Source organism: Gorilla gorilla, chromosome X (genome assembly GCF_029281585.2).
Source record: "Gorilla gorilla gorilla isolate KB3781 chromosome X, NHGRI_mGorGor1-v2.1_pri, whole genome shotgun sequence".
In the NCBI taxonomy this organism is placed as follows: domain Eukaryota; kingdom Metazoa; phylum Chordata; class Mammalia; order Primates; family Hominidae; genus Gorilla; species Gorilla gorilla.
The window spans coordinates 34,470,445-34,542,533 of NC_073247.2; the positions used below are offsets into that span (position 1 = coordinate 34,470,445).

Genomic DNA, 72,089 nt, shown 5'->3' on the forward strand with positions numbered 1-72,089 from the left:
TTTTTATTGTGACATATTTGTACATATTTATGGGGTAGATGTGATCTTTTGTTACAGGCATAGAATATGTAATAATCAACTCAGGGTATTTGGGGTATCCATCACCTGAAGTATTTATCATTCTGTGTGTTGGGAACATTTCAAGTCCCCTCTTGTAGCTATTTTGAAATATACAATATACTGTTTAACTATAGTCAGCCTACTCTGCTATCAAACAGTAGAACTTATTCCTCCTATCTAATTGTATGTTTGTGCCCAATAACCAACCTCTCTTCATCCCCCGACAACTACCCCTCCCATTCTCTAGTGTCTACCATTCTACTCTCAACCTCCATGAGATTCACTTTCTTAGTTCCCACATATGAGTGAGAACATGCAACATTTGTCTTTCTGTGCCTGGCTTATTTCACTTAACATAATAACCTCCAGTTCCACAAGAACAACAATAATTTTTAAAAAGCATTCTGTGGCCTATATTTCTTAAATTGTCAGAATTTTAAAAATGAAATGGTAACCTTTTAGTTCCTTCTCATTTGGCTGTGTTGAGCTCACTTTTTACTTTCCTCATTCTTTGTTAATAAAATCTTAGATTTAGACACAGATTATTTTTAGACTTTTAAATTTGCCTTTGAAGTTTGCACGTTTCTCTCCTTTTTTTTTTTTTTTTTCTTGAGACAAGGTCTCATTCTATTGCCCAGACTGCCATCTCAGCCTCCAGAGTAGCTAGGACTATAGGCGTGCACCACTACGCCCAGCTAATTTTTGTATTTTTTGTAGAGACGCGGTCTTGCCATGTTGCCCAGGCTGGTCTCGAACTGCTGGGCTCAAGTGATTCTGCAGCCCACAGCCCTTCAAGTAGCTGGGATTACAGGAGCATGCCACCACACCCGGCTTAGTTTTCTTGATTTCTTGTTATTGTGGTGTATGTTTTTACTAGATTTTTTCACGAAGTGGGCATTGATTTTATATATATATATATATATGTGTGTGTATATATATATACACGTATATATATACACGTATATATATATACACGTATATATATACACGTATATATATATACACGTATATATATACACGTGTATGTGTGTGTGTGTGTGTGTATATATATATATATATATATATATATATATGTATACTTTTTTTTTTTTTTTTGAGGCAGAGTCTCGCTCTATCGCCCAGGCTGGAGTGCAGTGGTGCGATCTCGGCTCACTGCAAGCTCCGCCTTCTGGGTTCACGCCATTCTCCTGCCTCAGCCTCCTGAGTACACGGGACTACAGGTGCCCGCCACCACACCCGGCTAATTTGGTTTTGTATTTTTAGTAGAGACGGGGTTTCACCGTGTTAGCCAGAATGGTCTCGATCTCCTCACCTCGTGATGCGCCCGCTTCGACCTCCCAAAGTGCTGGGATTACAGGCGTGAGACACCGCCCCTGGCCGATTATATGTTTTTAAATTCTAGCATCATAGCAATTCACAGGAAGGCTCAGAAGATTAGACTGCCTGGGCTCAATCCTGACTCTTAGGTAAGTTACCTCCTTCCCTGGGTTTTGGTTTTCTCATCTATAAAATGAGGATAATTCCTGTCTTATAGAGTTGTTCAAGGAGTGAATGGCTCAATATACATATAAAACACTTAGAGGCCGGGCGCGGTGGCTCACGCCTGTAATCCTAGCACTTTGGGAGGCCGAGGCGGGCGGATCACGAGGTCAGGAGATCGAGACCATCCTGGCTAACACGGTGAAACCCCGTCTCCACTAAAAATACAAAAAATAAAAAAATAAGTAAATTAGCAGGGCGCGGTGGCGGGCGCCTGTAATCCCAGCTACTCCGGAGCCTGAGGCAGGAGAATGGCGTGAACCTGGGAGGCGGAGCTTGCAGTGAGCCGAGATCGCGCCACTGCAGTCCGGCCTGGGCGAAAGAGTGAGACTCCGTCTCAAAAATAATAATAATAAATAAACAAATAAATAAAGCACTTAGAACAGTGCCTGTCACATGGTGTGTGTTTAAATGCTTTTTAGCTATCCTGGAATTGTGAAAGACAATTTGGCAGAGTGTATGAATCTTCAGTTACAATCTTTTTCTCCAGAAAGTCCAGCTGTTGCTCCATTTTCTTCTGAAAGCTAATGTTGCAGAGAATTCTGAAACCAAAGAGGCTTTGTTTCCTTAGAGCAGGGTGGTTAAGAGTCTGGGGTTGGACTGCCTTGGTATGAGTCCTGGCTCTCCCATTTACTGGATGTGTGACCTTGGACAAGTTGATCTCTCCTGTAATGTGGGGCAGCTCAGAGACCCTCCCTTTCGTGGACCCTTTGCATTTGTTGGCCAAACCATCCTTCCTCCCTTTGAGTTGTTTGGGTTTTTTTCACTCCAACCTTTTGATTCAGGTGGGACTTCCATTCATAGCAGCTTCACCCCCTTACCAATATCTCACTGAATTCTGTTGGCCACTGTGCTGGATCTAAGTGTTGAGCATGTACCCTGAAGACAACAGGAGTCCTTCTATGGGCAAACCAGGAGGGAGACTCTTTCTTCCTTCTGGGGTTCCTGAGCTAGGATTACGTGAACCTGGAGCTGCCTGGGCCTCACCTGGAAGCCTGTCTGCAGTAGGAGAGGCTCAGGCTACCACAAGAACCAACCGGAGCTGAGCAGCTGGAGAGCAGAGGCACCCCGACAACATGGGTTGAGTTCCTGCATCCAGCCAACTTCCAGGCCGGCGCCGCCACTTTATTGGGATGCTGTGTGGTTTAAATAAGAGAATTCGTGTAAAGCGCCAAGTATGTGTCAGACACAAGGCAAGTCCTCAAGAAAAGATGATCTGTCTCCTCCTGTCATAATGACTGTAGGAGTTTTTTTCCTTGTAGTTAAAAATTGTTGGGCCTGGAGCAGTGGCTCATGCCTGTAATCCCAGCACTTTGGGAGGCCAAGGTGGGAGGATCACTTGAGGCCAGGAGTACGAACCCAGACTGGCCAATATGGTGAAACCCCATCTCTTACTAAAAGTATAAAAATTAGCCAGCCGTGGTGGCACGTGCCTGTAGTCCCAGCTACTTGGGAGGCTGAGGCAGGAGACTGCTTGAACCCGGGAGGCGGAGGTTGCAGGGAGCCGAGATGGCGCCAATGTACTCCAGCCTGGGCCACAGAGCAAGACTCTGCTCAAAAATAAAAAAATAAAAAATAAAATTGTTGCCAAATGTGTGTACGTGTAGGTAGCTGATTCTCCTGAAATGTGGTAAATTCCTTCAGTCTGCAGATACTGATCTTTCTTAAGCTTAGGAAAATTGTTTCCAAAGCTCTTTCATGATTGCATCTCTTGGCCAGGAACGGTAACTATCTGTGTGTTGGTGCCGCATTCTCTGTTCTCCGTATCTGTCATCTCTCTCATAATTTTCTCTCTCCTCTACCTCCGAATGTGGGAATTCCTCAGGGCTTGGCCTTGGTGAAAGTATTAATTATGAGAGCAGTTGACTCCTTGTTCCATCCCAACCTTCCATCCAAGGGACAGGGGAGGAATCTTAAGCCACCACCTGCTGCGACCCCAGCCCCTTCCCACAGGCCACCAGGGGAAATGAGTTTCTGCCTCGTCTGGGTCCCCCATTGTCTTTCTAGCAGTGGTGCTGGCAGGTGTGGGTGATATAGGACTTGATGACACAGACTTTCTGCAAAGCCAGTGGGAAATGCAACAGCTCTGCAGGATCCCAGAGACCCCTGCTGTGCAGCCCAGCAGCTCCAAAGGCCGCACCTGAGAGCCTGTTGGAAACGCAGACTCTCGTGCCTTATCCTGGACCCCTGAATCAGAACGAGCATTTCCACAACATCCGTGGGTGATTCGTGTGCACATTAAAGTTTGCGAAGCTCTGCTCCAGGGTGCAGGCTCAGTTTAACCTTTTTCATAAACCATTTTTTGTCTACCTACGAAGTTTTTTTTTTTGAGACGGAGTCTCGCTCTGTCACCCAGACTGGAGTGCAGTGGTGCGATCTCAGCTCACTGCAACCTCCGCCTCCCAGGTTCAAGCGATTGTTCTGCCTCAGCCTCCTGAGTAGCTGGGATTACAGGCCCCCGCCACCATGCCTGGCTAGTTTTTGTATTTTTAGTAGAGACAGGGTTTTACCATGTTGGCCAGGCTGGTCTTGAACTCCTTACCTCAGGTGATCTGCCTGCCTTGGCCTCCCAAAGTGCTGGGAGCCACTGCACCCAGCCTCTCAAAGTCATTCTTCACAGTGAAAACCCCCAACTCCTCACCAGACCAGATCACATAATACTGTCTCTACTATTAATACCTATTTTATTTTCATGTGATATTTTCCCTCGATATAATGTTTTTATTTTTATTTTTTTTGAAACAGAGTCTTGCTCTGTTGCCGAGGCTGGAGTGCAGTGGTGCGATCTTGGCTCACTGCAAGCTCTGCCTCCCAGGTTCACCCAATTCTCCTGCCTCAGCCTCCCGAGTAGCTGGGACTACAGGTGCCCGCCACCACGCCTGGCTACATTTTTTTGTGTTTTTAGTAGAGACGGGGTTTCACTGTGTTAGCCAGGATGGTTTCGATCTCCTGACCTCGTGATCCCCCCACCTTGGCCTCCCAAAGTGCTGGGATTACAGGCGTGAGCCACCGCGCCTGGCCAAAACTCAGAAATTCTTAAGAACAATATAATGTTATCACGAAAAAGTGAGAGCTCTGTTGCCAGGGCACTTTGACATTTACTTCATTTTCATGTGATATTTTCCCTTACTCTAATGTTATTACCATGAAGCGGGGGCTTCGTTGCCAGGGCACCTAGTAGTCATGTATACACAATTCAGACTTCACTGAAACCTTAATTCTACTTGGTCTCTGTTACTGGGTCCTTTGGCTTGCCTCTCCCTTGCGAGAATGCCAAGACATGACATAGTTGTGTTAGCAGCTTCTGTTTTGTTGTTCTATCTTTAAGAGTCACTGATTCGAATACTTTCCTCCAAGTTTAAAAAGTTAACTCATTTTGTTTGTACCCACAAACCTTGATATATTTTCTTTCTCCCATATTGGATCAATATTGCCCCCCCCCAACAATAACAAAATATTACCGGCTAACATTGGTTACTGTACATCATTGACATGGTTAATCTCACTTCATCCTCACCAGAACTCCACGAGGTAGATGGGAATATTCCTTTTGCAGATGAGGAAACTCAGGCTGGAATAGTAAGTGGGAGTTGGCTCCTTCTCTTTAGGAGACTTTACCATTCTCATGGGAAAATATTGCTTGTACCATGATGGGTGTATGGAGAATCATTATATTATTTTACTTTTGTGTTTGTTTGACTATTTCCATAAGGAAAAAGTACATAAAACCAAAATAAAGAAGCACTATCTGTAACAGTGGGCGACTGTCCAATGTGTCTCTCCTGTTCTGACCTATCTTCTGAGCTTCATCCAGATTTATAGATCTAGGACTTTTTCGACCTCCTCACTCTTGTACACCTCACAAGCACTGGAGGCCTAATGCACCTTGTATTAGTCCGTTTTCACACTGCTGATGAAGACCTACCTGAGACTGGGCAATTTACAAAAGAAAGAGGTTTAATTGGACTTACAGTTCCACGTGGCTGGGGAAGCCTCACAATCGTGGCAGAAGGCAAGGAAGACCAAGTCACGTCTTACATGGATGGCAGCAGGCAGAGAGAGAGAGCTTGTGCAGAAAAACTCCCCCTTATAATAACCATCAGATCTCGTGAGACTTACTATCACAAGAACAGCATGGGAAAGATATTTCCCATGGGAAACACCTGTCCCCATGATTCAATTACCTCCCACCAGATCCTTGCCTCAACGCATGGGAATTCAAGATGAGATTTGGGTGGGGACACAGCCAAACCATATCACACCTAAACCCATACTCTTGCTATTTTCTCCCCAAATTGCTCTTCTCCCCATCTTTCCCATTTTAATTAACAGCATCATCACATGCCCTGGGCTCAAGTTGGAAATCCAGGAGTTGTTTTGGGTCTCTTATCTCTAGCACCTCCAATATCCACTCTATCACCACGTTCTGCCAGTCAACCTCCAGAACGTGTCCTAACTCCATTCACTTCTTTTTGCGGTGTCAGCCCAAGACATCATCACTCTTCACATTGCCCTGACCCCCTCAATGAGCTTCCCAATTCTATCCTTACCTCCCTTCAGGGACCAGATGACCTTTTAAAATACAAATTGCAGCTGGGCTTAGTGGCTCACACCTGTAATCTCAGCACTTAGAGAGGCGGGGGGGGGGGGGTGGATCGATTGAGCCCAGGAGTTCGAGACCAGGCTGGGCAACATGGTAAAACCCATCTCTACAGAAAAATTAAAAAATTATCCAGGCATGGTGGTATAAACCTGTAGTACCAGCTACTCAGGATGGTGAGGTGGGAAGATCACCTGAGCCCAAGGAGGTCGAGGCTATAGTGAGGCAGGATCGTACCACTGCACTCCAGCCTGGGTGACAGAGTGAGACCCTGTCTAAAATAATAATAATAATAATAAGCTGGGCATGGTGGCTCACGCCTGTAATCCCAGCACTTTGGGAGGCCGAGGCGGGTGGATCACCTGAGATCAGGAGTTCGAGACCAGCCTGGCCAACATGGCGAAACCCCGTCTCTATTAAAAATACAAAAAATTAGCTGGGCGTGGTGGTGGACACCTGTAATCCCAGTTACTTGGGAGGTTGAGGCAGAGAGAATCGCTTGAACCCGGGAGGCGGAGGTTGCAGTGGAGCGCCATTGCACTCCAGTCTGGGCAAAGAGCAAGACTCCATCTCAAAAAAATAAATAAAATAAATAATAAATAAATAAAATTAAAGTATAAATTGCATCAGTCACCTATTAGTTAGAACCCTTCAATGCCTTCCCACTCGCCTTAGAATAAAATACACACTCCTCATGGCCCCTTATGTGACCCTGGGTGTTCTGGCCTTAGTTCCTCTCCCATCTCATCTTCCATCACATTCTCTGCATTCCTTACCTCAACCAGATGCCCTGGTTCTCTTTCAGTCTCTTGGCTGCCCCAAGATTTTTTGAGACAGGGTCTTGCTCTGTCACCCAGGCTGGAGTGCTGAGGTGCCATCTCAGCTTACTGCAGCCTCGATCTCCTGGGCTCAAGGGATTTTTCCCACCTCAACCTCCTGAGTAGCTGGGACTACAAGCACGCCACCACGCCCAGCTAATTTTTTGTATTTTTAGTAGAGATGGCGGTTTCACCATGTTGGCCAGGCTGGTCTCGAACTCCTGACCTCGTGATCCACCCGCCTCCACCTCCCAAAGTGCTGGGATTACAGGCGTGAGCCACTGCACCTGGCCAAAAAAAAAGTATTTCTCCAGTTACTCTCATGAAGGGAAGCCTGGGTATTCCATAAGGTGAACTGTGGATCTGCTTCTCTCAGTCTAACCCCGCTGGCCTTAAAATTATTTTCAAGGCAGCTCACCATTTTATATGATGTTTCGGTCAATCTCTATTTTAATCGGTTTTTATTCTTTTCCTATAAGGTCACGGGATATTTTAGTGAAAAGTTGTGAGGCATTTCAATGGGGGGCTGTAAAATCCTATTTTTTCTTATCCTCTTTTAACAAAGTAATCTGCAGATCCACAGAATATTCATGAATATGATTTTGTTTTTGCTTGACATCTGCTCTCATAGCTCTGTCAGTGAGGAATTCATCATTCCCAAATCATTCCATATGCTTTTCCACTCTGCATTTACCCATGCAATTTCCCCTGGCACAAATCCTCTTCATTTTTGGCTGCTAGCAACTCAAGAACAGGATGTTTCGACCTTCCCCTTGTTTGGAGCCTGAGGACACTACACTGTGACTCCATGTTTCTAAGTGCAAACACTTAAATCCAAATTCTACCAACTCTGGCCGGGCACGGTGGCTCACGCCTGTAATCCCAGCACTTTGGGAGGCCGAGGCAGGCAGATCACTCAAGCTCAGGAGTTAGAGAGCAACCCAGCCAACATAGCGAAACCCTGTCTCTCCCCAAAATACAAAAATTAGCTGGGTGTGGTGGCACACGCCTGTAATCCCAGCTACTCGGGAGGCTGAGACAGGAGGATTGCTTGAGTTCAGGAGGTGGAGGTTGCACTGAGCCAAGATTGTGCCACTGCACTTCAGCCTGGGCAAGAGAGAGAGAGAGAGCCCATCTCAAAAAAAAAAAAAAAAAAGAAAGAAAAGAAAAAAAAAGTATTTCTCACAATAGGGGCATGGTTAGATAAATGACGGTATAACCATATTATGGAACACTAAGTAATCACTAAAAATATTATTTTCAGGTTAAGCATGGTGGTTCACGCCTGTAATCCCAGCACTCTGGGAGGCGGAGGTGGGTGGATCACCTTAGGTCAGGAGTTCGAGACCAGCCTGGCCAACATGGAGAAACCCTGTCTCTACTAAAAATACAAAAATTAACCACGCGTTGTGACACATGCCTGTAGTCCTAGCTACTCTGGAGGCTGAGGCAGGAGAATCACTTGAACCCAGGTGGAGGTTGCAGTGAGCCGAGATCGCACCACTGCATTCCAGCCTGGGCAACAGAGCAAGACTGTCTCCAAAAATATATATATATATTATATATATATATAATATATTATATATATATAATATATATATGTAATTTTCATAGAAATTTTAATGACTTATGAAATTGTTTCCAATATAATGTGAAAATACAGGATAAAAAACTATAATTGCACTGATCGCAATAACACTGACCCCCTCAGAGGCAGTTTTCTGGTGACTCCTAATTTTCCTGAGTATGGGTCACACTTTGCTGTTTCTTTGTACATCCTGTTTCTTTTAGGTAATATGTTGTAGCAACTCTGGACTCTCTATTAACCCACTCCCAATCCAGATGGTGGTGGGGTTTGCTAGTTTTAGATTTGTTGTTTGTTTAGTGATCTGCCTGGACTAATTCTGTGGCGTCTATTCCCCACTCACTCTCCCCCCTCTCCAGTGTACAGCCACTGATGTCTCTGCTGTTTTCAAAATTCTTGTTTTTAAGACTGGATTCCTAGGGATCACTTCTGAGTCGGCATAGGTCAGCCAATGATTGGTCAGAAGTTGTTTAAACACCTTGAGCCAGTAAAGCTCTCACCCTCTGCTGATGAATGCGTGTGACCTGGGGAATGCATTCCAGTCAGAGCAGTTTCCAAGTCTATTTATTCCAGTTTTGATTTTCTGTTTGCAAGGCTTCACATGCAGGCACGGACAAGTAGCTTGTTAGGGCCCTTTTAGGTCTCTTCTTGGGTGCACACGGCCCTGCACATGATGAGCACAGCCTTATGGACCACTAGGGATAAGTGGGATCTTATCAAGCGTATTTTGCTGTTACATTCCCAAGACCTCCCTGTTAAACTGCTCGCTGCTCTGTCTGCCTCTCTATTGCTAGCCCAAATCACTATTGAGACCTCAGGCTAGCTGCAATGTTGGCCACACTGAAATATGGGATTCTCCACACTCTATTCCAAATGAAGTCAGCCCCCTCCCACAGCCCTAGAACTTCTGTGACACAGAGCCTGGCGAGAAGGGAGTTGGGATGGGAGCAGCCCCAGGTTAAAACATCACAGACTCCTACTTTTCTTAGAGAGGGGTTCAGTAGATTTTCTTGAATAAACACTCCTCAATTTGTTGTATGCCTTTGGTCAACTTCCAGTCTTAATTTTTTTTTTGTGACAAGTTTGTTCAGTTTTGTCATTGCTTTTTAGGGAGACGATTTGCTGAGCTCCTTACTTGGCCTTCTTGGAAGCACTGTTCCTTAAACCATACCAGTTGTAAAAATTAATTATACTGGCCGGGCGTGGTGGCTCATGCCTGTAATCCCAGCACTTTGGGAGGCTGAGGCGGGAGAATCACTTGAGGTAAGTTCGAGACCAGCCTGGCCAAGGTGGTGAAATCCTCTCTACTAAAAATACAAAAATTAGCCAGGCATGGTGGTGGGTGCCTGTAATTCCAGCTACTTGGGAGGCTGAGGCACAAGAATTGCTTGAACCCAGGAGGTGGAGGTTGCAGTGAGCTGAGATTGCACCACTGCACTCCAGCCTGGGTGACTCTCTCAAAAAAAAAAAAAAAAAATTAAACAAATTCATCCTAATCTTAGGATAAAGTGGGACCTTCCTTGCTAAATAAAATCCCTAAGGTAATGTCATCTTGGCAAAATGTTAACTTCACCTAGAAACTAACTGCAACTGCAGGAGGAAGTCCTGTTTTGTAGACCAGAGTACCTGAATTAGTAGTCTTGAGATTTTTTTTTTCTTCTTTTCAGAGACGAGATCTCACTGTCACCTGGGCTGGAGTGCGTGATCATAGCTTACTGCAGCCTCAAACTATCCTCCTGCCTCAGGCTCCCAAGTACCTGCATTGTTTTCTTTCAGTTAATCCTTAGCGAGGCTTTTTCCAGAGCATTCACGGATCACATATACTCCATGAAAAAGAGTTCAGCTCTTTGACTGGTTTACAAACAGTGAAATGTTTGGTTTATACTGAGCTAAACAAAATCAAAATGAGTTAACAGCAGGACTTCTGGGAGCCTTTAATAGGCTGTTGGTTGAGATTCTCCAAGAAGAGAAGTGTAGTGTTTCCCAAGATTACTGTGACCACTGAACACTTCCCCCAACAGAGCATTTCATGGGATTAATGTTCTGCAAAAACACCCTTTGGTCTGTCTTGATATTTTCAGTCTGGATCACAAATAGTGAGATGTTCAGGGAAGAAGTATTTGTTGACAGTTGCGAGAGCTGTATGCATTACCCTTCTAGACACAGGAGTGGTGGTTGTGGAAATGGAGGGAAATTCCTCTGGGAGGTCGACTTTGGCAGACAATCAAGCTCTCTCATGTAAGTACCCCCTCACCCAGAGCATTTCATTGGCAACATTCCAAGTTTCTGAGTTCTCTTTTAAGGAGGACTTACCATGTACCAGACATTAAGTCAGACTCTTGGAAAATAAAAACACAGTATTTGCCCTCGAGGAGTACGATTAAGGGTGGGATGGAGAAGACAGTTCTAATCACGTGTTAAGGGAGATGGGGTCTAGGTATCCACAGGTGTTATGGTAAGACCAAGGGGACAATGTTAACATGTCCCAAGGGGTTAAAAAAACAAAACAAAACCTGACAGAGGGCATGATGCCCAGGCTGGTTCTTGAAGGCCAAGAAAGGGTTAGGCAGGAATGGAAGAGGGGAAGCATGTGTGCAAAGGCAGACAGGCTTAAGAAAACACAGTCTATTCAGGAACTCCAATTAGCTTGCATAGCTAGAGGATAGAACGTAAAACAGACTGAACAGGTACAAAGAGAGCAACGCATGAAGGGCCTTGTGTGGCACGCACGCTAGGGAATTTGGATCTTAGTCCCAGGGTGAAGGGAGATCAGCAAAAGGCTGCCGAGGCGGGTGGATCACTTGAGGTCAGGAGTTTGAGACCAGCCTGGCCAACATGGTGAAACCCCGTCTCTACTAAAAACACAAAAACTAGCCGGGAGTGTCATCCCAGCTACTCGGGAGGCTGAGGCAAGAGAATTGCTTGAACCTGGGAGGCAGAGGTTTCAGTGAGCTGAGATTGCACCACTGCACTCCAAGCCTGAGGGACAGAGTGAGACTCTGTCTCAAAAAAAAAAAAAAAAAAAGAGTGGATGATGGAGGTAGATGATCAGAAAGCTCCAGAAGGCCAGCAAGAAGGACAAGGGTCTGAACTAGGACAGTATGGATGGAAAGGAGAGGGCAGTTGAGAGTTTAAAGTGCTAGAACTGGATGAACTAAAATGTTGGGGTTAAGTGGGAGAGAGACATTCCGAGGTTATACATGAACAATCGTAGGCAATGGTAAAGCCAGATAATACAGAGAAGATAAGCGGCATGTTTTGGGGGAGTAGACAATGTATTCAGATTTGCACTTGTTCAGTTTGAAATTCCAATACAACAGTGAGAGATGTTCAGGAGATGGTTGGAACTCTGCGTTGAGAAATACAGATGTGATGGGTATCAGAATAAAAGTTGTAGGCTGGCTGCAGTGGCTTACACCTGTAACCCCAACACGTTGGGAGGCCGAACGGGTGGATCATCTGAGGTCAGGAGTTCGAGACCAGCCTGTCCAACATGGTGAAACTCCATCTCTACTAAAAATACAAAATTAGCTGGGCGTGGTGGCGCATGCACCTGTAATCCCAGCTACTTGGGATGCTGAAGCAGGAGAATCACTTGAACCCAGGAGGTGGAGGTTGCAGTGAGCCAAGACCACACCACTGCATTCCAGCCAGAGCAAGGCTCTGTCTTAAAAAAAAAAAAAAGAGTAACAGTTGTAGATGAAGCCATAGGTATAGGTATGGATGAGATAGTACAGTGTGTGTAGACTGAGACGCAAGCAGAGACAAAACCCCAGGGCATTGTAATCTCTCTCTCATCTGAATACCTACACCACTTGTCTGTTACATATTGAATTTGTCATATGCTGCAATAAACATTTAGCTCAGTGCGTACTGTGTACAAATGCTAGATATGAGGGTACAAAGAATGAAAGATGTTTTCACCCAAGGAGACTATGATCTAGTTGTGGAGAAAGAATCATGCCCAATTATTATGCAAAATGAAGTTAAATAGAAACTATAAGTGTGTTGAGTGTAGAAGAGGCAATTAATTCAACGGAAGAGCTAATGCAGCTTTCAGGAGGGCAGGGAAACATTTGAGTTAGACTTTGCAAAAATAAGTGGATTTTAACAAGCAGGGCAGGGGAAAGAAAGGCAAGTAATTTTAGGCTGGAAAGGAACACATGTAAAGATCACAACAGAATGGAGTGTAGGAAGTGGTGGGGAGAAAGAGGCTGGAAAGGTTGCCTGAGGCCAGGATCTAGGTGCTTGGGAATCCTGTTGAGGTTTCTTAGGTGTCATTTGAAAGATGGCACACATGTGCTGATGTACCCAAGGCCTCCACCTAGTTCTGAATTTCAGAAATGCCTGGAAGACCAATGAATCAAAAATGCTTAAGGAAATCTAAACATCACCAAACTAAGGCTTGAGGCTTATAAATGCTTTTTCTCAGTTCTATATTTTCATTTTGCAAGACTGCAAAACTCTGTGTTAGTAGAACTTTAATTACTTGGCTTCATTATAAAATTTCCATTGCATATAAGAGTATAAATAATTTCACTCTAATGCTCTCATTTGAATCTGCGGCTGAAAGCACTGGCAGAAATCACATTTTCATGGCACTTCCTTGGCATGTTGAAGGAAAACAAAATGTATTCTGCTAATCAAGTCATTAGTGACTTTGAAAGTGATGGATTATATTAAAAAACAGCAAATAATCAGAGATAAAGAAGTATATTTTAAAGATTAAAAATATTTTATTTAAACTTTTCTTCATAAACACTTTTAACATTTTTTTCAATTTAAAAACAGAATGGATAGCATAAACATGTTTGAATAGATTATATCCACGGCTTGGGAAAAATTACCTGACAAAAATGTAAAGGCTTTCAAAACAGGTATAAAAGGCAAACCTTAAATTATTCTAAGATTTTTATATCGGCCCTAGGATTATTTGACTACTGGCCCAAAATGTACCTAAAGGTCAAAATATTTTTCTATAGACAAAGTATGCCCAAGAGGTATAGGGCATATACAAGTTAGGTAGAAAATAACCTCTCCCAATCACCTCACTGGACCATTCCTTCAGAAAGCAAACACCTAATCCTTACTATATACTGACTAATAACATTTTAAATGCAGTTGTTCCCAAAATGTAAAAAGAAAACCGAAGAATTTAAGGGAGAACAAAGCTGATGGCATTCTCCTCAATGTTACTTGTGTAATATTGAAGTTATACGGTGTACTGAAAGGATATGATTTCCATGAATTTATCTATTCCAGTCTATGCCTAGTGAATATTTGACTTTATAAACTCTGGATAAACTAATTTTTAGGACTTCCATTTTTAAGATAAATCTCTTTTTAGAAGATATTTATTCCCAAACCAACTCTAAATGTAATTGAACAAACATATGATCTCTCAAAATGTTCAGAATACAAAAACAAAAATCAAAAATGTATAACAGGCAAACAAGAAAACTGGCACTAGCAGTTTTACTGCCATATAGCCCTCAATTATATCTGATTTACACTATTATCTATGTTGCATTTTACTTGTCTAAAACTTTAAATTATGAATTCTCAAAAGAGCTAGTCTCCTCTGAGAGATAGCTTATAAACTGAAATAACAATTTATATTATAAACTGAAATGTTATGACCTACACCCACATATACATATATAAAAATAGTCCCACTGAACGTTTGACATGTTTAGATTATGCAGCTCAAATAATCTGTTATAAAATATTTTAAAGCTTAGTTTCATGTAATTAAGACAAAACTCCATTTTTACCACTTCTCCCCACATAAAGCGTGTGTCCTTTACTATGACTCGAGCAGGCTTCCCAGAATGAGGTGTCCAAAGGTGCTGCTTTAGAAAAGATAAGTGAAGGGCTCAGTCAGTATTTCACAAATCCTAGTAACACTCACACAGAGCAGAGTAATGAGGACACAGAAAGCTGTCTCAAGAAAAGCTAATAATTCTATTAGTTAAGCTTTGCTTTTAAAAACCAGTAGCATTTCTTCCAACACAAAACCTTCAAAGTGAGAATCTTGCATTTTAAGAAAAGGCTGTAGTGCAAGGAATTTCTTTAAAATCAAAACTTAGAAGGTCAAAGACACGGAAGAGAACAAATGGTTCTAATTAAGATGTAATTAATGAAGATCAGCTATTTTTGTGAACTCTGGCATTTGAGATATAAAGTGAAAACAACACGCATAAAGGTCATAACAGTTAAACTGTATAGATTCAAATCTTACTGAATTTTTCAAAAAACTACTTTTTTGAGCGCAATGTATATAAACAAAAACTCCAAATGAAGCACACAAAAAATAAACTTGAAAAAAATGCTATGAAAAACTTTTCCATAGTTTAGTATAACAAAAATAAATCTCTTGCAGCAATTAAACCATAATTTTAAAAGGGAATGTAAGTTAATCATGGATTTAAAATAACCTAAATTAGAACTACATATAAACAGGGAGTTTTCTCATACATTCAGAACCCAAGCAACAGCAACTATCCTTAAAGCTCAAAACTGATTACAGCTAACATCAGGTCCGACGTGACTTACGTAAAGCTGAACCCAGAGTTAGTTCAAGTTAAGATTTTACGAATTTTACAAAACATGAACTTTGATCTTGGCCTCTGTCTTTAAAATGGAAGACCAAGAATACTCAAATGTTTGCCCAGATGTCACCCTAACTAGGGTCATGAAGTCATATCTAAGCAATTAAAGAGAACCACCACTATAGTGTAAAGCCTTTGATGTGGATACCTGGCCTGATGGCTCTTTCTTGGTCTTTTCTAGCAAAAGACATCAATGAGGAAAATAATGAAGACGTTATTTTCTTTAAAGCAAAATAGCACACATACAAAGCCACTAAACTAATGTAGAAAAAAATTAAATGGCTAACTTATTCCTAACTTTCAAAAATAAAATAATGTATTTTTTTTTTAATGTAGAAAAAGACTTTTACCCATATTACCATGGGAAACAAGATACCAAATTTCATGTTTGGAAACTGTAAGTAAATGACAGGACTAGTTAATGAAAATGTAAGTCTCATATATAAAATAAGATTATTATTGATTTTTGAAATCAATGCCAATGGTTTTTTCAAAAGCTACTTATGTACCTGTTTCTTAAACCCAAATGCCTCCAATTCTGGAGTTTGAAGATCAGGTTTAATCTCATAGTATGTCTAATAACTGCCCAAAAAACCCCCAAAAACCAAAGTCTTCACATTTCCATGACTTCACACTTCCATTTTATGTTCAATGGTGGCAGCAGCAAAAAAACAAACAAACAAAAAAACAAAAAACACCAAACAAAGTGAAACTAGAAAATTTATACATCAGCAGCCATATAGAAGGCATTGCAATATTGCACCAATATTCTAAGATCTGGCAAGTTTTGCCAGTATAGATCTAGTCTGTATCAGATATAGACTACTCATGCGCAAATGGCATCAATTTCAATGATCCACTCCCAGGTTATTCTTGCTTAACTTTGTCAACTACGTTTTTTCCTCTGCATTTAAAGAGTTGAAAGGTGCAGCTAATCCTAAAACACTTATTATAAATGCTTTTAAACAGCTATTCTTGATCCATTTTGAACTTTGCGGTTACTATCCTTCATGCTAATAGCTTTCAGTAAATAAAACAAAAACTGAGGGCTTACATCCCTAGTGTCGCTGGGTATTTTGTACAAAATAAACAAGTAGATAAAACCAGTAACATTATAATTCTATCTCTTACCTCTAAGTCAAAACTGAGGTCAAATTTTCTAAGAGTTTCTACCTTCCATTCAATAACAAATGCAGCAGCCTTACTGAATGTAAAAAATGGGAGTTGCACTTACTTTTAAGGGGCCTTGATTTAGGAGTCTGGTATTACCTAAATGCTCTTTAAAAGTGCTTGCATGCTGCAGGGCCAGAACTTGTCATATACCACTCCGATTCTCACTAAAAACAGGGCAACGTTAAACAGACTGCAAAGAAAAACATTTTCAAAAAGAAAAGACATACATCGACAAAGAACACTAACATTTACTTTTGAAAATAAAATATAAAGTGTTAGTTTTCATAACCATACATGTTTCAGAAATATAAGGAGTTCAAATATTACTGAAACAGTATGGACTGAAGATAGGCTACTTTGATAGCAAATGAGGACTCCAGTTATTTCAACTTTCTAAAAATGTTAATATGTGAAAAGACGTTACATCTAAAATTCAACAAGTATGGCGAACTGTGTGTGCAAGTAAGTGCACTAGCTTAAAAATATAGAATCCTAACCACGCATAAAAGGGATGTGCCTTGTGTATTTATAGGTTGTATGCGAGTATGAATATGCTTTCACTAACACAATGCGGATAAGAGAAGGCAGCTTAGAAATAGTGTTTTGAATATAAAAAGTTAATTTTGTAGAAAATTTATATTTTTGCATTTTCAGCAAAAAGCCATGCAAAAAGGTCAAGAGTTTTAAACTTTTAAATAATAAAACTAAAAAGTATAACAGACTGAAATACACTGAAATAAATCTTCAAAAAGGTTTCAGATAGAGACAGAGACTGAAATCACATCCAGTGACACTTATCGGGTCTTCTCTTAGAAGACACATGACTCCTAACGCTAACATCTGAAAGAAATGTTTAAAGCAGAAAATCAATATCCCAGATAAGTGGAGCATTCTATTCAACTGCTTCTGGAAGTAGTTTCAAGAGCTAGCACTTAGAATTAACTTATTGCATGAGTTTGAGGCCACTGAAAAGAAAAAAAGGATGCTAGCACAGAATGAAAAATTCTTACAATGTTAGACCAATGGCTTTGATAGTAAAACTGGTGAGGTTTTTCTTTATATGTTTTAATTAATTACTCTGCGCAAATACTTTGTTTGCCTCTTTTTTCAGGGAGAAGGATGTCATTAGTTGCAACGCCTGACCTCATCCAGTACATAGTCCGGAAAATGCAGGTTGCATACTTGTAAACCATCCAGCTTGCAGGGCATCCGAGGGTACTCATCTTCCTTCCACTTGTTTTCATCCGGATCAAAAGTGAGAATGGAATCACTGTAGTGACCATTATAACAAAGGCCTCCAAGAACCATTATTTGTTTGTCCAGCACAGTCACACCATGGCCACTTCTACCAATCGGCATGGATGCCAAGATGGTCCACTGATCAGTCTCTGGGTTGTATACTTCTGTAGAAGGGCATCCCTGAGATTCGAAAGAGGCCCTCAAGATCACACAGACACCACCGAAGACATAAAGCTTGCCATTGTAAGAAATCATCTTGTGAAAGCATCTCGCGTAATTCATCTTGCTCTTATTCTCCCAACAGTTGGTAACCACTTGAGTTCTCCTGGTCCGCTGTTCTATGGTCCCTTCTTTGCTGGGGTCAAACACGCACACTTGCTTGGAGGTGGAAGATGAGGTGATTCCACCGGTGATAAACAATTTGTTATTGAGCACTGTCCCCTCATGTCCATATTTGTTAACTGGATAAGGATCCACAAATTCCCATTTATCATTGGTGATGTCATATCTCTCAGTTGAATAGAAAGTCTCATCTCTGGTTCTGCCTGCTACGGCGTAAATAAACTTCCCAATAACACCTACAGCAAATTCAGAGCGTGGTACAGACATATCTGCCATCTGCAGCCAGGAGTTCTGTCTCGGGTCATACCTGAATACTTTGGAAGAAGCATGGAATTCACCATCCGGGCCCAGCTCTTCCCCGCCTAACAGGAACACAAAATTATTGACGATAGCAAGGCAGTCAGGTCGCAGAGGTACTTGTGGGCCTTCTAGCTCCCACCAGACTCTTGGTTTCTTTAAGAGAAGTATTTTACTGTTAACCATGCTATGTCCAATCATTCCTCGAAATACTGTAGTTTGCGGTTTTGCAGAACGGATGCGGCTTGACTTCATATCCAACAAAGGCTGCTGGTGAACGTTCTGAAAGTAATTCAATGCTTGGTCAACTTCGTAACGGAGCTGTCGGGAGTATCTATAAAATTCTGATGTCTTAACCTAAGAACACAAGAAAAAGAATTTAACCAAAGGAAAAAGCATCAGCTGCAAACAAATTATCAAAGCTGACTAATACGATCATCTTAGGCTCACTTTACTAAAACTGCTTTTCCTGCTAAGATCACCTACTTTCTTTTGTTTTCTACAAAGCTTTTAAAAAATCTTTTTTTTTTTTTTGGAGATGGAGTCTCACTCTGTTGCCCAGGCTGGAGTGCAGTTGCACGGACTCGGCTCACCGCAAGCTCTGCCTCCCAGGTTCAAGCACTTCTCTGCCTCAGCCTCCTGAGGCGCCTGCCACCACGCGCCCAGCTAATTTTTTTATTTTTAGTAGAGATGAGGTTTCATCATCTTGACCAGGCTGGTCTTGAACTCCTGACCTTGTGATCCACCCGCCTCAGCCTCCCAAAGTGCTGGGATTACAGGCGTGAGCCACTGCACTGGGCCTCCTATGTTTTCTTAATTTATAATGATCTATGTACATTCCCAAGCTTTTAAGAGTAAACAAATAATTAGGCACCTATTATGAGAAGCCCTGGGCTACAAGTAGCAGGTATGAGGACAACTACAGGGCTTCACAGTAGAGGAAACCATATCCACAGTTTTCTTAACCACAAGTAACACCATAAAGCTGTGACTGAATCATTTGGGGAGTTAAGTTAGTGAAAATTTAAATACATGTAAAATTTCGGGGTTTTGACATAAAGACTTGGTCTGATAACTCCTGTAAGAATTCAGTAGATATCAGGTCAAACTTTTTCCTTTAATTTTTAAAATTTTATTTTAAAATTATTATTACTATATATTTTTAGAGATGGGGTCTTGCTCTGTTGCCCAGGCTGGTCTTGAACTCCTGGCCTCAAGCGATCCTCCTGCCTCAGCCTCCTGAGCTGCTGGGATGACAGGTGAGAGTCACTGTGCCTGGCAAACATTTTCCTTTTTGCTTCTGGAGCTGGAGCTACCTAATTATGATGACTACCAAGATTTATATAAAGCATTTTTGGCCAGGTGCAGTGGCTCATGCCTGTTGTCTGAGCACTTAGGGAGGCCAAGGTGGGAGGATCACTTGAGACCAGCCTGGGCAACAAAGCAAGACCTCATCTCTACAAAAATTAATAAAATAAAATAAAAATAAAGCACTTTTAAGTATTGTCCTAAGTGCTATAGGGAGAAACAAAAATAAGTGTAAGATGTGATCCGTTTCCTTAAAGAACCTAGAATGTATTTGGGAAAGTGGAAACAAATACAAATTTACCAAAAGGTAAATGAGTCAGGTGACAATTAGGTATGAAGCCAAACAGCACATCTGTGAGTGCGGCAGAATTAGAGATAAAGATTATATTAAACTGGCCCAAGACATTCAAGAGATACTTTGTGGAAGATATAAGAAGTAGGGGACCAAGCAGAAAAATCCTTTGTCATAATAAGACAAGGATAAGAGGGTCTTAAATTTGGGTAACAGGAATTAGATAGCGTAGAGATAAAATCTACAGACAACCATGACTGATTTGAAATAGGGTGAAAGAATGAGGACTCAAATGTGATTTGAGCATTTAGATTTGAGGTGATGGAAAGAGTGTTGATATCAATAGGGAAAGCAGGAAAGATGAGCTGGTTTGGGAGAGGTATTCAGCTTCCTTGATAGGGTTCTGAGGCGGAAATGTCTAAGAGCCTGTTGGAAATCTGGGATGACAGCTTGGGAGGGAAGTCAAAACCAGGTGTATATATTTATGAGCTTCCTCCCCCCCTTCCTTCTCCTCTCTTTCCTTTCCTCCTTCCTATCTTTCTTTCTTTAGCCCATTCACTAATTCCTCGCCTTAGTCCAAAACAGTGGTCAAAACAAAAAACGTCACAAATTTAAGTATTTTGAAAACTGTATTCAGTATAACTGGTTTCCTTTGTAATGTCAGGCATTTTATCATTAAAATCATTATTTTGAGAAGGGGTCCTTTCATGGGCTTCACAACATCAGCAAAGGGGTAAATAGCACAAAAAAGGCTGAGAACCCCTTGTCCAACTACATAAGAGAGAAAACTAACATTGGCCAGGCACGGTGGCTCATGCCTGTAATCTCAGCACTTTGGGAGGCTGAGGCGGGCAGATTACCTGAGCTCAGGAGTTCAAGACCAGCCTAGCCAACATGGTGAAACCCCGTCTCTACTAAAAATACAAAATTTAGCTGGACATGGTGGCAGGTACATGTAACTCCAGCTACTCAAGAGGCTGAGGCAGGAAAATCACTTGAACCTGGGAGGCAGAGGTTGTAGTGAGCACTCCAGCCTGGGTAATAAGAACAAAACTCCGTCTCAAAAAAAAAAAAAAAAAAAGCCCAGGTGTGGTTGTGCATGCCTGTAACCCCAGCTACTTGGGAGGCTGAAGTAGAAGAATCGCTTGAACCCGGGAGGTGGAGGTTACAGTGAGCCAAGATCATGCCATTGCACTGCAGCCTGGGCAACAACAGCGAAACTCTTATCTCCAAAAACCAACCAACCAACCAACCAACCAACCAAAACCAGGCTGGGCGCGGTGGTTCATGCCTGTGATCCCAGCACTTTGACAGGCCGAGGCAGGCGGATCACAAGGTCAGGAGTTCGAGACCAGCCTGGCCAACATGGTGAAACCCCATCTCTACCAAAAATACAAAAATTAGCCAGGCGTGGCAGTGCCTGCCTGTAATCCCGGCTACTGGGGAGGCTGAGGTAGTAGAATCACTTGAACCTGTGAGGCAGAGGTTGCAGTGAACTGAGATCATGCCACTGCATTCCAACCTGGGTGACAGAGCAAGACTCCATCTCGAAAAAACAACAACAAAAACCTGAAAAAAGCAAACAGAAAACAAAACTGAGTATTTTCCATTCATTTCTTCTATAAATTGCCTAATAGTGTGCCTTACCGATTTTTCTCATCTTTTTCTTATTGAGTTGTAGGAGCTGAAGGGCAATACTCTGAAAATCAGCAAGAATCATAAACCTCAAATTAAATATTTAAGTGCCTACTGTGCACAGCCAGTGGTCTGAGAGCTACACAGGTTTTCAAGTAATAGAATCCTGTCCAGCATGGTAATTAAGCACCATGTCTGGTGATTAAGGATCCAATTTAGGAAATTTCTGACTTTGGCACTCATGAGCTGTGGCAATCTTGGGCACATAGCTCAGTATCTTTAAGCCCATATCCTCAACTGTATTATTGGGATAACACATTCATAACCCTATGACAGAAGTGAGAGTACGTGAAAAGGATTTAGTATGGTGCCTGTCGTGGCAGTGTGCAAAAAGTATCAGCTATTATTAGCTATTATTAATGACCAGGGCACATTTGCAAAAGTGTCACTCAGCTTAAATCAGTGCATCTCATGACATGCTTTTGTCTGTGTAAAAATTTAGTCTTTCAGAAGATTGAGGAGAAATGAGAGAAACTGTTATTTTGGACCTAATCCTCACTGGTGAAACATGATTGGTAATGTGCAAATGGGAGGAAGCTTTAGAGAAAGAAGCCATGTTGTTTGGAGATCAAGAAACAAAGGAAGGAGAATGCTGCACATATTGGATAGGCAGATTTCAAGTTTTTCAAAGGAAAATTAGGATCAATTCCAAGATCAGAAACTGTGTAAGGAAGCTCAAGAAGGCTTGGAAGCTCTCAAAAGCATAACGCTGACTGCATAATTGCAAAATACACTGATAAGAGGAAGAAAAGGGGAATGTATCTAAAAAATCTGATGCGCTGCACAGAGAGCTTTCTGGAATTCAGATGTTAAAAAACCACTTACAACAGATGGTAAAAATTGGGCACATAAAACAAGTATTATAACGAGTGAAATAGAGCTACAAGAATATAGTGAATAAGGCTAAAGCCTCAGGATGAACTGTGACTTGATGAAGTAAGAGATGTGGAATAAATGGCATTTTATAGGTTAAAGGAAGAGTGAAGCCCACCCCCATCCCATGGGGTGGTTAATGTAATATTAACAAATAACAAAGAGAAACAACCCTACTCCTGTTTGATTTCCATTCTTAGCTAATAATGTCTTATTCTTTCTAATCTGAGGATTAAATACAATTACTAAGAAGAACTTAAATCCAAGATGGTTGAGAACAAAAAGAAAAACTAGCTAGTTATTCTCAGCAAGTTCAAGTCATTCGATCTCACAACTAATGTCCTGGGATCCTTGAGGCTTCATAGATAAGGCTGCTTAATTGCTTTCTGCAATCTGTGTGGAATTGCGATGAATGGGAGAGGACTAGAAGCCAGACAGATTCCTGAACTACAGACTGGTTAGCCTGAGGTAGATCCTGTATTGTTGAAAAATAGCCCACCAAAACAAAAAAGCGCCCCACACTTGGAGGCAGCATGAACTCACAGGGTAATGCCAAGGCTGACTCAGTTTCCTGTTGAATTTTTGATGATGTAACAGCACTGGTAGAGAATGAGAGAACCTATGACTTCAGCAAAGTAATCAACAAGGTCTAATCATAAAGAAAAGAGAAACACCAGGGACCCATGAATCACCTGAAATTGCAGCAATAATTGTGTGTTAATGCATTTGGGGGGTAGGGTGAGGTGACTGGAAGTTCAGTTTTTATCAGGTGCTCCAGGGACCCACGAACTCCAAATGTAAAGCTTCGACTGACTATCCTCAATATGAACTAAAGTGATATGGCAGCTGTAGGAACAAAACTGTAAACTAAATTAAAAGGACAGACAATCCTGGTCGGGCACAGTGGCTCATACCTGTAATCTCAGCACTTTGGGAGGTCGAGGCGGGCAAATCACTTGAGCTCAGGAGTTTGAGACCAGCCTGGGCAACATGGCGAAATCCCGTCACTACAAAACAAAAATAATAAAAAAAATACCAAAAATAGCTAGGCGTGGTGGCATGCACCTGTGGTCCCAGCTACTCGGGAGGATGAAGTGGGAGAATCGAATAGCTTGAGCCCAGGTTGAGGTTGCGTGAGCCATGATAGTGCCACTGCACTCCAGCCTGGGCAACAGAGTGAGACCTTGTCTCAAAAAAAAAAAAAAAAAAAAAAAAAAAAAGAAAATAGGCAAGTCCACCCTCTCTATTCAGGTAAAACCACAACCAAGACAGTGTTAAGTTATATCACTATACTATTAAACACTGACAAAGTGGACCACATCTGGAAGACAGTGAAGGGATCCAAAGGGAGAATGGTCAAATGGGTGAGGAATGTTTCGACACAAGAGAAGACTCAGAAAGATGGCAACTCTTTTCAGGACCAGTAAGTGGAAGTTAAGAGGAAGATTTTATGCCAGTCTAAGAAAAAGTTCTGTAGTAAGAACTGTCAAGAGAATGGATGCTCATTGCATTATTGTTTGTAAGAGCACAAAACCTGGGATAACTCCAATCACCTATCAATAAGACATTGGTTGGATACACTCTGGTATACACCATATGCAGCTGTGAAAAAGAGTGAGGTTGATCCATATGCACTAACACAGATATTCAAAATGTTAAATAAGAAAACTGCAGAACAGTATGTGGCTCATCTTTTCATAGAGAAGGCACTTCTCCCATCCTTCATTTCTCACATAACAGTTTATCTGTGTATCAGGTACTCTCAAAGAGGTATGGAAAGAATGACATTTCTTTCATGTTCTGAATTACTTTCCTTTGCCTTTCACAGGATTAAACAGCTGTCATGTTTTAAAGCTTGGAAAGAATGTTACTACTTTTCTCGCTCTGATACTTTAAAAAACTGTATAATGAAAAGCATTTTGTCTTATTCTGAATATATCATATAATTATATATAATTTCAGTGGTCTGAAAAAAAATTTTTTTAATTTACTGATTATTTAATAAAATAGAGATTGGGTCACACTATATTACCCAGTCTGGTCTTAAAATCCTGAGCTGAAGTGATCTTCCCACCTCGGCCTCCCAAAGTGCTGGGATTACCAGCATGAGCCACCATGCCCAGCCTGAAAATGTAAATTGTCCATTTCCTCTAAACATCTTTTACTTTAATTTGTGTGTGCATGTATGATATAGTTGACAATGAAGTATGAGAAATGATTAACTTTGAATACAGTTCCTGTAAATATGTATACACATACACACACACGCATATATACACACACACAAATATATAAAGTTGGAGAAATAACTAGCCATTACAGCTGGGCAAAAATTTCATGTTTCTCCATTCACTGTCAAAATGTTATATCATAGTGAAACCCAGTCTCTACTAAAAATACAAAAATTATCCGGGCATGTTGGTGTGCGCCTGTAGTCCCAGTTACTCGGGAGGCTGAGGCAGGAGAATTGCTTGAACCCAGAAGGTGGAGGTTGTGGTGAGCCAAGATCACGCCACTGCACTCCAGCCTGGGCAACAGAGCGAGACTCTGTCTCAAAAAAAAAAAAAAGGCTGGCTAAAAGCCTAAAATAAGTCTAGACTGTAGCCAGTTAGAGTACATTTTTTTTAATTCCAGATTTTTTAATCAAATAAAGGTAGTAAACTCTGTGGAAATCCCTATTTTAATTATATTGCAAGTTACATTTTAATTCGCTCAAAATTAAAGACGGTATATACAAATTACCTTTAAAACTTAAGAATTTGAATACCATGTGGCCAGGCTGGTCTTGAACTCGTGACATCGTGATCTGCCCGCCTCGGCCTTCCGAAGTACTGGGATTACAGGCATGAGCCACCGTGCCCAGCCTAGCCAGCCAATTTAAGATACACTTTTTGGGGGAAAAAAAAAAAAAAAATTGAGACGGATTTCACTTGTTGCCCAAGCTGGAGTGCAATGGTGCGATCTTGGCTCACTGCAACCTCCACCTCCCGGGTTCAAGCGATTCTCCTGCCTGTCTCCCGAGTAGCTGGGATTACAGGCACATGCCACCATGCCCGGCTAATTTTTTGTATTTTTAGTAGAAATGGGGTTTCACCATGTTAGCAAGGCTGGTCTCGAACTCCTAACCTCAGGTGATCTGCCTGCCTTGGCCTCCCAAAGTGCTGGGATTACAGGCATGAGCCACCACACCCAGCCACGAAATAATTTTTAAAATATCCAATATGCTTATATTAAATCAAAGAAACAAAATACCTTTTATTAGTTTATCTATCAGAAGGGGTGGAAGTGGGGGAGCAATTCCTGAACTTAAGATGGTGCCCGGCCCTATAAAACAGGTTACCTGTGTGAACAGGCACCTCTCTGGCCCTTTCTACATCCAAAAAATGCTAACCTAATCGCTCGAATGACAAGTACAAGGAGGTATCAAGACTGAGTCTTGGTTGTCAGTTTTATCATCTCTTCTCCACCATGATGCAACCTTCCCAAGTAGTTACTATCGTGGTGCTTTAATGCTGAAACAAACCATATCAGGCCGGGCGTGGTGGCTCCCGCCTGTAATCCCAACACTTTGGGAGGCCAGGCGGGCGGATCATGAGGTCAGGAGTTCGAGACTAGCCTGGCAAACATGGCGAAACCCTGTCTCTACTAAAAATACAAAAATTAGCTGGGCGTGGTGGGGGCACCTGTAATCCCAGCTACTCAGGAGGCTGAGGTAGGAGAATCGTTTGATCCCAGGAGGCAGAGGTTGCAGTGAGCTGAGATTGCACCGCTGCACTCCAGCTTGGATGATAGAGCGAGACTCCATCTCAAAAAACAAAACAAAACAAAACAAAAAAACCCTGTATCAGCTACATTTGATATAATTTTGATTCTCAGTAAAACATGGAGCAGTCTTTAGATGCTATATTGCCAAACTATCTACCCTGGTATGAGAAGTCTTTATTTGTAAAATCTTGCTCAGAACTAAAGCTTATATTGATTTACGTAAAACAAAATCATCACAAAAAAAGCTAGGTGCAATATGCCTTTAATCAATCCCTTTGTCCTGAAAAACTGAGTTAATGACCAAGGATAAAGCTATGAAAAATCAGTTCATGCTAAGCACAAATCCTTTCAGTCATACTGTATTTATAGTCAATACCAAATGGTAAATAAAGATAAATTGTAGTAAATTTACTCACCCTCTTCTCTCCAAGCAGGCAAAGTCAAAAGTGAACTGAACTTCAGAAGTGAACTTCAGAAGTAAAGTGACCAGGGTAAATAGGGGTGAGGGAGAGGTGCCCTCAGGGCAAGATTCTAAGAGTTTTAGCACAATTTGGTAAAGTTCTCTATCCCTTCAACCCTTCTAGAGAGTAAAAAATATTTAAAGAATAAATGTGCTTACAAAGTCTAATTTCCTTCAAATTTCAGTGCAATAGTAATAGAACACTATTAGAAATGTAAAAGGCTGGGCATAGTGGTGTGCCCCTGTAGTCCCAGCTACTCAGGAGGCCGAGGTGGGAGGATCACTTGAGCCCAGGGATTCAAGGCAGCAGTGAGCTATGATGGTGCCACTGCACTGCAGCCTGGGCAACAAGGCAAAACCTCGTCTCCAAAAAATAAAATTTTTGGCCAGGCGGGGTGGCTCACGCCTGTAGACTTAGCACTTAGGGAGGCAGGCGAACACCTGAGCTCAGGAGTTCAAGACCAGCCTGGCCAACATGGTGAAACCACATCTCTTCTAAAAATACAAAAATTAGCTGGGCGTGGTGGTGTGCACCCGTAGTCCCAGCTACTCGGGAGGCTGAGGCAGGAGAATCACTTGAACCCGGGAGGTGGAGGTTGCAGGGAGCTGAGATTGTGCCATTCCACTTCAGCCTGGTCAACAGAGTGAGACTCTGTCTCAAAAAAAAAAAAAAAAAAAAAAAATTTTCTTTTTAATTTTAGAAAAAGAAACTAACAAGCCTCAGCTAAGTGCCGTGGCTCATGCCTGTAATCCCAGCACTTTGGGAGGCTGAGGCGGGAGGACGGCTTGATGCCAGGAGACCAGCCAGGAGTTGAGACCAGCCAAGACAACATGGCAAAACCCCATCCCTACCAAAAAAACAAACAAAAAACCCTAATAAGCCTCCAAGGTAGAAAATAATGTTTGAGACGGAGTCTCACTCTGTCACCCAGGCTGGAATGCAGTGGCACAATCTCAGCGCACTGCAACCTCCACCTCCCAGGTTCAAGCGATTCTCCTGCCTCAGCCTCCTCAGTAGCTGGGATTACAGGCACGCACCACCATGGCCTGGCTAATTTTTCTATTTTTAGTAGAGATGGGGTTTCGCCATGTTGGTCAGGCTGGTCTCGAACTCCTGACCTTGTGATCCGCCCGCCTTGGCTTCCCAAAGTGCTGCAATTACAGGCGTGTGCCACCGTGCCCAGCAATTTTTGTGTGTGAGACGGAGTCTTGCTGTTGCACAGGCTGGAGTGCAGTGGCGCGATCTTGGCTCACTGCAAGCTCCGCCTCCTGGGTTCATGCCATTCTCCTGCCTCAGCCTCCCGAGTAGCTGGGACTACAGGTGCCCACCACCATGCCCGGCTAATTTTTTGTATTTTTTAGTAGAGACGGGGTTTCACTGTGTTAGCCAGGATGGTCTCGACCTCCTGAACTCGTGATCTGCCCGCCTCGGCCTCCCAAAGTGCTGGGATTACAGGTGTGACTTAGGACCATCTTTTTATTTTCTGGTTATATTAATATTTAGATAGTACAACTAAGTTCTAGAATTCACAACTTATGAGGGATTTTATTTTCCTATTTATGATAGAACAGGAAAGCCAAATAAAAGGTTTCATCCTAAAACTAACTTTTGAATGAACAATGCTTACCTATTACACAAGTGGCATTTTCTGAATAATAAATTTGAAACTAAAACTTAAAAGCCTTAACTCATAGTACTTCCCCTTCTTCCTTTCCTGCTCCAAACCTTTTCTCCAGTCATTTCCAGACTCTCTGATCCTTTTCAATTTCTGCTTATCATTTTTCTTCCAATTTCTTAAGAGTTTCCTCATTTTTTAAAATGTATTTATTTATTTATTGAGACGGAGTTTCGCTCTTGCTGCCCAGGCTGCAGTGCAGTGGTGCAGTCTCAGCTCACTGCAACCTCCGCCTCCTGGGTTCAAGCGGATTCTCCTGCCTCAGCCTCCCGTGTAGCTGGGATTACAGGCGCCTGCCACCAAGCCCAGCTAATTTATTTGTATTTTTGGTAGAGACGGAGTTTCACCATGTTGGCCAGGCTGGTCTCAAACGCCTGACCTCAGGTGATCCGCCCACCTCGGCCTCCCAAAGTGCTGGGATTACAGGCGTGAGCCACTGCGCTTGGCCACGGTTTTCTCCTTTTAAATGTCAAGAAAGCTGTCCCTGTTCCACGTCTTCCTTTTTAATTTCCAATTCTCCTATGCTTGTTTTCATCTTTTATTTAAAAAGAGAGGCCTGGCGTGGTGGCGGGCGCCTGTAATCCCAGCACTTTGGGAGGCCGAGGCAGACGGATCACGAGGTCAGGAGATCGAGACCATTTTGGCTAACACGGTGAAACCCCGTCTCTACTAAAAATACAAAAAATTAGCCGGGCGCGGTGGCGGGCGCCTGTAATCCCAGGTACTCGGGAGGCTGAGGCAGGAGAATGGCATGAACCTGGGAGGCGGAGCTTGCAGTGAGCCAAGATAGCGCCACTGCAGTCCTGCCTGGGCGGAAGAGCGAGACTCCATCTCAAAAAAAAAAAAAAAAAAAAAAAAAGAATCAGCAAGTAAGATTGAACTTTTACACTCCAATTTTCAATAGGTTCCTGTCTGTCTAATACACTCCCCAAGATACTATCTTTCCTAAGGCCCTAATAGTAGTCAACACCTAGATTACAGGCACTCTTCAGGAATCTGTGAACCTGGAGTGAATGCAAGTCAAAGGTAGAAAATAAGAACACTCTACATCTATACATAAAAGGCAGAAAACTTTAGAGGAGAAAAACACCTTGCGTGATTTCGAAAGAACTGCACATGCATTAATTACGATCTTCCAAAGTCCATGGGGTTGGGGAGGAAGGGGTGGCAAAAAGGAGTCTGATGCAGAAAAAGACATTAAGTTAACTGAGAAAGTACACTTAACCCACTGACCTAGTTTCTAACAGAAAATCTGCTCATCTCTATGCTTTCACTCCAAGAGGTGAGTTCATTGTTAATTTAAGCAAATGCAAGTTCTAGCTGCGTATTATCTGGTATCTGAAGGAGATTTAGAACTTTTTCAAAAACAACTCAAGCTTATTAGAAATTCTAATCAAATTTCACATTTGAAATAAAGGTTACTATCTTTAAAAAAGTTGGCCCGGCTGGGTATGGTGGCTCACACCTGTAATCCCAGCACTTTGGGAGGCTGAAGCAGGCAGATCATGAGGTCAGGAGATCGAGAACATGGTGAAACCCCGTCTCTACTAAAAATACAAAAATTAGCTGGGCGTGGTGGTGCGTGCCTGTAACCCCAGCTACTTGGGAGGCTGAGGCAGGAGAATCACTTGAACCAGGGAGTTGGAGGTTGCGGTGAGCAGAGATTATGCCACTGCACTCCAGCCTGTGAGACTCCATCTCAAAATAAATAAATAAATAAATAATAAAAAAAGTTTGTTAGTGTCAAACACAGCACTGCTTATATTTCTCACATATTTCTAAAACTGAGGGCTTATATTTCTCATGTACTTCCAAAACTGAGGGTTAGAGGGAAATTTCTACTTCTCTAGATTTATCTGGCTCTAGCTGAAGTCATTAGATATAAATGAACTGTTTTTTTTCCAAAGAGTTTTTGGCTAAATTATGGTAACACTGCAGGTGATGATTTCCTGGACAGAAATTTTGCACTGGTCAAGTGCTGGATTAGTTAAAACATGTTCCAATGCCTAAGTGAAGGAATTCTGGAGGGGCATACTGCAGCTACAGTTTACATAGATGTGGCTTTGCCCAGGCAATTTCATTTACCAAATGGGTTGTGCCTCAATTAACCAGAACAGCATACCACCTAAGCATGAAATTATATTAAGGACAATAAATGTCCCCCATTTTAAAATGTAGCTTTTAAATATACATTTAAAAATGTACCTCAATTTCACCCGGCCCAAAGTTGTGAATATTCTTATAATAAATTCTCTGTAAGTTACAGAAATCCAATTTTGGGGGGATATACTGAATTACATTTAACAGACTGGGGAAAAAAGTACATTAGGGGGTCTATCATGAGCCAGTTTATAAAATAAAATATTTGGAATAAGCATGACGGCTTTATTTAAAGCAGAATACTTCTATATAATCTACTTCCTTAATAGCCAATGAAAAATGAACTATAAAATCCTAAATACAAAGCTGAACTAATGTGTTTTTTCTCTTTATTGGATTTAAAATAGATTTCTTTCCCTTTGAGAAATTGAAAAGATTTTATGATTATGTAAGATACTGTATTTTACATATTAATACAATTTCTAAGGGGATCATTGGGATGCTGAATCTTACCTTATGCATATTTATAATACTGAAGATACCCTGGGTTCAAAAATATTAAAATGTCACTGTACTAGAGAATCAACATATGGGTATTTTAATGAATAATTTAACAATTTTGCGTTAAAAATCTTTTATGTACAAAAAAAGTCAAGTATAGGCTAGGCGCGGTGGCTCAAGCCTGTAATCCCAGCACTTTGGGGGGCCGAGGTGGGCAGATCACTTGAGGTCAGGAGTTTGAGACCAGCCTGGCCAACATGGCAAAACCCCATCTCTACTAAAAACACAAAAATTAGCAGGGCGTGATGGCGCACAACTGTAATTCCAGCTACTCGGGAGGCTGAGGCAGGAGAATCACTTGAACCCGGGGGGCGGAGGTTGCAGTGAGCCAAGATCACCCCACTGCACTCCAGCCTAGGAGACAGAGCGAGACTTGTCTCAAAAAAAAAAAAGAAGAAGAAGAAAATATATATGTAGGTCGGGCGCGGTGGCTCACGCCTATAATCCCAGCACTTTGGGAGGCCAAGGTGGGTGGATCACAAGGTCAGGAGATCGAGACCATCCTGGCTAACACAGTGAAACCCCGTCTCTACTAAAAATACAAAAAATTAGCCAGGCGTGGTGGCGGGCGCCTGTAGTCCCAGCTACTCGGGAGGCTGAGGCAGGAGAATGGCATGAACCCGGCAGGTGGAGCTTGCAGTGAGCTGAGATCGCGCCACTGTACTGCAGCCTGGGCGACAGAGCGAGACTCTGTCTCAAAAGAAAATAAATAAATAAATAAATAAAAGTATAATATGCATTTTGCCAAATATACATTTACTTCATAAAATGTTTTCAATAAAACAATCATTGTTTTTTAAAAACCAAAGACCAAAGAAAGCAGTTGAAACTATTTAAATCTTCACATCACTGAAATTCAGAACGACAAATGTCAGGCCTTATCTGTTAACATGTGCAAAGACCATCAGAGCTAGTAAAAATACATGCCACAGACATTTGCATAAGTAAAAACTGAAACTGTAGTCTAGTTTTAAAACTAGGAATCCACTATAGTTCAAATGAGTCATAAAAATCCTTAAATAACTATGTCAGAAGGACAAGATCCTTAAAATTTCAATTTCTTTGATTATTTCAGTGAAAACCCAAGATTTGTGCTTTCATATCAAAGTTTTCCCACACTTTATATGTATTTTTCAGTGCCATTAAATTTCCTAGGCTACATTTTTTTTTTTTTTGGATGGGGTGGGGTAGGGGATTGGGGGGAACAGGTTCTCACTTTATCGCCCAGCTGGAATGCAGTGGCACGACCGTGGCTCACTGCAACCTCGACCTCCTGGGCTCAAGCAATCCCTCCCACCTCAAACTCCCCAGTAGCTGGGACTCCAGGCATGTGCCACCACACCCAAATAATTTTTAAATTTTTTGTAGAGATAGGTTTGCCTACTTTGCCTAGGCTGTTCCCCAACTCCTGGGCTCAAATAATCCTCCTGCCTAGGATTCCCAAAGTGCTGGGATTATAGGCGTAAACCACCCTTCCTAGCCCTTCGGCTATGTTTTGCTCATGTAAACACCTTAGAATTTTTACAACTCTGTAACATACACTTGCCCTTAGGCTATGTTTTGTTAATGCAAACAGCTTAGAATTTTCATAGCTCTTTAACAACTTCTGAATGACCCAAGCTGGGCCACAGGTTAACAGCATGCTTCCTGCACTTTAGGGTCTTCTCCCTATTCTATTAGCTGTAACAGGAAGTCCCAGATTGGGAAGCAGCTGCCCTGACTTTCAGTCTGGACAGTGCCACTTGGTCTGGAATAAGATCCTTAACCTTTCTGTGCCTGTTTCCTTATCTATAAAATGGGGGTAACATGTAGATGCATGGCCGGGCGCGGTGGCTCACCCCTGTAATCCCAGCACTTTGGGAGGCCGAGGCGGGCGGATCACGAGGTCAGGAGATCAAGACCATCCTGGCTAACACAGTGAAACCCCGTCTCTACTAAAAAAAAAATGCAAAAAAATTAGACGGGCGTGGTGGCGGGCACCTGTAGTCCCAGCTACTCGGGAGGCTGAGGCAGGAGAATGGCGTGAACCTGAGAGGCAGAGCTTGCAGTGAGCCTAGATCGTGCCACCGCACTCCAGCCTGGGCAACAGAGTGAGACTCTGTCTCAAAAAAAAAAAAAAAAAAAACCATGTAGATGCTACCTATATGTACAGTAAGAGCACCTAGTGCATGACCTAGCATAAATATGTGTGTGTGTTCGTGTGCACGTGCAGTGTTCAGATAAACAGTATTGCTGCCTCTAAGGAACTCAGGAAATTTGGAAGCCTTGGCCTCTTCGATGATGGTCCCACAGAATACTTAGTACAAAAATTAAGACAATCTGGCCAGGCACGGTGGCTCACATCTATAATCCCAGCACTCTGGGAGGCCGAGGCAGGAGGATCACTTGAGGCCAGCTCAAGACCAGCCTGGACAACAGTGAGACCCTATCTCTATGAAAAAATGTTAAATATTAAAAAAGAAAAAGGTATACTAAAAAAAGAGAAAAAAAGTTAAGACAATCTTATCTTCACCTAAGGAGAAAATCCAGTAGAGGACTACATAGATACTGCAGAAGGATAAACCCAAAGATTTCAGCACAGCTAGAGGACATGACTTGTGTCCCTAGAACGAATGGGGGCTTTTCCTTGGGTTGAGGCAGAATGCCCCCTTCCCTACACTATTAAGTCACTGTTCAAATCTGTTACTACCAACGGAAGAATTAAGAATCTCCACACACAAAAAATTAGCCAGGCGTGGTGGTGGGTAACTGTAATCCCAGCTACTCGGGAGGCTGAGGCAAGAGAATTGCTGGAACCCAGGAGGTGGAGGCTGCAGTGAGCTCAGATCGCAGCACTGCACTGCACTCCAGGGCCAGAGTGAGACTCCTCTCAAAACAAAACAAAACAAACAAAAACAAAACAAAACAGGATTCCCCAGGGAAAATGAGCAATTAAAAACAATAGGAAAAAAATCAAAACATCAGAGACAAATGATTTACATAATTGATGTGGGGCTGATTATCACTAAACAAAAAATAAAAGAAATATATTCTTGGCCGGGTGGGGTGGCTCACGCCTGTAATCCCAGCACTTTGGGAGGCCAAGGCGGGTGGATCATGAGGTCAGGAGTTTGAGACCAGCCTGGCCAAGATGATGAAACCCTGTCTCTACTAAAACACAAAAATTAGCCAGGCACAGTGGCAGGCGCCTGTAATCCCAGCTACTCGGGAGGCTGAGGCAAGAGAATCGCTTGAACCCGGGAGGTGGAGTTTGCAGTGAGCCGAGATCACGCCACTGTACTCTAGCCTGGGCGACAGAGCGAGACTCTGTCTCAAAAAAAAAAAAAAAAAAATACATACATACATATATATAATTTAGTTTCAATTATTTCTGCCACATCAATACATTGAGAATAAAAGATAAAAATCCACAAAACTGAATTCTCAGTTTCACAGCATTTTGGAGGGAAAAAAAAATATGTCAGGCTGCTGTTATTCAAAGGCGCAAATGGGTTTATTTTTCAAATGGCGTAGACAACCCTCCTTTGCAGATACTATATTTTTATAACCAGGTCTAATAACTAAAGCTGAGGAACTATTTAACATGAAAAGTGACCAAGTTTTCAGTGTGCTTTCTAGAAAAAAGAGAAGATGCAAGAAGTAAACAGAGCCCCAGAGGTAACCATGTGATTAGAAACCAATTAAGTTAAGCAATTACTAAAAGTGCTCTATGACCTTTGGGCAAGAAAGGATCACAAGTGAAACTCTGATATAAAAATGAAAATGCTTACATGCAAAAAAAGGCCAAGGCTGTTTCAGAGAAAGACTATTTTTAAGAGAACTATTTGCATGGTAAAATGTGCCCAGGGATGGTTGATCAATGTAGATAGAAGAGTTATAGTCTACTTGTTTAGAAATGCCAAAATGATGTTTTCAGACATATAACATGTTTTCATTGTCAAATTTAGTTAGTATTCATAGTAAAACAGGGAAAACCAGAAGGTAAGAGCAGGGAAGAAAATCACCATTAGGGCCTATTGGTTTTCAAGAGCTATTTTGTACGTCCTTGCTATATTTTAGAGGAATAAGAAACTCTATTAATGTATACCATGCAGAACTCTTCTCAATGCCAATTTCTGCATGTATTACTTAAATTTATTTTTAAAAAGAGATCTAGCCTGACTCGGTTCCGATTTAATTGGTGAAATGAAAAGCTACAGCAAACATGTAATATTTTGCATAAAGTAATTATGCTTCAACTTTAGAAGTACTTTTAAAATAAAACTATTCTACTACCTACGTGGTTTATCTTTCACCCACAAAATGTATTTTACAAAACCTAAATGCACAAAAAATCAGGCTTCTTATACATAAAGTACTCTTATGTTATTCATTCTTGAATAACATAAGAAATAACAAAATGAAGTTATTCATTCTTGGCTCTTAAGTCTGTGAATCTTATCTATAAAGACATACACTGCCTTAACTAAATGATGAGTACTGTCTATTGCTTTCAAACGCACTAACCTTCTCAAAAACGCTGGTTGGGGTCATCAAGCAAAACCGGATATTCTGAATGATGGTATCGGTATGTCTCCAGCGTCTTCTATCATGCCGCAGCCAAGACTGCACAGCCTCGTACAGCTCTATCTCTGGGAACCTGCTCAGATGATCATTATCCAAGTAAGACATGAGCTTCTCAAAGCTCAGATAGGACAGAAAGTCAGGCCTAGACATGAGTGGCACAAAGTTGTCTAGCAGAAAGGCATCCAACTTCTCCCTGACTCCCTCGATGTTTACGCCGAAATCATCTAAGAGTCTCATAATTTCTGCACAATTTTCTAGGCAGATCTTCGCTAAGAGAAAAGAGCAGCAGAACTTCACCACTTCTATAAGTTGAACATACATGGCAGCCTGAAGAATCTCATGAACGGTATTCATACTCAGCTCTATAGTTCCGTAGTACATAAATTGCAGGACATGGCTGAAACCGGTAGCTGTTAGACCTTTTAAATGAATTTTGTCCTGATCTCGTTCCCTCATGTCTGCAGTAAACATAATTCTGAAGTAATCACTCTGGGTGGCCAAGAGTGCTTTATGGGCCTGGAACTGATGATCTTCAATAACCAGAGTGACATCAAGAAGCAATCCCTCCTCATACAGTGCTCTGAACCCAGCAGAGACACTGGTGTCGTGGATGGAGGAACAGAATCCTTCCACGTCCCCTGCCATGAATCACCTGGAAAAAAATCAAAGACAACAATGTTAAACACTTCCATGCATTCAGAAGGAAATATTAACTTAGAGTTTTAACAATTTTTGCTATTATCTCAATTCTACTGACTAAGTCCAAAATGTACAAGTCCTTTGGGAGAAGACAATCTAAAGGTTTGCAGACTAATATTTCCGGCTTCCCTACCTAAGGAAAAGAATCTATTAAAGATACATCAATAGTTCATGCCTATACCCCCAGCACTTTGGGAGGCCAAGGCAGGAAGATCGCTTGAGCCCAGGAGTTGGAGACCAGCCTAGGCAAGATGGCAAATCCCTGTCTCTACAAAATAATAACAATAAAAAAAAAAGTAGCTGGGCATGGTGGCACATTGCCAGCAGCCCCAGCTTCTTCAGAGGCTGAGGTGGGAGATTCCCTTCAGCCCATGAGTTTGAGGCTACAGTGAGCTATGATAGCCTGGGCAACAGAGCACGACCCTATCTCTTAAAAATATATATGTCGGCCGGGCACGGTGGCTCACACCTGTAATCCCAGCACTTTGGGAGGCCGAAGTGGGTGGATCACCTGAGGTCAGGAGTTCAAGACCAGCCTGATCAATACGATGAAACTCCAACTCTACTAAAAATACAAAAAGTAGCCAGGTGTGGTGGCATGCACCTATAGTCCCAGCTACTCAGGAGGCTAAGACAGGAGAATCGCTTGAACTTGGGAGCTGGAGGTTGCGGTGAGCCAAGATCACGCCACTACATGCCAGCCTGGGAGACAGCAAGACTCCATTTCCAAAAAAAAAAAAAAAAATATATATATATATATATATATATATATATATGCCAAACAATGGTAAATTGTTATCTTACAAATAATATATGCCTATTCCATTGATTTCATATTGTTCATCAAATATACTTTAAACAGGTTCCAAAATTAGCAACATAAAACTGATTTCACAGCCAAATACTAAATAATGAGAAAAGGGACAAAAATGAAACTAAAAAGTATACCTGAAAACTCCTAGAAATTTACCTAAAGGAAATACTCAAATAAATAGGCAAGTTGTACATATAAGGTTTTTCTATCTAGGCTTATTATTTAAAAATCAGAAACTATTCAAAAGTCTAATAACAAATTATTAAAACATGATACAGTCCTACAGTAAATTACTTTATCAATTTAAAATGATGTCAACAGTTTAACTATTTTTACAAAGAATATTTATCAGATATCGTATAAAAAAAAGTGACTGCAGTATACTGAGTACATCTTCGAAAACTAAATACGCATATATTTGTTAGATGAGAAAAAGTCTGGAGAAATATATACCAAAATAATGTCCCTGGGTAGTAGGTTTTCAGGAGAGGCTTTCTTTTCATTTACCTCATTACCCTTACTTTGAAAAACAATAATGATGTAATGCTTATATATTTAAAAATACAAATATATAATTTTAAAGGAAATTAAACCAAATCTTTCCATATCAGAGAAATGAAGGTAAAATAGAGAACTATAATTAGATATCTTAAATACAGCGGAATAAACTAATTCAGTCTATTTTTTTGTTTTCGGAGTCTTGCTCTGTCATCCAGGCTGGAGTGCAGTGGCACAATCTCAGCTCACTACAACCTCCGCCTCCCGGGTTCAAGCGATTCTTGTGCCTCAGCCTCCCGAGTAGCTGGGACTACAGGTACGTGCTACATGCCCAGCTAATTTTTGTATTTTTAGTGAAGACGGGTTTCGCCATGTTGGCTAGGCTGGTCTAAAACTCCTGACCTCAGATGATCCGTCTGACTCGGCCTTCCAAAGTGGTGGGGTTACAGGCGTGAGCCACTGCGCCTGGCCACTAATTCAGTCTACTGGGTTATTTATGAAGCAAATTAATTTTCTCCTTTTCACATACCCCCACCCCAGACCATCTATCTTCTTAATTCTCATCCTACACAGCTCCCAGCTTCCTCCCCAATGACCCATCCTCCATCCCTGAATTCTCTCCCAAACCTTTCCACTGTGCCCTGTGGAACCTTACTTCAACGTAAACAAAATCCCCTACATGCTCAGGTTGGTCACAGAAAGTTCCCTCCTCAACCTGATTTAAATGAGACATAGTTTTCCTAAAAGTCACAGCTTCCAGGCCTCCCGCCTCCAACCTCTATCTCTACTCCCACGCATGTTAGAAAAAAAAAAAAAAAACAAACTTTTAGAGCTTACAGCCCTACTTTCCAAGTCTTCTTTCTCTTAGCTTTCTATTGTTCTTTTTCTAAAACTTGGCCTTTTGCTCAGATAAAAATCCATCTTCTGTCATCCCTTGTCACTTCCATACACATCTTCTGATCAATCACTCTCAAACATTTGATGAAGACTTCAACACCTGGGCCAGGCATGGTGGCTCACACCTGTAATCCCAGCACTTTGGGAGGCTGAGGCAGGCGGATCACTTGAGATCAGGAGTTCAAGACCAGCCTGGGCAACATGGTAAAACCCTGTCTCTACTAAAAATACAAAAATTAAAGGCTGGGCGTGGTGGCTCATGCCTGTAATCCCAACACTTTGGGAGGCCGAGATGGGTGGATCACCTGAAGGTCAGGAGTTTGAGACCAGCCTGGCCAACATGGTGAATCCCCATCTCTACTAAAAATATAAAAATTAACCAGGCGTGGTGGCGGGCATCTGTAATCCCAGCTACTCGGGAGGCTGAGGCAGGAGAATCGCTTGAACCCGGGAGGCGGAGGTTGCAGTGAGCTGAGATTGCACCACTGCACTCCAGCCTGGGCGACAAGAGTGAAACTCCGTCTCAAAATAAATAAAATAAAATACAAAACAAATACAAAAATTAGCCGCACATGGTAGCGGGCGCCTGTAGTCCTAGCTACTCCGGAGGCTGAGACAGGAGAAATCTCCTGAACCCAGGAGGCGGAGGTCACAGTAAGCCAAGACCGCACCACTGCACTCCAGCCTGGGCGACAGACCGAGGTTCCATTTTCAAAAAAAAAAAAAAAAAGCCGGGCTCAGTGGCTCACGCCCATAATCCCAACACTTTGGGAGGCTGAGGAGGGTGTATCACCTGAGGTCAGGAGTTCAAGACCAGCCTGTCCAACATGGAGAAACCTCCTCTCTACTAAAAATCCAAAAATTAGCCAGGCGTCGGGGCTGGCACATGTAATCCCAGCTACTCGGGAGGCTGAGGCAGGAGAATCGCTGGAACCTGGGAGACGGAGGCTGCAGTGAGCCAAGATCGCACCACTGCACTCCAGCCTGGGCAACAGAGCAAGACTCCATCTCGAAAAAAAAAAAAAAAAAAAAAAAAAGACTTCAACACCTGGCTAAGTCATCTTTCACACCTCTTCAATGTTCACATAAGATCAGCCATCCAAAAACTGTAAGTCAAAACTCCCTGACCATCTCAACTCCTACAACCTCCCCACTTATTCCATTGCAAAACCTACTCCCACCCCACTTGGACCTGTTCCTGATCCAAAACTGGTCTACATCTGAAATCTTAACTGTCAACTTCCTATTTAACCTTCCTACTCTCTTTTCACTTGGTCTATCATCTCCTAACTTAACCTCTGTCCTTCTCCAGCTTAGACCTTACCATATCAGAGCAACCACTTTCTTACCAGGGCCTTCATTTCCCTTAACTCTCTGCCTGTCCTCCATCCCTGCCCTGCTAAACAAAAACTATGCCAACTGGTCCTTTAATCTTGGGCCAATCTTCAGTGCTTCTCGGCAGTTTCGTCCACCGAACAGTTGTGAGGCATTCCCTGCTTGTATAACACTGATGCACTATCAAAGATATTCCCAAACTAAGGACAACAGATATGGACAAATCTCTGGGATACTACAGCCATTTTTAAGCACTTTCTAGAATACCTCATGACTTGGAATCATATGTTGCAGCTATTTTCTAGAACACGATCTACAAACCTCACTAGCCTAAAGTAGCACTAAGGATGTGGCAGCCAACATCTACGGCTCTGAATTTCCACCAGTGACACTGCTGGGACCCAATCTCCCAAGTTCTGTCCTTCCCCTGGTTAGGTATTTAGATGGACCCCGAGCCCTCCAGAGAAGCAGCGGGCACTGAAGTCAACTGCTGTCACTTGCTCTACACCTCCTTCTTTAGGGAGGCTGTCACTGCCAGTGTCACCACTCTGTCAATGCCTTCCCATTTCATTTACTAAAAGGAAGAGCCCTTGTGTGTGCCAGGTACTGTGTTAGGTATGGAGATGAGTGCCATTTGGGAATCCCTCTGTACTCTGGGTTTGGCTGAGCCCTCAGTTGCCAAGAAGGAAAAAGTGGCATCTATGTACACACTAAAAAGACGCCACTTCTCCACTCTCATGAATAAACTATCACTAGATTTACTACTTTGTTTCATCAATATGTTGTCCATGATACCCTTTATTCAACTTCCCGACAGATTAACCCATTTATTCAATAGTTATCCCAGCCCAAAGTCATCTCAAAAAAAAAAAAAAAAGAAAAGAAAAAAAAAAAAAGAAAAACCCTTGTTAATAAATAAGAAAAGGCAGGCATGGTGGCTCATGCCTATAATCCCAGCACTTCGAGAGGCTGAGGTAGGAGGACTGCTTGAGGCCAGAAGCTTGGGACCAGCCTCGGCAACATAGTGAGACACTGTCTCTTAAAAAAAAAAAAAAAAAAAAAGGGGGCTGGGCGCCGTGGCTCACGCCTGTGAGCCTCCCAGCACTTTGGGAGACCAAGGTAGGCGGATCACAAAGTCAGGAGTTCCAGGCCAGCATGGCCAACATGGTGAAACCCCATCTCTACCAAAAATACAAAAATTAGCCAAGCATGGTGGCGCATGCCTGTAACCCTAACTACTTGGGAGGCTGAGGCACGAGAATTGCTTGAACCTGGGAGCTGGAGGTTGCAGTGAGCCAAGATTGTGCCACTGCACTCCAGCCTGGGCAACAGAGCAAGACTCTGCCTCAAAAAAAAATCAGCTGGGCATGGTGGCTCACATCTGTAGTCCTGGCTACTCGGGAGGCTGAGGTGAGAGAATCACCTGAGCCCAGAAAGTTGAGGCTGCAGTGAGCCATGATTATGCCACTGCATTCCAGCCTGGATGACACAGTGAGACCCTGTCTCAAAAAAAGAAAAAAAGTCTAAAAGGATAGAATGCCAAAAACATTAAAAACGGTAGAGTAGGCCAGGTGCGGTGGCTCAAGCCTGTAATCCCAGCATTTTGGGAGACCAAGGTAGGCGGATTGCTTGAGGTCAGAGTTCAAGACCAGCCTGGCCAACATGGCAAAACCTTGTCTCTACTAAAAATACAAAAATTAGCTGGGTGTGGTGGCGGGTACCTGTAATCCCAGCTACTCAGGTGGGAGGAGGCTGAGGCAGGGGAACTGCTTGAACCTGGGAGGTGGAGGTTGCAGTGAGCTGAGATCGTGCCACTGCACTCCAGCCTGGATGACAGAGGAAGACCCTGTCTCAAAAAAATAAAAAATAAAAAATGGTAGAGTATCAGGTAGTTTTACTTTTATCCCTTCCTATTTGCTAATCTGTGTTTTCTAATCTATTTCCAATGAAAGTGTATTACTGCTTTTAAAAAAGTTTATAAAAATCTCTTTAAAAGGCCCTAATTGGTCCAATTCAGAGGTTACATCCTAGTCCCCATTTCCCTGGATCCTTCTGTAGCATAAATTATGCTCAGCTCATCACACCCTCAGCTCTATGACACTGTGCTCCTGATTCTCTTCCTAGTCCTGGGCTGCTCATTTCTCAATCTCCTTCATTGGCTCACTTTTCTTGAGCTACCCTTTCAACATCAGTATTCCCTAGGATTCTGTTCTTGCCTCTTTTCTCATCTAAACAATTTGTCTCCCTAAATGAGCTCACCTAATCCATGGTTTCTACTTATATGTACTTTCACCAATACCTGGATAATCTCTGTCAAGATCTCCATCCTTACTCCAGTCCATATATATGTGTAATCAACTGCCTAGGAGACACTTCTGGGTGCTCCATTTTGGTATGATCCCATTTTGACATCTCAAAATCAACATGTCTAAACAATCAGTTCTATTCTGCCCCCACATCAGCTTCTTCAGCATTCTCTATCTTCTCAAGAGGCATCTGAGGTGCCTCTTTCTTCCCTTCTGTCCCCTAACCTACCTTTAAGTCCTATTGATTCTACCACATTAAAGGTTCACTTATCTAAGACAGCAAAGTATGTAAAAGATGAAATTAATAACAAATTTTTATTAGTACTCCATTAATCGAAAGCTATATCATTTCATTTGGAAAGGTAGAACACAAGAGGGCTATCTATAATTTGGAAAAAAAATATATATTCTGGAAACTGTAATCAATGCTTGGCAAAACAACTTTACTAATACATTTAAAATAAAAGTAAGCTGCAAGTTTGGTCTTGTTCATCTGAATTATTGATTTAGTTTTTAGAGACAGGGTCTTGCTATGTTCCCCAGGCTGGAGTGCAGTAGCTATTCACAGGCATGATCATAGTACACAACAGTCTTGAACTGCTGGGCTCAAGCAATCCTCCTACCTCAATCTCCTGAGTAGGCACACCAGTGCACCCAGCTTAAAAAAAATTTTTTTTTTTTTTTGAGACAGAGTCTCACTCTGTTGCCCAGGCTGGAATGCAGTGGTGCGATCTCCGCTCACTGCAACCTCCACCTTCTGGGTTCAAGTGATTCTCCTACCTCAGCCTGCCAAGTAGCTGGGATTAGAGATACGTGCCACCAGACTCGGCTAATTTTTTTTATTTTTAGTAGAGAAGGAGTTTCGTCATGTTGGCCAGCTGGTCTCGAACTCCTGACCTCGAGAGATCTGCCTGCCTCGGCCTCCCAAAGTGCTGGGATTACAGGCGTAAGCCACCACACCCAGGCTTGAATTATTTTTAAAGGTAAAATTAATGAGCTTAGAATTTTCCTACATACACAAATGCATACTGGGAACAAAAGGAATCTCGTACAGTGTAGTGTTTGAATAACCATTCTAAGAAGGCTATCAACATCACACTAATTATCAGTTTTCAAAATATTTAGAATAGGGCTGGGTGTGGGGCTCACACCTGTAATCCCACACTTTGGGAGGCCAAGGCGGGAGGATTGCTTGAGCCCAGGAGTTTGAGACAAGCCTAAGCAACATAGCGAGTCCCCATCTCTAAAAAAAAGTAGTAATAGTAGAAAAAAACAATTAGAATTAAAAACAACAAATTAAACTGGATGAAAATTTTGATACTATATTTTTTTTTCAGGATCATTATGGTCACCAACAATCATTCTGCCTTGTCAAGCTGTATTGGTCTGCAGGGAGTGGTGGCTTGTGCCTGTAATCCAAGCAACTCAGGAGGCTGAGGCAGAAGGAGCACTTGAAAGACCAGCCTGAGAAACATAGACCCCATCTCTAACAAAATTAAAAAAAAAAAAAATCAGCTGGGCATGGTAGCATGCACCTACAGTCTCAGCTACTCAGAAGGCTGAGGCAGGAATTTCAGGCTACAGTGAGCCATGATCATGCCACTACTCTCCAGCCTGGGCAGTAGAACAAGACCCCAACTCTGAAAGAAAAGATTTATTGGTCACATTTAATGAAGATTTAATAATAGAAGGCTGGAAATTAGTGTTCATATACTTGAGAGTAAACTGCTTTGTGTTTCATTAATCTGTTATTTTGACAATGCCTAAAAATACCACACTTCACTTCATGTCAAAGTCACCCTCTCTATTCAACAGTTAATCACTACCTGAAAAGGTCTAAAACAGCTAATATTCACGTTTCTGAAAAATACTCCATCTAAAGGAAATTTATAAAAGGAGAAACTATGCTTTCTCAAAAAAACAAAAAAACAAAAAAAAAAAACAACAACTAAGGTTCCAGATACTTACTATGATGGAAATATTATAAGGCAGAGAAGCAGTGGGGGAAAAAAGAGAAGGAGGAGGAGGAGAATTGGTAAACTCTGAGTCAGAAGACCCCAAAGACATATGTAAAGACAGCTCCTGTCTGAGTACACAGCACTCTCCTCTGGGCACCCAGCCTGCTGAGAGGGATTCCTAGCAGGCAGCCTCCCACTCTGTGATCCTGGCCACAGTCACTCGTGGTCATACAGGAGTGGGAAATATGAATCAAGATGAACAGAAACTTAGCAAAGGCGAGGGAAAGAGAAACAAAGATAAAAAGAGAGAGACGTGTATTGACTGTGTATGACGGGAACTGGAACATGTCAAAGAGCAACTGTGGGCACCCACTTCTGTCTGCCATGTGGGCTGAAGATCAGAGAAAGGCAGTCAACTGAGAAAGAATAAAGCCAAAAGGAGGACAGGCAGTGCTCCTGAACGCCTCGTTCTCCCAGTTGCTAAGCCCAGTTCTATGTCTGCCCTTGGGTTCTGAGAGAACCTTACATTCTTAGAATAAATACCCTAAAACTTAAAGTATAAAAAAAAAAAAAAAAAAAAAAAGAATAAATTCTTCCTCTTTACTACCTTAGGTTGATTTTTCCTACTTATAACCAAGGGTCCTAACTAATAGTTTTAGAACAGAAACATCTGTAAGTTACTCAAATTTTCTTGGCCTTCTCTCTGCATCTGTAAAAACAAGAGCACTAGACATGATCTCTAAAATATTTTTAGTCCTAAAATTCTCATTCTTTTTATATGATTTTGTAAATATGCAACACACTAAATACACATGCCAGTTAAATAAACTATAGCTACTTTTAAAGTCTCAGCAACGCATTTGTGAAGTTTACCTGATCTAAACAGACTTTTAAAACTCATCTGCGATAGCCGAGACATATGCAGTAACTTATTTTCTACCTAAAAAGCTTAGTGCATTTATCAATAAGACTAACAACTTTAGAGCAGCAGCAGTACTTTACACTTTTATGGTAAGCGTGTATTAAGTAGACAACAGTGAAACACTCAGTGATTAAGTGACCAACATGATAGAGTCTCTAGATGGTAGTAGTAAGTAAGGGTATAGGTCTGGCGTCAGATGCCTAGGTTTGAAGTGTGGTTCTACCTCTTATTAGCTCTGTGATATTGGGCAAGCTACTCAGCCTCTCTGTGCTCTAAAATGTAAAATCTGGACCGGACACAGTGGCTCACGCCCATAATCCCAACAGTCTGGGAGGCTGAGGTGGGCAGATCACCTGAGGTCAGGAGTTCCAGACCAGCCTGGCTAATGTGGTGGAACCCCGCCTCTACTACAAATACAAAAATTAGCCGGGCATGGTAGCTGGCACCTGTAATCCCAGCTACTTGGGAGGCTGAGGCAGGAGAATCGCTTGAACCTGGGAGGTGGAGGTTGCAGTAAGCCGAGATCGGGCCGCTGCACTCCAGCCTGGGCAACAAGAGTGAAACTCCGTCTCAAATTAATTAATTAGTTAATTAATTTAAAAAGTGTAAAATCTAAAACTTTTAAATTGGGGTACTTCAGGCCAGGCACGGTGGCTCATGCTTGTAATCTCAGCACTTTGGGAGGCCAAGGCGGGCACATCATGAGGTCAGGAGATCGAGACCATCCTGGCTAACATGGTGAAACCCCGTCTCTACTAAAAATACAAAAAATTAGCTGGGCATGGTGGCAGGAGCCTGTAGTCCCAGCTACTTGGGAGGCTGAGGCAGGAGAATGGCGTGAACCCGGAAGGCAGAGCTTGCAGTGAGCCAAGATGGTGCCATTGCACTCCAGCCTGGGCGACAGAGCGAGACTCTGTCTCAAAAAAAAAAAAAAAAGTATACTTGGCCAGGTGCAGTGGCTCATGCCTGTAATCCCAGCATATTGTGAGGCCGAGGCAGGTGGATCACTTGAGGTCAGGAGTTCGAGACCAGCTGGCCAACATGGCAAAACCCCATCTCTACTACAAATAAAAAAAAATTGGCTAGGTGTTGTGGCTCACGCCTGTAATCCCAGTTAGTTGGGAGGTTGAGGTGGGAGAATCGCTTGAACCCAGGAGGCGGAGATTGCAGTGAGCAGAGATGGCACCATTGCACTCCAGCCTGGGCAACAGAGTGAGATCATGTCTCAAAAAAAAAAAATTGGGGTACTAATATTAATAGAACCTACCTTACAGGTTGCTGCAATAATTAAGTTAATGGATGTAAAGCACTTAGAACAGTGCATGGACCTTAAGTACACTGTAACATTAAGGCTTATTATCATGCCCCTTCGTGTGGTACTACTACAGCCAAAATAGTAAGCTTGATCTAGTTAACTTTGAAGAAACCCCCCAGCCCACCTTCTGAGTATAGTTTCTCAAGACTCAGGACCCAGGTCAACTCTAACTCCACAGATGAAGACAGTAATAATGTCCACGGGTGAACTGACTTTTTATTCAAGGTCATAGAACTAGTAGCTAGAAATAAAGTTAAGACTAGAGTCTAGCCTGCGCAACATATCAAAACCCCGTCTCTACAAAAATTAGCTGGGCGTGGTAGCGTGTGCCTGTAGTCTCAGCTACTTGGGAGACTGAGGCAGGAAGATGGCTTGAGCCCAGGAGGCAGAGGTTGCAGTGAGCTGAGATGGCGCCATTGTACTCCAGCCTGGGCAACAGACTAAGAGCCTGTCTCAAAAAAAAAAAAAAAAAAAAAAATTAGATTCTATTTGCAAAAAATACAAAATAGTGTGGTCGGAAAGAGCAAAATCTCTGAAATCAGAGTGCTTACTGTGTGACCTACAGAAATTTTGTTAACTTCCGAATCTTGGTTTCCATCCATACATTACTAATAATCATCATCATCTTATTATCAAGTTAGGGTGGTGAATAAATGAATTAACATAAGTGAGAACCCTCAGTCTCCTCTCTACCTACCCCATGCCTCCCTAGGGTTTATCATAATGCAGATTTATAACAGATCAGAGTCAGGCGCAGTGGCTCACGTCTGTAATCCCACCACTTTGGGAGGCCGAGATGGGCATATCGCTTGAGCTCGGGAGTTCGAGGCCAGCCTGGGCAATGTGGCAAAACCCCATCTCTACTAAAAACACAAAAATTAGACGTGGTGGTGTGTGACTGTAGTCCCAGCTACTCAGGAGGCTGAGGTCAGAGGATAAACTGAGCCCGGGAGGCCGAGGCTGCAATGAGCTATAATCCACCACTGAACTTCAGCCTGGGCAACAGAGTGAGACCATGTCTCAAAAAAAAAAAAAATTTGTGTATATAATTCTTTAACTGGTTACAGCGGCCTCATGCCTGTAATCCCAACATTTTGGGAGGCAAGGCACGAGGATCACTTGATCCAGTTCAAGACCAGCCTGGGCAATGTGGCCAGACCTCTTCTCTACAAAAAATTTTTTTTAAATAGCAGAGCTTGGTGGCGTGCTCCTGTGGCCCCAGCTACTTGGGAGGCTGAGGCAGGAAAATCGCTTGCGCTGAGGATGTCAAGGCTGCAGTGAACCACGATGAAGCCACTGCATTCCAGTCTGGGCAACAGAATAAGACCCTGTCTCTAAAAAGAAATCTAAGTACAGAATTATATCAATTTAAGGAAGAAAACTATTATAAGAACTACTTTGCAATGGCAGAGACAGCCGCGGCAGCAGTAGCGTGCTCAACAAGAAGTGCATAGTCCCACTCTCCCAAAAGAAAAAAACGAATCATTGTAAAACACAAAAACCTTAAATAAGAACTCTTTAAATGAGTGCTGGAGGAAAAATTTAAGAGGCTTTGAGGAAAAACATTTACTGACAAAATGTTCAATGTACAAAAATTCTGTATCCTTACTTTTCATATATAGGTTTATCAACACTTTATACATGGCCTTCAGAATTTCAAATAGTAGGTTTTTTTTTTTTTCAAGAGGGAAACCAATTAGACCAAATGACAAGGCATACTTATACTACCAGGAAAGAAATACTGAAGAACGTGTCTTGTTTCATAAACTTGGTACTGACTAAATAAAAGAAAGCCTCACATTTTTGTGCCTAAGAATGATTAGTATAGGGATTCTCAAAGCATGATCTGGGGACAAGTGAATCCAGTTGTCCTAAAAGATCCCAGTCCCCACTAAAGGGGCTTCCCAATGTCAAAATTATTATCAAAATAATTTTTTTAAAGTTATTGGTCAGCCGGGCACAGTGGCTCACATCCGTGACCCTAGCACCTTGGGAGGTAGAGGTGGGCTGATCACTTGAGCTCAGGAGTTCAAAACCAGCCTGGTCAATATGGTGAAACCCTATCTCTACTAAAAAATACAAAACTTAGCCAGGGGTGGTGGCATGTACGTCTGATTCCAGCTACTCAGGAGGGTGAGGCACGAGAAATGCTTGAACCCAGGAGGCAGAGGTTGCAGTGAGCCAAGATTGCGCCACCATACTCCAGCCTGGGCGACAGAGCAAGACTCCTTCTCAAAATAAATACATAAATAAAGAATAGTTATTTGTCTTTTTCACTTTCATTCTGTTTTCTAGAGGTTTACACATGGTATGTGATATTGCAACAGACTGAATGCAGAAGCTGATGAGAAGCCCATTGGCTTTTATTAAGCCAGATATTAAAGAGATTTGCAAAAATTTAAAACAATGCCACTCTTTTCACCAAGTTCTTAACTGTTTTAGAAAAGTTATTTTTCATGAAAAAATGTTATTTAGGTTACCATGTAATATAATTAATTTTTATTTGTTTATTTATTTTTTGAGACAGTCCCACTCTGCACCCAGGCTGGAGTGCAGTGGCATGATCTCTGCAACCTCTGCTCCGGGGTTCAAGCGATTCTCCTGCCTCAGCCTCCTGAGTAGCTGGGATTACAGGAGCCCACCACCACGCCCGGCTCATTTTTTTATTTTTAGTAGAGACGGAGTTTCACCATGTTGCCCAGGCTGGTCTTGAACTCCTGGCCCCAAGCGATCCACCCGCCTCGGCCTCTCAAAGTCCTGGGATTACAGGTGTGAGCCACCAAGCCCGGCCCCCACTAATTTTTAAGAGTACAAATAAGTACAAAGAAGTCCTGAGACCACAGGCTTGAGAACAACTGAAAGTATAAGAGATAAGTGACAACACACACACACACACACACACTCACACACACACGTGCACGCACAAACCTTAACCTCTTCCTACCTCTGCCCTGGAAGACTATTACTGCTATTTATATCACAGAATTTTTAAACACTTCAAACTCTCTAGTGACCAGTAAAAAAAGAAGTTTGGTGGGGGTAAAACTGGACAGGAAATTAAAGGCAAAGAAATTAAATGCTTCCTTTTCAGTTATAAGGCTGCTATTCTGATGTGGAGGCAAAATTATAGGCAATTAATTAAAAGACATTTCAAAATTAACCTCTATGTTTATGCCACAAGCAATAATTTATTGCTTTCACATTCCTTCCACAGCTGCTTGAAAATTCATACAAAAGCTTAAGGTATTCAATGCAAAAGCTAGATTCTCAGAGGTTGATATAATACACTTACCCTCAATGAAAAATTTAAATGATTTCATACTATCTTCATCCCCAAACTGTTCTACCAAAATTGATGCCTATGCAGAAAATGCCACAGTTGCATATCGAAAAGAGAATGCAAAGGCTTACTATGGATAAAAACAGAATTAATTTCTGAGTCATAACATTTCTCACTTCTGTAACCCATAAAGTAAAAAATGTAAATTTGACAATCTCAAAGCAGCCAACTTCTCAACATACCAATATAAAAGAAAAGACAAATTTAAAGACAGACTTTTAAGCTCTATTAGCGGTCACTTTACTCTCAATACACTACTCAAATTGAAAACTCACTTTAATATGGGAGAAGAGGTTGTGTAAGTTAACTTTAATTTGTTTAATACTGGAAATTCTTTCTTGTCATCAAAATATTTTTATAACTCAGGACCAAATTGCAAATGACCATTTAACTAAGCTATTAGGAGGGCCCTGGGTCCTCCAGCCTCCAGACTGGCACCAAATTACTTCACTTTTCAGGTATGTTTAGCATTTCGTCATCCTATAATACAAGAAGCCTTATAAGAAAAAAAAACCCTGCTTGAATGCTATTTTTCATCAGAAGACTTTAATTTAATGCTTCTCTGCTTATTCCACACTATGACTAGAAGTAGTCCAAGAGTGATGTCATGGAAAACAGCTTCCCTAGCCTTTAGAGATTGGATCCAGTGAGAATTCTAGGAAAAGCCTCTATTGGGGAATAAAACCCCAAATCTTCTAAGTTCTATTCTAACATGAAATCACAAACACCGTAATGTTAGCCTTTTAGCTCCTCATAAGAATTATACAACCAAACTAAATATTTTGGAAAGTCTTGCTGTTATGATACAGATTTCCTGCAAATCATTAGTCTATGATATACATCATTAACTAAATTCAAAGATCTTATCAGAGACAAAGGGTATTTTTTTCTATCCATTCTTACATGTTTCAGTGATTGAGCCTGATGAGCTTTAAGGGTCTTACGTTAAAAACAGAAAACCTGACAACATATTTTGCCTTTCCTAGTTTCTTATTTCCAAAGTTAAAATTTCAAATTCTGAAAAGGCCTTCCACTTTTGGACCAGCAGCAATACAACATATACCCTTGGCAGAGATGAACTATGAGAGCCTTTCCAATGATTCTTAAAATGGCAATAATAATAATCTTATATTACTATCTCCCTTGGTGCCGCTGTTCCTTGAAAACCAGCTACACTCCCAACTTAAGGCCTCTCTACACCCTGTTCCCTCTGCCCGGATCACACTATCCCCAGATATATATGGTTCCCTTAAGGTCTTCGGTGTCATTTCAGTGAGGCCTTCCTCAAACACCCTCTTTCAAAGTTGCAAAACCCCATCTGCCCCATCAACCTGACAATCCCCATGCCCCTCCACTTTATTTTTCTCTGCAGTATATTAAATGGCAGTACAGGCTATCCATTTTACTTAGTTTCCTTTCTGCTTCAATTTGTCGGTTTTGCTTCATTGACTGTTGCATCTCCAGCACCTAAAACAGTGCTTGGCACATAATAAGTGCTTAATAAATATTTGTTGGAAAGACAGATAAATTTAATTCTCGCAACCTTCCATGTTTTGTAGCCATCCCTGACTTAAAGATGAGAACATCAAAGCTCACAGAGGTTAAGTAACTTGCCCAAGGCTATAATTATTAGTAAGTTGTGAAGTTGGGGTCTGCCTGACTTCAGAGCCTCCCCTATTAAACACTGTTCTACAATGCCTCATCCATGGCTCCATCTTTCATTTCTCTTCAATAAAAAAAAAAAGCACCACATGAGCTATAGCACTCCAATTCAGAGAAAATAGATGCTAATAAAGTAATCCACCTCCTCTAAGCTAAAGATTCATTCTCCTCACAGTTAACATTATTCACTCTCAAAACATTTGCACTGGAAAAGGCCAGGCTTGACAACAGGCCACCTACATCATTTGCGGGGACTCTGGTTCAAAATCAGGGAAAAATGTTGTTAAAAGGCTGGGCGATGGCCGGGCGCGGTGGCTCATGTCTGTAATCCCAGCACTTCGGGAGACCGAGGCGGGCGGATCACTTTAAGTCAGGAGTTCGAGACCAGCCTGGCTAACATGGTGAAACCCCGTCTCTACTAAAAATACAAAAATTAGCCAAGCATGGTGACGCGCATCTGTAATCCCAGCTACTCGGGAGGCTGAGGCAGGAGAATCACTTGAACCCGGGAGGCGGAGGTTGCAGTGAGCCGAGATCGCGCCACTGCACTCCAGCCTGGGAGACAGAGCAAGACTGTGTCTCAAAAGATTAAAAAAAAAAAAAAAAAAAAAAAAAAGGCTGGGCACGGCGGCTCCCGCCTGTAATTCCAGCGCTTTGGGAAGCCAAGGCGGGTGGATCACTTGAGTCCAGGAGTTCGAGACCAGCCTGGCCAACATGGTGAAACCCCGTCTCTACTAAAAATACAAAAATTAGCCGGGCGTGGTGGCGAGCGCCTATAATCCCAGCTACTTGGTAGGCTGAGGCCCGAGAATCGCTTGAGGCCGGGAGGTGGAGGTTCCAATGAGCGGGGATCGCACCACTCCACTCCAGCCTGGGCGACAGAACAAGACTCTTGTCTTAAAAAAAAAAAAAAAAAAAAAAAAAAAAAAAAAGTCGTTAAAGGTAATAAAATGTAAAGCTCTTTCAAAACTTTCTTCTGTATCTCTCAACTGTTTCGCGTTTTTTTTTTTTTTTGAGACGGAGTTTTGCTCTCGTCGCCCAGGCTGGAGTGCAGTGGCGCCATCTTGGATTACCGCAACTTCTGCCTCCCGGGTTCAAGAGATTCTCCCGCCTCAGCCTCCCGAGTAGCTGGGAATAGAGTAGCTGGGATTACAGGCGCCTGCCACCACGCCCGGCTAATTTTGTATTTTTAGTAGAGACGGGGTTTCTCCACGTTGGTCAGGCTGGTCTCAAACTCCCGACCCTCAGGTGATCCGCCCGCCTCGGCCTCCCAAAGTGCTGGGATTACAGGCCTGAGCCACCGCTCCCGGCTCTCACGGTGTTTTTAAAATTTGATGTTTAATGTCGTTCTGAGTAAAGGAAAATTAAAAATTTAAATTAGCATGAATTTTACCATTCACCCTTATACTGTACAATCCCAGTTTTACATGCAGATTATTAAACCAAGTGTGGGGCCCTTCTGAACATCCATGAAGCCAAGCCTGCCCTGATCAAGGTTAGGTTTCTGAGATAACCCGACTCGAGGTAGAGAGAAGGTCAAACCTTGAAATTCCCAATAAAGCAATGATTTGTCAAAATTTTATCAAGATTAGTGATAAATCCAATCTATAAAAGCAGCCACTTTGAAGTAGGCTCTTCCTTTTACTATGTAAATCCTGCCCAACTTCTATTATTTTGCCTTTTTACAAAACACAAAAGCATACTCTGAAAGACAACTGGTATTGGACTAGAGGATTATAAATTTAATAAAACATCTAACTACTCAAAACCATGTTAGCTAAAAATAACAATATACCCAAAAATGCTTCTCTTTCACTTTTTGTGGACCATTTAAGCCAAACCATACTATATTTTTGATATGCCAAGTAAAAATGATCCATACTGATCTGTTACACATATAAATCCTGGCAAAATAAATTCGATTTTCAAACCACAAATATTTACTATCCTATTCTTTCCCCAAATTAATCAGCAATGAAGAGTGCAAGTTAACATCCTCTACCACTGATAAACTGTGACTCTAAGCACCTACTACGTGTTGTGATTAAAAATGAGAATCAAATTATATAATTACATTAAGTGCTAAAAAGTTGAAATGTTCTATACATTTCTAGATCTATTAAGGGTTACTGAAACATGAATGCATTGATAAGCTCTTCAAAACCAATTTTCAAATTAGTAGAAGTATTCAAGCTTCCTGCTCCCTAGATATGAAAAACAGGCATTAAAATTAGGGCATATATGTCTGCAAAGCATTTTCTAAATTACCACTTAATCAGATTAACAAAGGCAAACAAATTCGGAAAATAGAAAAGACTAACAAATGTAAGGTGTTAAATATTTGGAGTAATAAAAGGGGCCTAAAGCGGCCTAGAACGATGAAAAGCAAAGCCCCTACGGTAACGTTACATTTGAATTAAAGAATACCGTTATTTAAATAAGCAGTTAGCACTTCGTAGGAGGAAGGCCAAGCAACGTGACTATTACAGATCTATGGATTCACAGCACTGCTTTACTATTATTCCGTACTTATTTGCTTATATTTATAATACAGAAATAAAGAGGCAGCAACAGTTAGCCACTACATTAACCACTCTACCAAAGGTTACTTAAAAAACGGCCTTGGATTCTTACAACACTCTACAGTTAAGGATTATTTTCACATATATGACCTCATATAGTCCTCTCAACCCTGCGATGTTGGTAGTACCGACTATATTTCATAGATAAGAAACCGAGGCTCGGTACGCGATTTTTTCTCAGAGTCACCCAAGTCGAACCCAGACCTTCCGATTCCTAGTTTTATGCCTCGCATTTTGCATAGTTCTATTTCAGGCATAAATTGAATTGTTAAAGGGAAGGAACGGGTTAGGCAAAAAATAATCATGGTACCTGCAGCTGTGTGCTGCAAAAAATGGCTGAATTATGCTTCTTCCTTTTTCTTTCTCGCTCTCTCTGGAAAAAAAAAAATACATTTCAAACAATTTAAGTAAACTCGAAGACAAATGAGGTCCCGGCGTCTACCAAATGTTTGACTCGGGTCCGTGCAGAGAGGGCCGGCGAATTCGTGCCTAGCTCGGGGCCGCGGGCGAAGCCCGGGCTCCGCAGGCCGGCGGCCAGGGGCGGCTACGTACCTCGGGGGGTCCTGTCCAGCCTCTAGTGGACGGCAGTCTGCATCAGGAAGAACCGGGCCAGCGGGCCGATGGGTGGGCGGTCGGGCACCGGGACGGCACTCGGCAGGCTCCTCGGACGTCTACGAGCGGCCGCTCCCGGCACGAGCCGGGTCGCTCCGGCGGGGCACGAGCGTGCTCGCCTGCAGCCCCCTCTGGATAAGTCCTGGGAAAGAAGACAGCGCTGAGTCGAGAAACGAGACAGTCGGGCTCCGCACGAGGCGGCGCGGCGTCGGGGCCCGGACCGACCTTGCCAACGCCGGGGGCCTCGCAGCACCCGACGGGGCTCGGCGGGAGGGCCGACTGGGGCCGCGGGCGGGGAAAAGGGCTGGGGGGCAGCAGGCAGAGACAGAAGCACCAGCTGAGGCAGCGTCGAGGACGGCGTCTCTGGGCTTCTGCCCCGAAGCGCGCCGAGCCTCGGGATCACCCACGCCGGGGGTGGAGGAAGGCGGGAAAGGGGCGGGGAAGGGGCGGGGCGTGCGGGGCCACGAGCCGGGGGCCGCTCCGGGCCGCGCGCCCCCTGCGGGCCGCGGGAGCCGCCCGGGGCCCGCCCAGGGAGGCGGGGCTGGCCGGCAGGGGGCCCCGTGCGCTGTCGTCTTGACGCGGAAGCCCGCCACGCTGGGAGAGAGGGCGGAGGGTGGGAAGCCGTTGGGGGCGGGGAGCTGGCCCGGGAGGCCCCCCCTCGGCCCCTGCTGGCGCCCCGAGGGGGCCAGCCCGTGGCCTGGCGGGTGTTTACCTTCCCCCTGGTCGAGCGCCAATGCCGCCATCTTTCAGCCCAAAACGCGTCACTTCCGGCGCCACGGGAGCGGGAGCGGGAGCGGGTGTGGGAACGGGGGGGAAGGGGGGGGCGGGGAAGGCTGTCCCGCGCCCGCGGCGCCCCGCGTCCCGGCTGCCGGCCCGCCACGCCAGCGGTTTCCCACCGAGGAAAACAGGCGGCCGGGCGTCGCGGCCCGGGACTGGGCCCGACGCAGCTTCCCCCGCGGCGCCGCCGTCGGGGCTGAGGACACTCAGCTGTCCTCGTCCCCTTGCAGCGGTCTCTCTCCGCCTGCACGAGCGATGGGCCCCGAGCCACTGCGGTGCGCCCACCCTCGACAAGTTGAGGGCTAGGAAGCCAGGAAAGTGTCTTTTTGCATCTTGGCCACGGTGGGGGTGGGGGAATCGGGGACAACGTGGAGGGAGCTTTTCCATAGCTACCTGTTATAAAAGTGACTAGATCTGCGCCAAATGACATCATTTTTTGTAAGGCAACTTGCAGTGGACTATTGCGTCACTGTCCACTTGGCTTACTGCACAACAATTACACGTTTCAGAAATCGATTTCCCAAGGGTGGGAAAATTCATAAAAAATTGCATGTCTGCACCACCCAGAGATAATGCCGGATTTAAAAAAGCTGCTCTGTCTCTACTTGCGTCAAAATAATCAAGAACGAACATTCAGAGGGCAGTGATTTTTGTTGTTCGTTTTTTATAGAATTCTAGCTGGTACTTTTTAAATATTACCTTTTCTTGACAAGAATATAAAACTAGACTATAGGACTGTTTTGTAAATTTATTATGGCATCTCTTTCTGGGAAAAGTGTAGATGACGGAAATACACAGTTGGAAGCCCGTGGATCTACAATTAACCTTAAATTAGGGCATCCATTGCCCATAGCAGATCCTAAACTGAGGTATTTCGGCTTCCCCCACCCCCACCCCCCGCCGCCATTTTCTCTCTAGACCAATATCCCGATGAACTTTCCGTGAGAGGTGTCGCTAAAAGCGATCATTATCTCTTTCTAGCAAACTTGAACATGCCATCTTTCCCAAGAGGCCAAAATAGCACACGGTGTACTGTTTTGCTGAAGTAGACTACTTCGTGGGAGAGATAACAGAATCACTTCAATCTTTTGGAAATACGCTTCCTTATTCCGATTTAAACTATAACAAGCTTTAAAAAAACTGTAAGACACTGAAATTCCCAAGTTGTTCACACTTTCTTTCCATCTTTTCCAATAGCTCCTTTAAGATATTTCTGTTCATTATTTAAAAATCCCTGCTTGCCATATTTGTATCTATTACTACATGACAAATTACCCCAGAATTTCACATTAAAACAAATTTTTAAAATTAAATCATAAAATAAACTTTAAAAATGCATACATTCCACTTCTGAATATTTAAATGTTCATGCATTATTACCGAACATCTAAACGCTGAGTTTGGATTTTTGTACATTAACTAACATTTTAAGCTATACATTACTATGTGGCACTGACCTGTCTAAAGAGAGGCTTCTGTTCTTGATTCAAGCAAGAGTTGAAACGTTTCTGCGCTCTGTGGACCAGGCATAAATGTAGTGAGTGATGTCATAAGCCATTGTGTGATCACCATGCTCCCCGTCCCTCCTTATTTTGACATTGCAAGGTCTCATGTGGAATTTCAAATGTGCTTTTTTGGATATTTATGTAGTTTTAAAACTGGGCTGTGTCTTTCAATCAATCTATACGTTTACTATATGAACCCCTCCCCAAGTTATCTTCAATCAATGATGCCTCTTTCACTCTTATTTCTTATTTTTATGTTATGATTATTATTATTATTATTATTATTTTGAGACAGTCTCACTCTCGGCCAGGCTGGAGGGCAGAGGCATGATCTCAGCTCACTGCAGCCTTGACCTCCCGGGCTCAAGCAATCCTTCCACCTCAGCCTCCCGAATAGCTAGGACCACAGACGTGCCCCACCATGCTCGGCTAACTTTTCTTTTCTTGTTTTGTTTGTTTGTTTGTTTTGTTTTTGTTTGCTTGTTTTTTTCTGAGATGTAGTCTGTCGCTCAGGCTGGGGTGCAGTGGATCTCGGCTGACTGCAACCTCCGCCTCCCGGGTTCAAGCGATTATCCTGCCTCAGCCTCCCGAGTAGCTGGGATTACAGGCGCTCGCCACCGTGCCCAGCTAACTTTTGTATTTTTAGTAGAGACGGGGTTTCACTGTGTTGGCTAGGCTGGTCTCAAACCCCCGACCTCATGATCGCCCGCCTCGGCCTCCCAAAGTGCTGGGATTACAAGCGTGAGCCACTGCACTGCAGCTCAGGCAACAGAGCAAAAACTCCGTCTCAAAAAAAAAAAGAAAAGAAAATATATTTTAACTTTCCCCACCAATTTCTGGACTGTAATGGGAGTTGTTAAATACCTTGAGAGTATCCTTTCACACTGGTAGAGTCCCACAGAGGTAGATGGAAGCTGTCTTTTCTTAGCCTTCTAGCCTAAGTATTTGAGAATACACATTCCTCAATAGCTATTTATTTAGCAGCTAGCGAGGTCGGAAGCATGCTAGAAGCTTGGGCCTGGGAGTGCTGGTGGAGTTGGAATGAGGTTCTTCCCCAGGGGTTCTGAGGATTTAGGATACTGCATACCCTCCTCCTCCCTCCTGTTTTTGTTTTTTAAGAAATTGAGGCCAGGCGTGGTGGCTCACGCCTGTAATTCCAGCACTTTGGGAGGCCGAGGCGGAAGGATCATTAGAGGTCAGGAGTTGGAAACAAGCCTGACGAACATAGTGAAACCCCGTCTCTATTAAAAATACAAAAAATTAGCTGGCATGGTGGTGCGGGCCTGCGGTCCCAGCTACTCAGGAGGCTGAGGTAGGAGTATGGCTTGAGCCTAGGAGGCAGAGGTTGCAGTGAGTCGAGATTGCACCACTGCACTCCAGCCTGGGCAACGGAACTAGACGCTGTCTCAAAAAAAAAAAGAAAAGAAAAGTTGAGGCTTTTCAGAAATTCCGAGTCTGCGGTAGTTGTCTTGGTAATCACTTTTCTTTTTACTTTTTTTTTTTTTTTTTTTGAGACAGAGTCTCCCTCTATCATCCAGGCTGGAGTGCAGTGGCGTGATTGGCTCACTGCAACCTCTGCCTCCCAGGTTCAAGTGATTCTCCTGCCTCAGCCTCCCGAGTAGCTGGGACTACAGGCACACACCACCACGCCCGGCTAAATTTTGTAACTTTAGTAGAGATGGGTTTTCCCATGTTGGCCAGGCTGGTCTCGAACTCCTGACCTCAAGTAATCCATCCACCTCAGCCTCCCAAAGTGCTGGGATTACAGGCGTGATCAACCGCACCCAGCCACCCCATGATCTTTCCACTGTACCATGTAATTATATTAACATAGTAAATGATCTTCACATAGTTGTATTTTTATTCCTACTTAATTCCACAAATTGTTGGTTTGCAATTTACTATACTATTTATTTATTCATTCCATAAGTATGTGTAAGTGCCTAGTACATGCCAAGTCTTGTTCTACCCACTGGGGATCCATCAGTGAATAAAACATATGAAAACTCTAGCCCTTGTACGGATTACATGTGTCAGGTAATAAAATAAATAAGCAAATTATGTGGCCTGTTAGAATGTGGTAAATGTGGCCGGGTGCGGTGGCTCACGCCTGTAATCCCAGCACTTTGAGAGGCTGAGGTGGGTGGATTACTTGAGGTCAGGAGTTCGAGACCAGCCTGGCAAACATGGGAAACCCCATCTCTACTAAAAATACGAAGAAATTAGCCAGGCGTGGTGGCACACGCCTGTAATCCCAGCTATTTGGGAGGTTGAAGCAGGAGGAGTGCTTGAACCCGGGAGACTGGGCGAAAGAGGGAGACTCTGCCTCAAAAAATATATATATTATTTTCATAGAAGTTTTAATGACTTATGAAATTGTTTCTAATATAATCTTATGTGAAAATGCAGGACAAAAAAAAACTATAATTGCACTGATCGCAGTAACACTGAACCCTCAGAGGTAGTTTTCTGTTGACTCCTTATTTTCCTGAGTATGGGACACACTTTGCTGTTTCTTTGTACATCCTGTTTCTTTTAGATAATATGTTGAAGCAACTCTGGACTCTGTATTAACCCACTCCCAATCCAGGTGGTGGTAGAGTTTGCTATTTTTAGATTTGTTGTTTGTGTGGTGGTCAGCCTGGACTAATTCTGTGGCGTCTGTTCCCCAAATCGGGATGTGATAAATGCTATGGAAAATAACAGAGCTGGGGAAGGGTGTTCCAGTTTTAACTGGGATGATCAAAGTAGGAGGTATCATTTGAGCCTTGCCTTCAATGAAATTAGGGACCAGAGTGTATAAAACCTGGTAGGCAATTGTAAGGTCTTTGGCCTGTGAGAAATTGGGAACCACTGGAAGATTTCGTGAAGAGGACCAATATGATTTGACACTCAGGCTGCTATGTAAATAACAGAATTTAGGTGGACTAGGGCAGAAGCAGGGAGATGGGTTAGGAGACTATTCCGATAATGGAATGGAATGGAATGGAATGGAATGGAGGCTACAGTGGAGATGGTGAGAAGTGCTTAGACTTTGCAAATATTCTGGAGGAAGAGCCAACAGGATTTCCTGGAGGTAAGGATAAAGGAAAAGAGAGGAGTCATGGATAACATCAAGGTTTTCCGTCCTGAGCAACTGGAAGGATGGAATTGTCATTTCCTGACATCGCAAAGACCTCAGGAGGATCAGTATTGAAGGGAGTGGGGAGGAAGGAAAAGCTGCAAGGACTGGGCCCAGAGGTGTGCCTGGGCCAGGGAGCCATCCTGGAGAACAGAGGGAACTGGTTCTAGGAGATCAGACAAGAGTGTGGAATGCTACAAGCTAGAGAGAAAGTTACTGGAAGTTGCTAAACATTCACTATCAATAAAAGATGCAATGAATATTGCCATTTTAATGGAATATATTTACCTTTAAACATGGTGTAGACAATGCCCCCTTGTAGATGAAAACCTTAAAAAGAAAGTAATCATCTTTGTGCTCCTTATGAACCAATGAAAAATAACATTATGCTTCAGCTTCAGTTATGAGATTATCAAGGGGCTGAGTGTACAGTGAGGACTGGGCTTTGCGGCACAGCAATGTGAGGGAGTCATCCGGGAGAAGATACGGGACTGTCAAGGAGACAGAGAAGGAGTAGCCAGTGAGATAAGAGTAAGACAAAGAGTGTGCTATGCTAAGCCAGATAGAAAAGTACTGTAATTGCTAAACATCCACTATCAATGAAAGATGAAATGAATGTCACCATTTTAACTAAATCTATTTACTGTGAAATGCAACGTAGACAATGCCTCTTAGTAAATGAAAATGTTAAAAGGAGTAACATACCCCCTTTCCCAAAATTAATCATTTAAAAAAAGTTTTGTTTTAAGAGATGAGGTATCCCTCTGTAGCCCAGGTTGGAGTGCAATGGTGCGATCATAGTGATCATAGCTTACTGCAGCCTCGAACTCCTGAGCTCGAGGGATCCTCCTGCCTCAGTCTCCTGAGTAGCTCAAAATACAGGCTTGAGCCACTGTGCCCAGCAAAATTAATCACTTTTAAGTTCTTTATGAACCAATGAAAAATAACACTATGCTTAGAAGCCTCAAGATACGAGCCACATATTTGTTTTTTTGTTTTGTTTTGTTTTGTTTTTTTGAGATGGAGTGTCGCTCTTGTTGCCCAGGCTGGAGTGCAATGGTGTAGTCTTGGCTCACGGCAACCTCCGCCTCCTGGGTTCAAGCGATTCTCTTGCCTCAGCCTCCCAAGTAGCTGGGATTACAGGCACCCACCACCACGCCCGGCTTATTTTTTGTATTTTTAGTAGAGACAGGGTTTCACCACGTTGGCCAAGCTGGTCTCGAACTCCTGACCTCAGGTGATCCGCCCGCCTTGGCTTCCCAAAGTGCTGGGATTACAGGCGTGAGCCACCGCACCCAGCCCAAGCTACATATTCTTAAGTACTGCATTTCAGTAGATGTGTACCCAAACATGCACACATTCTAAGTGTGAGTGCCAGAGTTGAGGTGAGTAGCAGGAATAAAGAGCTGCTACATGGTGTTGTATGACTAAAGAAGTGGAAAAAGAAAGAAAGAAAAAAAAACCTCCAGTAAGTACTGTTGCCAGTAGCACAACTTCAGGGTTTGGGGACTGTGGTTAAGGATAGAGACAAGATTGAATGTAGGCTCTGAGGTTATTTATTGATTCTAAAACTAAGTTCTTAAAAAATGCAGCAATGGCCGGGTGCGGTGGCTGACGCCTGTAATCCCAGCAGTTTGGGAGGCCGAAGCAGGCGGATCATGAGGTCAGCAGTTCAAGACCAGCCTCGCCAACATGGTGAAACCCCGTCTCTATTAAAAATACAAAAATTAGCCAGGTGTGGTGGCGGGCACCTGTAAACCTAGCTATTCAGGAGGCTGAGGCAGGAGAATCGCTTGAACACGGAAGGCAGAGGTTGCAGTGAGCTGAGATCATGCCATTGCACTTCAGCCTGGGCGACAGAGCGACACTCCATCTAAAAAAAAAAACAAAAAACAAAAAAACGCGGTGGCTCACGCTTGTAATCCCAGCACTTTGGGAGGCAGAGGCGGGCGGATCACTTGAGGTCAGGAGTTCAAGACTAGCCTGGCGAACATGGTGAAACCCCGTTTCTACTAAAATTACAAAAAAATTGGCCAGGCGTGGTGGCAGGCACCTGTAATCCCAGCTACTCGGGAGGCTGAGGCAGGAGAATTGCTTGAACCCAGGAAGCGGAGGTTGCGGTGAATCGAGATCACACCATTGCACTCCAGCCTGGGTGACAGAGCAAGACTCCATCTCAAAAAAAATTTAAATTAAAATTAAAAAAACTAAAAAACAGGCTGGGTGCAGTGGCTCACACTTGTAATCCTAGCACTTTGGGAGGCCGAGGGGGGCGAATGGCTTGAGCCTAGGAGTTTGAGACGAGCCTGGCAACATAGGGAGACCCCATCTCTACAAGAAATACAAAAATTAGCCGAGCGTGGTGCTGTGAACTTGTGGTTCCAGCTACCCAGGAGGCTGAAGTGGGAGGATTGCTTGAGCCCGGGAGGTCAAGGCTGCAGTGAGCCGTGATTGCACCACTGTACTCCAGCCTAGGTGACAGAGTGAGACTCGGTCTCAAAAAACAAAACAAAACAAAACAAATAAATAACCTAGTGATCACAAAACTATCTCTAAGACAGAATTTCTTTCTAGATACAGGGCAGAGAGGGACTTTAGGTAAGTCAATTCTGGCCTCCTCAGCTTTGTGTGTGGGTAGTGGAAGAGAAAGCAGGGGTATAGTTTCACACATAGACGTCTGGGCATAGGCCTGGACAAAAGGAGGGGTGAATTTCATGCTGTCTTAGGGACTTGGAAGAAGAGGCAGCACTGTCTTGGTGAGGGAGGTGAGAATGTTAAGCGTAGGTGAGGCAGGATAGTCCTCTGGGATAGGAGGTTTTTTTTTTGTTTGTTTTTTTTTTTTTTTTTTTTTTTGAGACCGAGTCTCACTCTGTTGGCCAGTCTGGAGTGCAATGGCGCGATCTCGGCTCACTGCAAGCTCCGCCTCCCGGGTTCACGCCATTCTCCTGCCTCAGCCTCCCGAGTAGCTGGCTGGGACTACAGGCGCCCGCCACCGCGCCCGACTAATTTTTTTTTTTTTTTTGTATTTTTAGTAGAGACGGGGTTTCACCGTGTTAGCCAGGATGGTCTCTATCTCCTGACCTCGTGATCCACCCGCCTCGGGCCTCCCAAAGTGGTAGGATTACAGAAGTGAGCCACCGCGCCCGGCCAGAGATGTCAATATTGTCAAGATGATGGTTCTTCCCAATTGATCTACAGACTCAAAACAATTCCTATTAAAAATCCAGCAGGATGGCCGGGCAGGATGGCCGGGCACGGTGGCTCACGCCTGTAATCCCAACACTTTGGGAGGCCGAGGCGGGCGGATCACGAGGTCAGGAGATCAAGAACATCTGGCTAACACGGTGAAACTCCGTCTCTACTAAAAATACAAAAAATTAGCCGGGCGTGGTGGCTGGTGCCTGTAGTCCCAGCTACTCGGGAGGCTGAGGCAGGAGAATGGCGTGAACCCAGGAGGCGGAGCTTGCAGTGAGCCGAGATCGCACCACTGCACTCCAGCCTGGGCGTCAGAGCGAGACTCCGTCTCAAAAAAAAAAAAAAAAAAACCCAGCAGGAGAGCAGGGTAAAACTTAATTTGGTGTGATGGCACATGCCTGTAGTCCCAGCTACTCAGAAGGCTAAGGCGGGAGGATCCCTTAAACCCTGGATTTCAAGGCCAGCCTGGGGGGAACATAGCGTGACCCTGTCTTAAAAATTAAATGGGTACAGGGTTTCAGTTTTGCAAGATGAAAATGTTCTAGAGATCGGTTGCACAACAATGCACATATAACTAACACTACTGGCCGGGCGCCATGGCTCACGCTTGTAATCCCAGCACTTTGGGAGGCTGAGGCAGGCGGAACACGAGGTCAGGAGTTTGACACCAGCCTGGTCAACACAGTGAAACCCTATCTCTACTAAAAATACAAAAATTAGCTGGGCATGGTGCCAGATGCCTGTAATCCCAGCTACTCGGGAGGCTGAGGCAGGAGAATCACTTGAACCTGGGAAGCAGAGGTTGCAGTGAGATCATGCCACTGCACTCCAGCCTGGACGACAGAGCCAGACTCTGTCAAAAAAAAAAAAAAAAAAAAAAAAACCTAACACTACATACAATTAAAAATGGTTATGATGGTAAATTTTTACCACAATAAAAGAAAATCCAGCAGGCTTTTTTCTTTTTTTTTTTTTGGAATAACAAATGTTTATTCAGAAATGGATAAGTAATACATAATCACCCTTCATCCCTTAATGCCTCTTCCTCTCCTTTTGCAGAGGAGACACAGATGGGTAACGTAGGGGCATGGGAAGTGGAGGAGGACACAGGACTGGCCCACCACCCTCTCTTCTCTGTCTCCCAAGATGACAGCTTATAGAGTGGAGGAGGCAAACCGGTCCCCTCAGTGTACCAGATGGTCACCTACAGCACCAGCTCCAGATGGCCACGTGGCTGCAGCTGGGCTCAATGAAACTCTGAGACAACCAGAACATACCTGCTTTGGGATTAGAGGGAGGGTAAAGCCATGCAGGCAGGATATTTACCGTCCCTACTCTAAGCAGAGTCCAAGCAGCGAGCCCCTTGTTCCCAGTACCTGAAAAACCAGGTCCTACTGCCTTCTGGATGCTCTCTTGGGCCAGGAAGGGTAAAGTGTGGGAGGAATGTCTTCCAGCTGCTAATGAGAAGTCTGCACACACTTGAAGGGGTTAAGAGAATAAAAAGCAGCATTCTTTAAAGAACTGGAAGTGGAGCACCACCAGGCCCCTTCCTTGGACTTTCCCGGCCTGGGCAGCCTCAGAGCCTGCAGACTGAAGCTGGGTTCAAACCCTGGGTCCTTCCTGCCTGACAGACTGACCTCTGGAAACATGAGTCTCTGGGTTTTTCTTCACTGGGCTAGCCTCAAGCAAGTCTTGGGAGCTCTGAAACATGAATCTCTGGGTTTTTCTTCACTGGGCTAGCCTCAAGCAAGTCTTCAGAGCTCTGAGTGTCTCCAGCATGCGCCTTTCCCAGCACTTGCTACTGATGTTGCAGAGCTCCCAGAACCCTGCTCCCCAACTGGCTCCAGCTCTGCCAGCCTGGATTCCCTTCACTCCCAACAAACCAGCAGGGGACCACTCAGTGACACCAGGGGCAACACTGGCCTGGTCATTCAAGGACTGCCGCTGGGCTCTATAGTTTTGTCCCAACTGCCTCCAGCAGGCTTTTTTTATAGAAATTCACAAGCTGATCCTAAAATAGATATGGAAATGCAAAGGCCCCAAAAATAGCCAAATAATTTTGAAAAAGAACATGGTTAAAGGACTACTTCCCAATTTCAAAATGTGGTATAAAATTACAAAAATCAAAACAGTGTGATACTGGTATAAGGATAGACTTATAGATCAATGGAACAGAATTGACAGTCCAGAAATAAACTCTTTTTTTTTTTTTTTTGAGACGAAGTCTCGCTCTGTCACCCAGGCTGGAGTGCAGTGGCGCGATCTCAGTTCACTGCAAGCTCCGCCTCCCGGGTTCACACGATTCTCCTGCCTCAGCCTCCCGAGTACCTGGGATTACAGGCGCCCGCCACCACGCCCGGCTAATTTTTTGTGTTTTTAGTAGAGACGGGGTTTCACCGTGTTAGCCAGGATGGTCTCTATCTCCTGACTTCATGATCCACCCACCTCAGCCTCCCAAAGTGCTGGGATTACAGGCGTGAGCCACCGTGCCCGGAGAAGTAAACTCTTTTTTTATTATTATTTTATTTTAATTTATTTTATTTTTTTTGAGACAGAGTCTCGCTCTGTCGCCAGGCCGGAGTGCAGCGGCACGATCTCGGCTCACTGCAAGCTCCGCCTCCCGGGTTCACGCCATTCTCCTGCCTCAGCCTCCCGAGTAGCTGGGACTACAGGCGCCCGCCACCACGCCTGGCTAATTTTTTTGTATTTTTAGTACAGACAGGGTTTCACCGTGTTAGCCAGGCTGGTCTCGATCTCCTGACCTCGTGATCCGCCCGCCTCGGCCTCCCAAAGTGCTGGGATTACAGGCGTGAGCCACCGCGCCCGGCCACTAAACTCTTTTTTTAATGGTCCATTTATTTTTGACAAAGGTGCTAAAACAATTCAATAGGGAAAGGGTAGTCTTTTCAACAAATAGTGCTGGGACAACTGGATATCCACAGGCAAAAAGAAAGATGGACTTAAACCTTTACCTCGGCCGAGTGCAGTGGCTCACACCTGTAATCCCGGCACTTTGGGAGGCCAAAGTGGGCAGATCACCTGAGGTCGGGAGTTCCAGACCAGCCTGGCCAACATGGTGAAACCCTGTCTCTACTAAAAAAAAATACAAAAATTAGCTGGGCGTGATGATGCACGTCTGTAATCCCAGCTACTCAGGAGGCTGAGGTAGGAGAATCGCTTGAACCCGGGAGGTGGAGGTTGCAGTGAGCTGAGGTCGCGCCACTGCACTGCAGCCTGGGCAACAGAGCCAGGCTCCATCTCAAAAAAAAAAAAAAAAAACTCACCTCAAACCATACACAAAAATTAAGTCAAAATGGATCACATACCTAAATGTAGGAGCTAAAACTACAAACCTTTAAGAAGAAAATATAAAAGTATATCTTTGTGACCTCGGGTTAGGCAAAGTGTTCTTTTTTTTTTTTTTTTTTTTTTTTTGAGATGGAGTCTGGCACTGTTGTCCAGGCTAGAGTGCAGTGGCGCGATCTCAGCTCACTGCAACCTCCGCCTCCCGGGTTCAAGAGATTCTCCTGCCTCAGCCTCTCGAGTAGCTGGCATTACAGGCGCCTGCCACCATGCCTGGCTAATTTTTTGTATTTTTAATAGAGACTGGGTTTCACTATGTTGGCCAGGCTGGTCTCAAACTCCTGACGTCATGATCTGCCCGCCTCAGCCTCCCGAAGTGCTGGGATTACAGGTGTGAACCACTGCGCCTGGCCCAAAGTGTTCTTATATATGACACGAAAAGCATGATCCATAAAAAAGAAAATAAATATATAAATTGACTTCATGAAAGTTAAAAACTTTTACTCTTCAAAGACACCAGTAAGAAAATGAAAAGACAAACTACAGACTGAGAGAAAACATTTACAAATCAAATATCTGATAAAGGACTTCTATCCAGAATATTAAAAAAAATCCAGAATATTAAAAAAAAAACCTCTTGCAACCCAATATTAAGGAGATAAATAACCCAATTTAAAAATGGGCTTGGTGCGGTGGTTCACGCCTGTAATCCCAACACTTTGGGAGGCCGAAGTGGGAGGACTGCTTGAGCTCCAGAGTTCAGGATCAGCCCGGGCAACATAGTGAGACCCTGTTTCTATTTCAAAAAAATATTTAAATTTTTCAAAAAAAAAAAAAGGGCACCCAGCTGGGTGCAGTAGCTCACACCTGTAATCCCAGCACTTTGGGAGGCTGAGGTGGGTGGATCACTTGAGCCCAGCAGTTTGAGACCAGCCTGGGCAACATACTGAGACCTTGTCTCTACAAAAAATTTAAAAATTAGCCAGGCATGGCGGCACACGCCTGTGATCCCGGTTGAGATCCCTACTTGAGAGGCTGAGGTAGGAGGATCACTTAAGCCTAGGAGGTTGAGGCTGCAGTAAGCCATGATTATGCCACTGCACTCCAGCCTGGGTGACAGAGCGAAACTCTGTCTCCGAAAAACGAAAAAAAAAGAAAGAAAGAAAGAAAGAAAGAAAGAAAAGGGCACTAGCCTGGGCAATACAGCAAGATCCCATCTCTAAAAAAAAAATCCAAAATTGCCTGGGCATGGTGGCATGCCTCTGTACTCCCAGCTACTTGTGAGGCTGAAGCGGGAGGATCTTTTGAGCCCAGGAGTTCAAGTTGCAGTGAGCTATGATTGCACCACTGTACTCCAGCCTGGATGACAGAACTCCCAGCTACTTGTGAGGCTGAAGTAGGAGGATCATTTGAGCCCAAGGGTTCAAGGCTGCAGTGGACTATGATTGCTGCATTCCAGCCTGGATGACAGAGCAAGGCCCTTTCTCTAAAAAGAAAATAAATAAAAATAAAAGTAGGCAAAATATTTGAATAGCCATTTTACCAAAGAAGAGATATGAATGGCTTAATGAGTATATGAAAAGATGCTGAACATCCATTAGTCATTAAAGAAATGCAAATTGAAACCACACCGAACTGGCATGGTGGCTCATGCCTATAATATCAGCACTGTGGGAGGCCAAGGCAGGAGGATTGCTTGAGGCCAGGATTTTGAGACCAGCCAGGGCAACACCGCAAGACCCCATCTTTCCTTTGAAAAAGAAAAAAAGCTGGGTGCGGTGGCTCACGCCTGTAATCCCAGCACTTTGGGAGTCTAAGGCGGGCGGATCACAAGGTCAGGAGATCGAGACCATCCTGGCTAACATGCTGAAACCCCGTCTCCACTAAAAAATACAAAAAATTAGCTGGGCATGGTGGCGGGCGCCTGCCTGTATTCCCAGGTACTCGGGAGGCTGAGGCAGGAGAATGGCGTGAACCCAAGAGGCAGAGCTTGCAGTGAGCTGAGATCGTGCCACTGCACTCCAGCGTGGGCAAAAGAACGAAGACTCCGTCTCAAAAAAATAATAATAATAATAAAGAAAAAAAAACCATAGCCACTAGAACGACTATAGTAAACAAAGAGACAATTACAAATGTTGGTGAGGGGCCAGGCGCAGTGACTCACGCCTGTAATCCCAACACTTTGGGAGGCCGAAGCAGGCAGATCACCTGAAGTCAGGAGTTTGAGACCAACCCGGCCCACATAGTGAAACCAAGTCTGCACTAAAAATACAAAAAAAAAAAAAAATTAGCCGGGAATGGTGGTGCACACCTGTAATCCCAGCTACTCGGGAGGCAGGAGAATCACTTGAACCCGGGAGATGGAGGTTGGAGTATGCTGAGATTGCACCATTGCACTCCAGCCTGGGCAACAGAGCAAGACTCTGTCTCAAAAACAAAACAAAACAAAAAACAAGGGTGGATGAGGATGTGGAGAAACTGGAGCCTTCTTCATATACTGCTGGTGGGAATGTAAAACGATACAGCCATTTTGGGAAACAACTGAAATGTTTCTCAAACTTTTTTTTTTTTTTTTTGAGAGGGAGTCTCACTCTGTCTCCTAGGCAGGAGTGCAATGGTGCAATCTTGCTCACTGCAACCTCCACCTCCAGGGTTCAAGCAATTCTTCCACCTCAGCCTCCCGAGTAGCTGGGACTACAGACGCCCACCACCACACCTGGCTACTTTTTGCATTTTTAGTAGAGACAGGGTTTCACCATGTTGGCCAGGCTGGTCTTGAACTCCTGACCTCCGGTGATCCACCTGCCTCGGCCTCCCAAAGTGCTGGGATTACACGGGTGAGCCATCGCTCCCGGCCTGTTTCTCAAACTATTAAACCTAGATTTACCATAGGACTCAGCAATTGTACAACTAGGTATTTACCAAGAGAAATGACAATATGTTGTCATAAAAACTTGTACACAAATTTTCATTCGCAGAATTATTCACAATAGCCAAAAAGTGAAAACAATCCAAATATCTATTCAACTCGTGATGGATCAATAAAATGTGATATGAAATTTTATTCAACATCATGTTCATATATGCTATAACATGGATGAACCTCAAAATCATTATGCTAAATGAAATAAGTCAGACACAAAAGACCACATATTATATGATTCCATTTAAACGAAATGTCTAGAAAAGGCAAATCTTTAGAGAAAGAAAGTCCATTAGTAATTGCCTGGGACTGGAGATGGGAACAGGGATTGAATGAACATAGATGCAAAGGATTTATTTGGGGTGATGGAAGTGTTCCAAATCTGGATTGTTGCGATGGTTGCACAACTCTGTAAACTCACTAAAAATCATGGAATTGTGTATTTAAAATTGGTGAATTTTATTTTATTTATGTTTTGAGACTCAGTCTCACTCTGTTGCCCAGGCTGGAGTGCAGTGGCGCGATCTCAGCTCACGACAACCTCCACTTCCCAGGTTCAAGCGATTCTCCTGCCTCAGCCTCCCAAGTAGCTGGGATTACACTCCTGCGCCACTTTGCCTGGATAATTTTTGTATTTTTAGTAGAGACAAGGTTTCTCCATGTTGGCCAGGCTAGTCTCCAACTCCTGACCTTAAGTGATCCACTCACCTCGGCCTCCCAGAGTGCTGGGATTACAGGCGTGAGCCACTCCGCCTGGCCTAAAATTGGTGAATTTTATAGTATGTAAATTTAATATAAATAAAGCTTTTAAAAAAAAAAGTATACTCATACTTGACTATGAATCCCACCTCTGCTACTTACTAGCTGTAGAATCTTGGGTATGTTATTCAACCTTTCTAGGACTGCTTTCTCAGCTGTAAAATGGGAATAACAGATCTACCTCATTGGATTTTGTGAGAATTAAATAAAGTTAATACTTGTTCGGGTGGTGCCAATAATTGTTAACCATTTTTTAAATTAATAAACATTTTATTTCCTATGACTTTTCTACTTCCAATAAATGTTTCTGACGATGAAGCATATTATTATTCTGCCTATTGACAATGGATTTTATTATTATTATTATTATTATTATTATTTTTGTAGAGACGGAGTCTCGCTGTCTCCCCCAGGCTGGAGTGCAGTGGCGCGATCTCGGCTCACTGCAACCTCTGCCTCCCGGGTTCAAGCAATTCTCCTGCCTTATCCTCCCGAGTAGCTGGTACTACAGGCGCACACCGCCACGCCCGGCTGATTTCTTTTGTATTTTAGTAGAGACGGGGTTTCACCGTGTTGCCCAGGCTCGTCTCGAACTCCTGAGCTCAGGCAATCCGCCTGCCTCAGCCTCCCAAAGTGCTAGGATTACAGGCGTGAGCCACCGCACCCGGCTGGATTTTATGATTTATTATTCATTTTTATTTTTGAGACAGGGTCTCCTCTGTTGCCCAGGCTGGAGTGCAGATCATGGCTCACTGCAGCCTCAACCACCTGGGCTGAAGCAATCCTTCCACCTCAGTCTCCCTAGTAGCTGGACCTACAGGCGTGAGCCACTGTGCCCAGCTGATCTTTGTATTTTTTGTAGAGATGGGGGTCTCCCTATGTTGCACAGCCTGGTCTGGGACACATGGGCTCAAGCGATCCTCCAGCTTTGGCTTCCCAAATTGCTAGGATTACAGTCATGAGCCACCACGCCTGGCCTAGATTTTTTTTTTTCTCTCTGAGACAGGGTCTCACTCTGTCACCCAGCCTGGAGTGCACTGGCGTGGTGTTGCCGGATTTTTTTTTTTATATAGATAAAATTCACATGTCCTAAGATTCACCCGGTTAAACTGTACAATTCGCTGGTTTTTAGCATATTTACAAAGATGTGCAATCATTGCCACTATATAATTCCCCAGCATTTTAATCACCTCAATAGGTTTTTGTAATTGGCTGGTATATTTAGAATGGGGCCGGGCGCGGTAGCTCATGCCTGTAATCCCAGCACTTTGGGAGGCCGAGGCGGGCAGATCACAAGGTCAGGAGATCGAGACTATCCTGGCTAATACAGTGAAACCCCATCTCTACTGAAAATACAAAAATTTACCCGGGCGTGGTGGCACGCGCCTGTAGTCCCAGCTACCTGGGAGGCTGAGATAGGAGAATCGCTTGAACCCTGGAGGCGGAGGTTGCAGTGAGCCGAGATGGCACCATTGCACTCCAGCCTGGGGGACAAAGCAAGACTCCCTTTCAAGAAAAAAAAAAAAAAGAATGTAAGATTAAGACCGGGCACGGTGGTACATGCCTATAATCCCAGCATTTTGCGAGGCTGAGGCAGGCAGATCACTTGAGGTCAGGAGTTCGAGACCAGCCTGGCCAACAAGGTGAAACCTTGTCTCTATTAAAAATAAAAAAAAAAATTAGCTGGGCCTGGTGGCACACATCTGTAATCCCAGCTACTTGGGAGGCTGAGGCACGTGAATTGCTTGAACCCAGGAGGCAGAGGTTGCAGTGAGCTGAGATTGTGCCACTGCACTCCAGCCTGGGCAACATAGCAGGACTCTGTCTCAAAAAAAAAAAAAAAAAAAAAAAGAATGTAAGATTCCAGGGAATACCTCCAATTTTCACCATCACTTAACTAATGCATGCATTTACTGAAACATAACTTCCTATTTTAGGTAAATTGTTGTACCTAAAATTTACGTGATATAAAGCACATGTTCATTTAAATTTTACTTACGTATTCA

The 72,089-nt window shown here is 43.3% G+C and overlaps 1 protein-coding gene across 3 annotated transcripts; it reads right to left on the reverse strand.

The window, feature by feature from the left end:
* Window positions 1-13,318: 13,318 nt before the first annotated feature.
* KLHL15 (kelch like family member 15) lies at window positions 13,319-56,792 on the reverse strand. 3 transcript variants are annotated; one of them, XM_055376387.1, is made up of 4 exons: window positions 56,735-56,792; window positions 54,441-54,642; window positions 35,501-36,212; window positions 13,319-18,621 (listed from the first exon to the last, which is right to left on the reverse strand). In XM_055376387.1, exons 3-4 carry the CDS (start codon window positions 36,203-36,205, stop codon window positions 17,512-17,514), a joined length of 1,815 nt encoding a protein of 604 aa, XP_055232362.1. In that variant the 5' UTR covers window positions 36,206-36,212; window positions 54,441-54,642; window positions 56,735-56,792; the 3' UTR covers window positions 13,319-17,511. The 3 variants fall into 3 exon arrangements, with proteins under 3 accessions (XP_055232362.1, XP_055232360.1, XP_055232361.1); XM_055376385.1 differs by lacking the exon at window positions 56,735-56,792 and adding an exon at window positions 55,213-55,265; XM_055376386.2 differs by lacking the exon at window positions 56,735-56,792 and adding an exon at window positions 54,199-54,261 and having other exon boundaries at window positions 54,441-54,932.
* Between the last annotated feature and the right edge of the window lie 15,297 nt (window positions 56,793-72,089).

Bases quoted from the DNA above. Each gene is read 5' to 3' on its own strand.
- KLHL15 (XM_055376387.1), bottom strand. From the start codon at position 36,205: ATGGCAGGGGACGTGGAAGGATTCTGTTCCTCCATCCACGACACCAGT. The intron at 18,622-35,500 runs GTTAGTGCGTTT...TTGTGTTCTTAG, and splicing joins CAACCAGCGTTTTTGAGAAG to GTTAAGACATCAGAATTTTA.